Genomic DNA, 72,089 nt, shown 5'->3' with positions numbered 1-72,089 from the left:
GGAGTTTTATTTTATTTGATCCCATCTCATAACACAATCAGTTAAGTTGTCTGCATTGTTTTCTTTAGGATTCGCCTATGGACAGCTTTAGTCTGTTATTGAAACATAGAGTGGGTTTTGTGTCACTCTCTTGGTTATCATTGGATGTTTTTCTTGTATATTTTAATTAGATGTTCTGTATGTAATGTCTTTCATATTTTTGTCCAATGCTTGGAATGTTGCTGCCTTACACTGCTTCAGATTGAATGAGTTGTTTCCTCACACTCCTTACTCAAGGGGACTGTCACTTGTGAGACATTTTGTTTACTTACAGGGGGCTTACAGTCTGCCCATTGCTTACCGTTGGTTGGCTTTATCATCACTCTCATTTGCCTGCTTCTCTTGGGCCAGCACATGCCTGCTTCACTTCCTCTTCTTGTGTTTGGCCGTTCCCTGGAGCTTGGCCTAAGTACTGCTTCTTTGCCTAGTGTCCTTCCACTGCTTACGCTTTCAGAGATACTATTTTCTTGTTATGGAAGCACTCCATAAGATTACAAGTGTTTGCTCCCGCTGTCTGTTGTGTTGCTTGCCCCCTCCTGCCCCCCTCTTGTTGTATGTCCTTTTGCTTGCCTCCTCCATCACCCTGTTCGTATTGTTGCTCTCCCTTCCATCCAACACAGTGTCCATGTTACAGCTCTCCGTCCAACCTCCCATGAGCATCAATTCACCAAATTGCCAGGGGTAGTGAAAGTGACATCACATGCCCTCTCCCCCCTCTATCCTCTCCCTCCCATATAGAAATTCTAATCCTGTCTAGCAAGTGCTCGCCTCACTTTGAAGATGAAGGAGGAATGCTGCTCTAAAGTTTTAAAGAGGCTTTCTGATGCCCATGTTATGGTCTCGTCTCCTGCAAATACACTTCCAGTGTGGTTGCTGCTTTTTCATCTGATCAGATATGTTTTACATCACTTGGTCCAGTGGATGCCGTGAACCAGCCGCTCTCCATTTATACGGCCTCTGTTTCCACTCTCCCTAGGTATCCTTATGAACACAGCAGCCCCTCATGTGTGCAAGCTCGACATTTCATTGCACAGATTTTCACTGGGAACATTGTATTCGGAGTACATGGCCCAGTCTTTATTTGTGAGGTGACCACATGGATAAATCATTGAATATTCTCGACACCAGGCTGACCAGTGTTGTAAAATGGGCACGTTTAATAGTTAGCGTCAATTACCACTTGAAATAGTGCATAACCATAGCTCCTCTACCACCACTCCAACCCTCTAAGCACACATGTCAGGGTACAATTCAGTGAATTAGGCAACACAACATGACTAACAGCCTGAGGTTCTGTATACACAAGGAGATGGGAGACCCAGTTATTTGTGTCTGTCTTGCCTGTATCCGACACAAGTGAGCATAATGCATCCAGATAAATCAGTCCTTGCTTCACAATTTCTCAGACAGTAAACGTTCTCTGGGATGGTGTGAAAAATTAATATATATATATATTATAATATATATATATATATATATATATTACCTACTGGCGGTCGCCAGTAGGTAGTTATAGTTAGGACCACGTTTCCATAGGAAAACCTCAACATTCTATTTTGAATAACTTTGGCGCCGGTCGACGAATCCTCGCGAATTTCTCAAAATAGGTGGGGCGCTACGCTCCGCTCCTACCCTGAAAGTCTCGGGGGGATCCGTCAAGCGGGGGCTGAGATAAAAGGGGGGTCCCAAAACGCGTTTTTCCCATGCATTTTTCCATAGGACCTTTAGAACGAGCTACAGCCCGAACGGCTGAACAGAATTACTCAAAATTTGGCAGAGAGGTAGTCCCTAGGTCAAGGAAGTGCCTTTTGTAGGTTTGGTGTAAATCTGTTCAGTAGATTCTGAGAAAATAGCCTTTAAATCAATATATATATCTGAGCCCGCTTACGGTACGCTTACCGTACGCTTACGGTAAGCGTACGGTGGCGTGCGCGTGCGCGATTCTGATTGGCTCTTAGATCTTAGTAAACATTCGAATCGGCCGAAACCAGGAAGCGGCGGCCGCCATTTTGTGTATTTCACTCTGAAAAAAAGAGTGAAAACAAGGAAAGGGGGCAATGAGGAGAGTTACAGACCCCCTAACATTTGTAAGGGGGTCAAAGAAGGACAGAAAAGTACAAAGAAAACATTTATTGATTTTAAAAAAAATCACGGGGTACGCGTACGGTAAGCTTACGGTAAGCGTACGGTAGGAAAAAAAAAAAATGAAAATCAGATTTAAGTGTTTAGATATTAGGGGGCTCTAAAAAGAGCCGTTGTGTTTATGAAATGATTTTTTAGTGGTACCTACAAGTGCACACCATCTCCTCTATAAATGTCTTGCATGTCATAACGCAAGTTGTTGTGGTAAATGGCACCCATACCATAGTCACGGAGGAAAGCAGAAACAGATTTGTTGACGTGCTTTCTTGCTTTGTCATCGCACTGCGTGCCCACCGTGCGTGCACGGCACTAACTGCGTAAAGTGGGCGCGCGGTGCGCGAAGCGCACCGCGTGCTCACTGTGCGCGCACGGTGCGCAAAGCGCACCGTGCGCGCACGGAACGAACTGCGTTAAGTGGGCGCGCACGCCACGAATGGCGTAAAGTAACTTAGCATTTAAAAAACCGTACAAATTCACTGTAAAAACCATAGGTTTCACACACGTTATAGTTAGGAATTAGCATTTAAAAAACCTTGCAAATTCACTGAAAAAACCATAGGTTTCACACATGTTATAGTTAGCGGAAATTTTACTGATAAAAAACCAATGAAATTCCCCCGTTATAGTTAGTGCAGGCAACTATAACTCACGCGACCGCAATCTTCTGCTGATGACATATGTGTCTTTATGAAAAAAAAATATTTGTAATATATGTATAGCTAAAAATGTATGGAAGAAGACATGGGCAAATAAGTGTCTAAATACAGTATTAGCATCAGCAGAGGATTGCGGTCGCGTGAGTTATAGTTGCCTGCACTAACTATAACGGGGGAATTTCATTGGTTTTTTATCAGTAAAATTTCCGCTAACTATAACATGTGTGAAACCTATGGTTTTTTCAGTGAATATATATATATATATGATTCACCAAATGGAGACACTGCACTCCCAGAGGTTTTGGCACACTTCTTTATTCAATTCGCACTCCTTCAGACCCCACGACGCGTTTCGACAACAGTCTTCCTCGAGTGGGTGTGGTCTCTGATAATCGTATTTCCTCTTTCTTTATATTTGTGCACAGGCCTTATGGGATATGTAGTTTTTTGTAGCTAAGTGCTTTTAGGTAAAAAGGATAGTCATTTCCATTTCAATTCCATATTGCGCTGTTTGTAGAATGTGCTACTGGCCCCCGGACCTTTTCTCCAAACACAATAACGGGCCGCATCGGTGTTTTCAGTTGCAAGGGACCACAGTTCCCCATATTGTGTTGAGGAGCTGGTCCCACGAGGGTAAAATCGCGCAAGGCACTTTGGAAGTAATTTTGACTTTTGTCTTCCAGTGTTTCAAGTACACGTGCGGGAGATTAGTACCTCCCCGCCGATTTCATAGTCTCGTATTGCGATGACAGTCATACACCGGTTGCCGCTGCTTACAAAAACATTTCCCATCAAATGTGGTCTCTAAGCGGCGCACTCTTACTGTGTTTGGAGAAAGGGTCCGGGGGCCAGCTGCACATTCTACAAACAGCGCAATATGGAATTGAAATGGAAATGACTATCATTTTTAACTAAAAGCACTTAGCTACAAAAAACTACATATCCCATAAGGCCTGTGCACAAATATAAAGAAAGAGGAAATATGATTATCAGAGACCACACCCACTTGAGGAAGACTGTTGTCGAAACGCGTCGTGGGGTCTGAAGGAGTGCGAATTGAATAAAGAAGTGTGCCAAAACCTCTGGGAGTGCAGCGTCTCCATTTGGTGAATCATTGTCTGGGGTCCGTGGTCTGACATCCCAACGCTGCACCGGCAGTAAGAGTGCGCTGCTTAGAGACCACATTTGATGGGAAATATATATATATATATATACACGTTCAGTGTCTGGGTGAGGGTCCAATGATGAAGAATGCCACAGGTGGTAACTGTGGGACAGGACTCTATTTATACCACCTGTGGCATTCTTTATCATTGGACCCTCACCCAGACACTGAACGTGAATGGGTGGGCTCGACACGTTTGTAAGTGGAGCTCTTTGAGTGGTAGCAGTGAGTGGAGGCAGGGTTGAAATATTTTAAATAAAGTTGCAACATGAACACATATGCCACTGAGGGAAATAATGGTGCACAACACATACCACAATTCCCAGCATGCACAAGCACTGAAACACTTGGGAGGCCTACCTGAGGGTAATTACTTACTAGCATGCAGAGGGGAGAAGAGGGTGGGTTACTGCTTCTGTGGACTGTTAGCAAGCCTCTGATGACGGAGCAGGAGCTCTGAAACGCGTCAGGCTATGAAAATATTTGGAATGAAATGCCGGGTTGAAAGTAAAGTTTCTGATGAAACATCCTTTGCTGAGTGCGTCTTCAATTTGTGGACAACACTTTGGAAACACTGCAGTCCTGTGTAGTTGTAGCCCACACCTCGGTGTGAGGAGGGAACCCATATGATGAAGCATGTCACTCAACGGTGAGTGAGGGTTCTCGTCCTGAAGGGAATTTCTCCCCCTTGTTCTTTCTTCCCTCACAGCCCTTCTGCCATTACACAACCTCTAGTTTTCTTCTTTTTTCTTTCCCCTTTATTCACATACAGCCGGACGTACTGTGTGTGATATTTAGGTCTTGTGTGGACCAGACTGTCACGTATGCTTCGTGCTCTCTTGTGAGAGAATAGGGGCTGATCCCATTATCTGCCTCCTATATTCAGAGATCTCCAATTACATTGAATTATTTTTTTAATTCGGTTAAATGCTATGTTATATGTAGTGACGCGCACCGGGGGGAGGGGGGGGGGTCTGTCTTGTGCGTGTTGCACCTTGCAAAAGTGCCTCTCTGTTTTGGTTTCAAGCTTTTTGTTTTGTTTTCTCTATCAGTTGTTCAGGGTAGTTCCTGGCTTTCAGCTTGTGTGTCAATATTTCTGCTTGTTTCTTTTTTTGTAAGAACAAACTTTATTGATGTTTTCCTTGTCCACCATATATTCAGACAGTAGTATCATATGCAGTTAAGGTGGAATACAGTATTGGCATACATGAGCATTGTTGTACATTTTATATGAAACCAATGGAAAAAAGAAATAAAAAGAAACGAATGTAGATATAACACAGAACGAAAAAGAACCAGCTGCGGTAGAAAGCGTAGGAGCAGCGTCTTTAAGGAGTGTCCAGATCTCCATCTACTACTTAGGTGATACAATCCCATTATCAATTGAAGACTGTGTACACAGAACTTTTTTAGGTGGGGGGCAGAACGTCCATGTCCAGCGATGGGTGTCGAGATGGCGGAGTCAGGATAATATCCCTGTAATCTGCCCAGCGTTGCCATATACATATATGTTTTTGAGGGCAACCACAAGCTTTAAAAACTGGCTCCTTTAACCCCATGCAGAAATCCAACCCTAGCTTCCATACCCCTAATAGGGGTGGAGATGATGCCTTCCAAGAGCAGGCAATGTTGCGTTTAGCTGCAGTCAAACCCAGGAACAATAGATGTTGCTTATATCTATTACCCCCTTTGTCCTCAGTAATATGCAACAACACTAATTGTGGTGTACTCGGTATGACCCAACCTAGCATGTCAGCCAGACATCTATTTACACCCCTCCAAAACCGGACAAGAGCTGGGCATGTCCACACTGTGTGCAAAAAGGTGGCCTCTTCCGCTCCACGGTGGAGACACGCTGGGGAGGCAATAAGACCAGCCTTGTGAAGCCGCAGTCGAGCAAAATATGCTCCATGTAAGTATTTTAACTGTATTAATCGCAGTCGCGAGGAGATAGCAGCCCCTAGAGGGGACTCCAATGCTTCCCTCCAATCATCGTTGTTGATAGGGCTCAGATCTGTCTGCCAAGCCTCCCTAAGGGGCTCCAGTGTTGACGCGCTGTTAGTAATAAGTGTTTGATATATTTTAGATATTTTGTGATCAGACAAGTCGCCCATAAGGAGCTTCCCTTCCAGTTGACTGAATTCAGGGAGGGCAGTAAGATTTCTGAGATAGGGAGTAATTGCGTGACAAAACTGCAGATATTTGTAAAATTGGGTGCGTGGGATGGAGTATTTGTCTTGAAGGTCTGAAAAAGATTTGAGAGAGAGACCCTGGAGAATGTGAAGAAGACCATAATGCCATAACGGGCCTCACCTGTCAGGCGGTTCAACCATCATATACGGCGAAGAGATTGACGCCATAATGTAAATACCACCCTGGTAGCTGGAGGAAGGGCACAAGAGCTGTCCCAGCCGTACAAGTATTTATAAAGGGATGGATCGCCCAGCAGCCAATGCTCCAGCGCATATGCCAGCTCATCTCTTGGGCAATACCACCAATCATTAAGGTCTGCAGGTGAGAAGCTGCATAATATGACTGAATGTCGGCGGCCGTGATGCCCTCGCAGTAGGTAGAAAGGAAACATGTGCGAAGTGCTATTCTAATTGTTCCTCCAGCCCACAGGAACCCATTGAGCATTGTGTTCAATTGCCTAAAGCATGTCTGTGGGATGGGATAGGGGTGGTTGTGTAGTTGATATAGGAGCCGAGGAAGGCCACCATTTTTAGGTCTCGCGAGCCAAAGGCTCGAAGAGACATTTTATATGTGGGTTTCTCAAAGTGCTACCCACACTTTTGGCTGGCCTAAACCTTGAGTGCACGAGAACACATGCACGTGCACAGCTGCTCCTCTGCTAATTGCATTCCCCCCTCCCTTCTCACCCAGTCCTTGGATGCTCTGCTCAATTACTTTCACTTTCGCGCTTTGACCTTTGCATTCCCCCCTCCCTTCTCACCCAGCCCTTTGATGCTCTGCTCTTGTGAGAGGAAACAAGCAGCAGGCACTTAAATGACCTATGGGGCCCCAATAATGCTAAACACTACGAAAATCAGATAGAAATCTGTACAAACCGAAAATCAGATAGAAATCTGTACAAACCAACACGAGTCACATGCCATGTGTGTAACATAATTCCACTCCTCCCTACGTGACTCCACTCCACACAATGGCATTCCACATCACACAATTGCACTCCAAGTTACACATCTGCCCTTCATGCCACACAATTGCTCTCCCTGCTGCACAATTCCATGTCTCACAATTCGACTCCACATCACAGAATCCCACGCAACCAAGTTCCACGCTACGTAGTTCAACTCCACACCACATAATTTAATGCCATATATTACCCCTCCAAGTCACATAATTCCACTCCACCTCTTTTCAATCCACTCCATACCACATCATTTCACCCCATGCAACATAATTTCCATGCAACACAATTCCACATCTAAGAATAACGCTCAGGCCACAAATTTCCACTCACACAATTCAATGCCACATAATTCTACTCCATAACACAGAATTCCACTTCAGTGCACAACATATAAATCCACATCATGACACATACTATGCCACATAATTTCACTCCCTACAACATAATTCCACTCTGTGTCACTTAATGCATCTTCCCTTTCGTGCCACATGATTCAGATCAACATATTTCCCCTCAACTCAATTCCTTGCCATGCGACACAATTGCACGTCACGTACAGCCATGCCACATTATTATACTATATGCCACACACTTTCAGTCCAAACCACATAATTCCACACCACGTCACATAATTCCACTCCACATCAGTTAATCCCACTACACACAATTGCACTCCATGTCACTCTGTGGCACTCATCACAATTCCATGTCTCAAAATTACACTCCATGGCACACAATTGCACGCCATACAATTTCACACCACACAATTCCATGCCAAAGAAAACAGCACCACTTAAAGCCAATCCATGGCATGTAATGCCATGCCACACAATTCAAATCGACATGATTTCGGTTCCATACCACGTAATTCCACGGCACGTAATTCCACTCAACACCACACAATTCATTACCATGTCACATAATTCCACTCCAGGCTATATGGTTTCCACTCCACTCAGTGACACTCCATGTCACCCTATTGCACTCCACATCACACAATTGCATTTCACGACACACAATTCCACGGTGCACAATTCCACTCCAGGAAACACAATTTCACTCCATGCAACACAATTCGGCACCACACTATTCAACTCCATGCCACCGAAGGGCACTCCACCCTCATATTTCCAATCCAAGCCACATAATTCCACTCCATGTCGCACAATTCAAATCCTCTCAATGCCGCTCAATACCATGCAACACAACTCTTCTCCACATACTTTCACGCCACCTAATTCTACTCTACACCACATAATTCCACTAGTCAACACCCCACAATTCCATGCCACACAATTCAACTCCAGCCCACACAATTTCACTCCATGCAACATCACAACTCCACATCATGCAACATAATTCCACTCCATGAGACATAATTCCACTCCATACCACGTAATTTCACATTGGACCACACTCTACCACCTAAATTTAAGATCCCCAAACCAAACTAATTTCACACCACACAATTCCACACCAGACAATTCCATGCCACACCATTCCATGTCACATCTCATAATTCTACTCCACAGAGCATAATTCCACTCCTTGCCACCTAATTCTATGCCACACCACTTGATTTCACACCATGTCACATAAATCCACTTCACGGCACTTAATTCCTCTCCGCACAATTGCACACCACGTCACATACTTGTAGTTCACGCCACACAGTAACATGTCTATCTCAGTGAATGCAAACAAATTCCACTACACAGAATTACATGCAAAATAGAGTGCTCTCCACTTCTCATAAATCCACACCACATAATTCCATTCCATGGCACAGAATTGCATGCCACATAATTGCATACCACACCCCATAATTCCACATCACATCACATAATTCAACTCCACACCCATACTTCCTCTCCGCAGAATTGCACTCCATGTAACACAATTGCATACCACGCCACACAATTCCATGTCTCACAATTTCCCTCAACACCCCACAATTGGAGGACACACCAAACAAATCCACACCAATTAATTCCATGCCACAACACATAATTAGACTCCATGGAACGTAATTCCATGCCGCATAATTCCACTCCACTATTAATGAATCCACTCAATTACATAATTCCACTTAGCGGGACATAATTAAAATCCACCACATAATATCATTCAAGCCCACATATTTACACTCCATTCCATGACACATACTTCCATTCCTCTCAACACAATTCCATGCCACACAATTCAATGCCACACAATTACACTCCACACCATATAATCCTACTCCACGCCATGCCAACTAATTCCACACCACATCCCTTAATTCAACACCATGCCACATATTTTAAATCCAGGGAACATAATTCATTTCCATACAATTGCAGTCTATGCCACACCACACAAAACAATTCCACAACTCACAATTCAGCTCCATGCCACACAGTTCCAAACCACTCGACATACTTTAATGCCACATAATTTCACCCCACACAAAAAAAATTCACTCTGCATATTTCCACACTACTTGACACCACGTATTTCTAGTCTCCAGCTTTCTCTCTATCCCTCACTTAAACCCTCTTTCTCTGCTCACAGTATACCTGTCTCTCTACCCATCGCTCTCTATACTCACTCTATTCCTCTCTGTACCTCTAGCTCTAAACCTCTCTCTCCAGCTTTCTCTCTATCCCTCTCTTAAACCCTCTTTCTCTACACCTCTTAACCCTGTCATCATGCCAGCTGCAGTTATAGAAAACATCCTAAGGATTTGTTAATTACAATACCAAGAGCTTAAACTCTCGTAACTGCGAGACCTATTGCATTTGCAATGCAATAGGTCTCGCATTTGCAAAATTTTAAGCTATTGGCATTGTTCATGACAATGCCTTTTTTAATCTATTTTATAAAACAAACACATAATGGCATTTAGTTATAATTTACAAAGCCAATAGCTAGTGTGGAATTATTATTAGCAATGCCAGCTGCTCACACTTTTATAATGCGAGACCTATTGCATTGCAAATGCTTGTTTAAATTGCCAAGCGGCCGTATAAGGAAAAGGGCAAGCCCGCCCACGACTTTAATTCCACCTTAACCCGGGCGAGGACCGCCGACATTCAGTCATATAGTTCCTAAACGGGCGGCATCCTGCATTAGTAACTACTAATTCCAGGGCTCTTACCTCTGGTTAATGCTTCTTTTTTGAACTAGCGTATTTTGCACATCATAAACAGCGTTTCGAGGCTGCGTTTCCGATCTGCCGCGGCTTCTTAGTGCCGTTTGAGCAGAGAAACACATCCCCTCCCACTGAGGCCACGCACAGTTCCGGCAGCTCACCGGGCCAGTGGCGGTATCCAAGAAGGGATTTAAACGGAATGCTTCACCGGACGCGCAGCGGATTAAGGTCTGGTTGCGAGAGAGAGACATGCTTTTAACCTCGTTTGTATCTGTGTATTTTAACTTTGGTGTTATGCTTGTTCCTAAACGGACTGCATCCTGCATTAGTAACTACTAATTCTGGGGCTCTTTCCTCTGGTTATTGCTTCTTTTTTGCACTAGCGTATTTTGCACATCATAACCAGAGTTTCGAGGCTGCGTTTCTGGTCTGACGCGGCTTCTTGGTGCCGTTTGAGCAGAGAAACGCAGCCCCTCCCACAGTGGCCACGTCCACTTCCAGCAGCTCATCGGGCCAGTGGCGGGATCCTCGAGGGGATTTAAACGGAATGCTGCACCGGACGCGCGCAGCGGGCTTGCCTTTGGCATCCGGAATGCAGCCAGGGCCAGAAATGCTGCTGGTTTCGGAACAAAATGCTCATATACCAGGGAAGAGCTATTAACAGTCAACTCATCAGTCAATAACTGTCAAGCCCCCCTGTATACGGAAAATATTAAAGGCCCTCTTACCTGCCTTATTTGTTAACATACTTTTAATCATGAGCTTAGTACTACGGCTGGACGCACCGTTCCTTCCAAGGGCAAGATGCATCACAAACAGGTGTGTTGTGGCCTCATAAATGCCAGATCACTAGCAGAAAATTCTTTACATATTCGGGACTTGCTGACAAACTGGAATTTTGACTGCCTCTTTGTCACTGAAACATGGCTAACGGAATGTTCCAATCCCCATGTAGTGCGAGCCCTTCCTCATGGTTACACTATCTCTAGACTAGACAGAAATGGGCAAAAAGGCGGTGGGATAGCTGCAATATACAAGGACCACCTGAAATGTTCTATTTCTAATATCACAGAACTAAAGGCCGCAGAAAGTTTCTGGTTTAGTTTCAAATTAGACAGTTGTACTACATTTGCGGGGGCTCTGATTTGTAGGCCCCTGGGATCTGCTCTTAACTTTTTAGATACCTTAGGGGAAAGTATAAGCTCCCTAGTGGTCAGATATGCAAATTTTACAATCCTAGGCGACTTTAATTTTCACCTTGAAGCAGCTGATACTCCCAATACAAAACCTTTCACAGAAATTATAAACACTTTGGGGCTAAAACAACAGACAAAGGGATCCACACACTGTGCAGGACATACCTTTGATGGGATATATACTAATGCTGCCAACTTAACTATCGCCCCACCACTTACGATAACTTGGTCAGACCATAAGCTAATTCCCTTCAAATTCGACTATAACAATGTCCAACTAGAAAAAAATCCCAATCAATCAGGCTTCACACGGAAGTGCAACAGCAGGCTCTCTAATCCCAACCTACGGAGCATGGCAGAAGCCGCAAAACCTATTCTTACAGGAAATCCTGTAACTGACAATAATCTTTTTAATGACTGGATGCTGTCACTGGCCAATACTTAAGCTCCGCTAAAGAATAACACTATCAACAAAAAGTCAGCCCCTTGGTTTACCCCCCATCTAAAAGCCTTACAAGGTCAATGTAGACAAGTGGTAAAACAATGGTGAAAACATTATAAAGCAGAAGACCTGCGGCTTTTTAAACTAGCACTGAGATCGTATCATCAGCAAATTAAAATAGAAAAAAGACACACTATTCTAACTTAATAAATAAGGCAGATTACCAGAAAACTATTTTTAATATCGTGAAATCGTTCACTAATCCAAAAAGCCTAGGCCAAGAAATTCCTCCATCACAGGACCTATGTGATCGAAACGATGAGTTCTTTGACAATAAAATCAAAGACTTAAAGAAAGGTTTCACAAATATATCACCTCAGCCAAATAAAGCCCAAGCCTTAGGGACAAAAAGGAAACTCACATATTTTAAGGAGATTAATTTAGAACAATCCAGGCAAGCCATCCTCTCCTATAAGTCAGATTCGCCCTTCGATCCATGCTCCCCAAAAACCTTACATGCCTTGGTGGATACTATAAATCCCGTCATCAATCAGATTATCAATACCACCTTTAGGCTAGCAAAAATCCCTGATATTTGGAAAATTGCTGCTGTGAAGCCACTCCAAAAAAAAGAAACTTTCTGATCCTACCACTCTCTCCAACCTCAGCCCTATTTCACTACTGCCACGTCTGAGTAAAATTGCAGAGAAATTAGTTAATACCCAACTCAATAACTTCCTGCAAGAAACTAACACCTTACACCCTAAGCAATCGGGTTTCAGACCTGGCCATTCAACAGAATCAGTGCTACTCCACACCACTGAGACCTTAAAGTTTGCCTTGGATCAGGGTAAGGATGCGATACTGGTTCTGTTGGACTTATCGTCAGCGTTCGAAACTGTCTCTCATGACATCTTGAGAGACAGGCTGGCACACAGCGGAATCACGAACAAGGCACTGGCCTGGATCACATCTTTTTTAGAAAACAGGCATCAGATTGTAACATTGGAAACATTGGGAGAAAAATGGTTGCCATCAGGGGTTCCCCAGGGCTCATCCCTGAGCCTAACCCTTTTCAATCTTTATATGACACCACTTCTCTCTCTGGTGGCCACCTTTGATGTTGAATCAATTGCATACGCAGACGACACTCAGCTGATTCTCACTCTCAATAAAAACAGTGGCGGAAGACAAGTTTCACCACTGTCTAACAGCAGTGATGGATTGGATGAAAGTGAATCATTCTAAATGTAACAGCTCGAAAACAGAAATTATGCTGTTTGGAAAGTCCAAGTTATTTAGGCCCAACAAGTGGTGGCCCTCAAATTTGGATCTACCTCCCACAACAGTAGACACAGTGAGAAATTTGGGAATAAAATTTGACCCCACGTTATCTTTCCACAAGCAAGCACTTGTCATGGCAGGCATGTGCTTCCAAACAATAAAAACTCTCCGAAAATTCTTGGACCTACTTCCGGTGCTTGCTAGGAAGACTGTTGCAGCAGCCTTAATTTTATCTCGCCAGGACTACTGCAATAGTCTATATAAATGAGCAAAAAAGACAGTCATGAAAAGATTGCAGGTGGTCCAGAATGGCGCAGCGAGGCTGGTACTTAAACTGCCTAGAGACTCCTCCTCAGCTACAGAACTTAAGATTCTTCCCTGGCTACATCTTCATAAGAGGATCCTTTTTAAAATCCTTACCATCACTTACAAAGCCATAAGGACAACCAGGCCAGAATATCTAGGATCTAGAATCAGGCCATATACCACCCAACGCACTCTGCGGTCATCCTCAGAGAATGTTTTAACAGTCCCCAATTTCAAACTGAAATCCAGAGGTGGAAAGACTTTGGCGGTCCTAGGGACCAAAGCCTGGAACGCCCTGCCCACTCAGCTGACACACACACAAACAGAACCTACTTTCACAAAGCTTTTGAAAACTTGGATCTTTGCTACCCCAGATCATATTGTGTTATCTCTTATCTAAGCTCCGCTACTTGGTTGTCCTCCCTGCTGCGAAACCTTTCAGATGTCCTTTCTCTGCTAATGTGCCAAGATGCTCCTTGGAGTGAACGCTGCGCTATCCAAAACCTTTCATTCATTCATTCATTCATTCATCTATGTTGCGTGCACTAGATATCTCCTATTGATCGGTTATGAAGACCCCCAAATATTTCATGCCATCCCAAGTCTGGGAAAGGTCAGAAGTCCATGTATAATCCTGCAAATCCCTGCAAATCTCCTGAGGCGGAAGCCGGGAGACGTCCGATTTTTAAAATTGTATTTCTCTTGTGTCACTCCTGAATAACGTGTATTTTTAACTGCGCACTCACCCGGCTGGCACCTCCTGCAGCGGGCTCGAGACACGCCTGAACAGCGACCCCTTCGCTGCACCGAACAAGCTAAAAACAAACATTAGACCGCCATTGACGGCGAGAAATTGAGGCCACGCCCACCTTGAGGCCACGCCCACCCGCCACAGTACAAAAGCGCTGTCATCAGCGCTAACTCATCAGAACCCTGCAAATCTCCTGAGGCGGAAGCCGGGAGACGTCCGATTTTTAAAATTGTATTTCTCTTGTGTCACTCCTGAATAACGTGTATTTTTAACTGCGCACTCACCCGGCTGGCACCTCCTGCAGCGGGCTCGAGACACGCCTGAACAGCGACCCCTTCGCTGCACCGAACAAGCTAAAAACAAACATTAGACCGCCATTGACGGCGAGGATTTGAGGCCACGCCCACCTTGAGGCCACGCCCACCCGCCACAGTACAAAAGCGCTGTCATCAGCGCTAACTCATCAGAACCCTGCAAATCTCCTGAGGCGGAAGCCGGGAGACGCCCGATTTTTAAAATTGTATTTCTCTTGTGTCACTCCTGAATAACGTGTATTTTTAACTACGCACTCACCCGGCTGGCACCTCCTGCAGCAGGCTCGAGACACGCCTGAACAGCGACCCCTTCGCTGCACCGAACAAGCTAAAAACAAACATTAGACCGCCATTGACGGCGAGGAATTGAGGCCACGCCCACCTTGAGGCCACGCCCACCCGCCACAGTACAAAAGCGCTGTCATCAGCGCTAACTCATCAGAACCCTGCAAATCTCCTGAGGCGGAAGCCGGGAGACGTCCGATTTTTAAAATTGTATTTCTCTTGTGTCACTCCTGAATAACGTGTATTTTTAACTGCGCACTCACCCGGCTGGCACCTCCTGCAGCGGGCTCGAGACACGCCTGAACAGCGACCCCTTCGCTGCACCGAACAAGCTAAAAACAAACATTAGACCGCCATTGACGGCGAGGATTTGAGGCCACGCCCACCTTGAGGCCACGCCCTCCCGCCACAGTACAAAAGCGCTGTCATCAGCGCTAACTCATCAGAACCCTGCAAATCTCCTGAGGCGGAAGCCGGGAGACGTCCGATTTTTAAAATTGTATTTCTCTTGTGTCACTCCTGAATAACGTGTATTTTTAACTGCGCACTCACCCGGCTGGCACCTCCTGCAGCGGGCTCGAGACACGCCTGAACAGCGACCCCTTCGCTGCACCGAACAAGCTAAAAACAAACATTAGACCGCCATTGACGGTGAGGAATTGAGGCCACGCCCACCTTGAGGCCACGCCCTCCCGCCACAGTACAAAAGCGCTGTCATCAGCGCTAACTCATCAGAACCCTGCAAATCTCCTGAGGCGGAAGCCGGGAGACGTCCGATTTTTAAAATTGTATTTCTCTTGTGTCACTCCTGAATAACGTGTATTTTTAACTGCGCACTCACCCGGCTGGCACCTCCTGCAGCGGGCTCGAGACACGCCTGAACAGCGACCCCTTCGCTGCACCGAACAAGCTAAGAACAAACATTAGACCGCCATTGACGGCGAGGAATTGAGGCCACGCCCACCTTGAGGCCACGCCCACCCGCCCCCTTTCCTACCCATAAGGATGTGCAATCACAGGACGTGCAGCGGACGAGCGCAGCGGGAGCGCCGTCTGCGCGCCGAAGGCGCGCCTAAGGCAAGCCCGTCTGCGCCCGTCCGCGCACGACCGGGCCCAGGGCCAGCCCCCATGCCGGAACCTACTGCCATTAGGATACCTTACTCTCGACGAGACCTCCTCAGCCTCAGACCTTCGAAAAACACCACCTGTCAGGCCATACATGACCCTAATGTCCCCTTCACTAGGTGCAACATCTGCAAACCTGGTAACCTACTCCTTCCCAGGATGGCCGCCCCACTCCCCGGCCTCAAATTAGCGACACTCAACTGTAGATCGCTTCCCAAGCACGCCCTTCTCATAAACCACTTAATTGTCGATCACGAGCTGGATATACTCTTCTTAACTGAAACCTGGATCACCGGCCACTCTAATTCCGACATAGTCTCGGCCCTCCCCCCGGGCTTTCTCATCATGTCCCAACCCCGCCCTCTAGGTCGAGGTGGTGGTATAGCCATCATCTACCGAGACTACTTCTCCTGCCGATCTACCGAGATCCAGAGCAAGGAGTCGGAGAGCTGTATGTTCACACTGACGCTCTCGCCGACCTATTCCTTGTCAGGCCTTCTGGTCTACAGACCCCCTGGACACTTCGGCCCCTTCTCCGCCGCTTTTCTAGAATCCGTCTCATCCCTGGCCCACTTAACATCTAACTTCCTGATTACAGGCGACCTCAACATCCATTTCGATGATCTAACTGACACAGGATCGTCTGACTTTATCAGCGAACTGGGTGCCCTTGGTTTCTCCTTGACTAACTCAGGAGCCACGCACGTGAAAGGACATCTGCTCGACCCTGTATTCTCGAACATCCCTTCACTCCAGTTCACCAATTCCCTCCCCCTTCCGTGGACGGACCACTTCCTGGTCTTAACGAAACCCCACAACCCCCCTACTTTTACCAGGGATAGATCCTGGGCCAGACTCTCGACGGACAACTGGGCCTTGGCGCTGGACGCCACTATCCCCAGTCTCGCAGCCGACCCCACCTTGGCAGACAGCCAGTTCAGAGACTGGATTTCCTTATCCCTCGACAGCCTCATACCCATCAAAAATCGGGAGGTGAAAAACAAGACCAAGCGCCATGCCCCCTGGTTTAATTCCGAACTTAGAGCGCTCCGTAAAGTGTGCAAAAAGGCGGAGAGAGCATGGAGGAAAGACTGGCTCCACAGCAACAAGGACATATATCACAACGCGGTAAGACAATATAAAACTGCCTTGAAATCAGCTAAATCTACGTTTTACGACAATAGAATACAAACCGCGACCAACTCAGCCAAAGAATCCTATCAGATAGTTAAAGAACTACTTAACATCCCAACAGCACCCCCCACTCACTCCCCCCCCCCCAGACAGAAGCAAGGATCTGGCCAATTATTTTGAGTCTAAAATCCAGCGGATACTGGACTCCCTTCCTACTGTCAGTCCCCCTCCCACCCTGGCCTCAGCGGACGTAAACAACAGCCCACAGCTGGAGACTTTTAGATCAGTTTCCCTCACCGAGGTGACGTCCACACTAGAGAAAATGAAAAGCGGTTCCCCCCTTGACCCAGCCCCAGCCAGATTCCTTAAAAAGGTATCCTCCACCATAGCCCCTATCATCAGGGACCTTATCAACTCTTCCCTCGCTGGTGGAACGGTACCCCCCAACTGGAAGAACGCAGTCGTGAAGGCTTTGCTCAAAAAGCCCCAACTGAACCCGGACGACATGTCCAACTACAGACCGATCTCACTGCTCCCTTGTATCAGTAAGATGGCTGAAAAACTAGTCAACTCGCAACTATCCCAATTTCTCGAGACAAACAACATCTTGCGCCAATCTCAAACTGGGTTCCGACCCGGCCATGGCACGGACACTGCACTCCTCTCTGTCATCGAGGAGGCAAGGTGTATCCTAGATTCAGGGGGATCAGTGGCAGTGATCCTCCTGGATCTTAGCGCCGCCTTTGACACGGTGGACCACCGTGTCCTATTACACCGCCTGGCCAAGGCAGGAATTGTGGGTACAGCGCGAGCGTGGATCGAATCCTTTCTCTCCCATCGATCCTTTCAGGTGTGGGACGGCAACTCCCGGTCAGATCCTCTTCCACTGAAGAACGGAGTTCCCCAGGGGTCGTCACTCAGCCCCACCCTGTTTAATGTCTATATGGCTCCCCTGGTAGACGTAGTGGCCCCCTACGGTATAAAAATAATCAACTACGCTGACGACACCCAACTTGTCGTCTCCCTGTCCCACCTGGATAACCATCCTGACAGCTTGCTGCACTGCCTCCAGGACATTCATACCTGGATGTGTGACTCGGCCTTGAAGCTGAATGGCGCTAAGACCGAGATCATGCTCCTGGGCAATAAATGGACTACCTTCCCACCCACATCTTGGCCCGACACTTTCGGCGAAATCCCCTCTCCTAGAAATGAAATCAAAACTCTAGGAGTTTGGTTGGAACCCGACCTTACCATGAAAACACAGGCAGCCAAGACAGCAGGCACCTGCTTCGGTCTCTTGCGGTCCGTACGCAAGATCCTGCCCCTTCTTCCCCTCCCATCCAGGAAATTACTTGTTCAGGGTCTTGTCCTGGCCCGACTCGATTATAGCAACGCTATCTATCTGGGGGCCCCGGAGTACACCCTGGACAAACTCCAACGCACCCAGAATGCGGCGGCCAGGCTCATTATGAATCTCTCCCCTAGAGTGTCAGCTAAGCCTGCCCTCAAAACTCTACACTGGCTCCCTGTCCGCCAACGAGTAGAGTTCAAGGCCCTATGTACCACCCACAAGCTCATCAATGGAGCTGGCCCTGCCGCGCTTAAAAATATGGTTACCCCATATAAAGCCTCAAGACCCCTTCGCTCCGACGCCGAACATCTTGCTACGGTGCCCAAATTCAGGAAGGCTCGCACCGGCGGTCGCCGCTTTTCGGTCAAAGCCGCCACAGCTTGGAACTCACTCCCTCTCAGTCTACGCCTGGAACCCTCCTACATGGTCTTCCGTAAGAAACTTAAAACCCTCTTGTTCACCAAATAAGACACTCCCTCCTCCTCCTTCAGGATCTTTATAGGTTGAATAGCGCGGGGATGCCTACGGGTCACCAGGCGCTCTAGAAATCGCAAAATAAATAAATAAATAAATAATCCGCTACGGACCTGCGCAAAGGCCACAGCGTAGACTTGTTAACGTTCATAAAGAGCCCTGAGGTCTCACCAAAAACCCGCATGATTTGGAGAACACGAGGGCCCGATCACCGAAGGTCAGTCAAGAAGAAGAGGACATCGTCTGCGTATAACACGATTCTGTCGGGGACCCTGGCAGACCATTCAAAGCCACTAACCTGGGCGTCCATTCGAACCCACATTGCCAACGGCTCAATGGCCAGAGCAAACAATAATGGAGACAATGAGCACCCTTGTCTGGTACCACGACTTATTGGAAAAGGTGAGGACACCTGGCCAGCTATACGGACGGAGGCAGTTAGCCCTTGGTACAGTATGTGAATGTAGGAAATACATTTGGGGCCAATGTTGGGACACTTCAAAAGGATAAATAAGTATGTCCAGCTGACCGAATCAAAGGCATGATCAATGTCGGCCAGAAGGACGGCTGCAGGGCAGCCATGACGGTCCACAGCGGCTATTGTGTTGTGGACCAGATGAATATTATGGCGCGTGGCACGTCGAGGCATGAATCCGGCCTGATCTGGGCGGACCAGGTTGGGGAGATACACCAAAAGTCTGGTAGCGAACACTTTGGCTAAAAGCTTTTCTTCTATGTTTAATAGGGAGATCGGTCGGTAGGAAGTATGGCGTTCCGGCGGATGCCCTGGTTTTTTTAACACGACAATTTCTGCATGCTTCCAATCTGGGGGCATGAATGTGGTCTGGGCAAGGCAGTGCGGGCCTAGTAAGGCCATATAAGCTTTATAAAATTTGCAGGGGAAACCGTTGGGGCCTGGCGCTTTACCCGAATGTAAATCGGCTGTAGCAGTGGTCAGTTCCTCCAAGGTTAGAGGAGCTTCCAGCGAGTTTCGAGCCTCATCGGAAAGGGACCACGGAGGGCGGTCTACAAATAACTGTATAGAGATCAATGGTAGCTCGCAAAGCTATCAGCCAGTGCCGCTGGGTCAGTCACCAGCGCATTTGCAGAGTCTCGGAGTCCCGGAAGTAGAGTATGTGCCTGTGCTTGTTGGCATAGTCTAAACAGAAGTTTCCCGGATTTGTCATCACACTGATACATTCTGCTCTGCATAGTGAACCATGCCCCTCGTGTCGCCTCCAGCAGCACATTATGATACTGTTTCTGAAAAAGGCGCAACTGTTGGCGCGCCACAGCCCCATCGCCACCGCAGGCCTGACGTTCCATGGTCATAATTTGCGCCTCTAACAGAATGAGCGACTGTCTGCGCTGTCTACACTCAGCAGTGCAAAAACTTATATCAACCTTGTGCAGTGTGCGCTTCATGGCCTCCCACAAGGTGCACACCAAGGTCACCAATTCTTCATTGTGAGAGAGCGTGCCATGGATTTGCGCATGGTATGTTGGATCCTTTAAATTCCAGGTTGAGAGCCGCCACCTGACACGGGGCGGCATGGGCTTACCAGAAGGTGGATGGCCACTGGGGAATGGCCTGTCAACCCCCTAGGTAAGATCGCAGCCGCTGGCACCCTGTAAAAAAAGCCTTTGGAACAAATATATAATCTAACCCAGAGTATGAGATATGGGTGTAAGAGAAATATGTGTAGCTAGCATTTGAGGTGTTGTGTCTCTGCCATGTGTCAACCCATCCTACCATGTTCCCTAGGGTCTGCAGCTTGGTTTCAGGGGTCCCAACAACCACCCCTGCCGGGCACCATCTATCAATGACAGGAGACATGACATCGTTCCAATCGCCACCCACCACCACGAGCCCCTCTGGCAGAGCCCCTCAGACCTCCACCAGGTGGTCCAGGAAGCTCTGACCAAGGGGCGGGGGGCGAAAATGCTGCAGAGGACAATGTGCTCCCCCGCCACCGTCGCATGCCCAAAGATGTATCGCCATGTATATCAGCCCACCTCTGTATCAGTGTGAACGCGGCTCTGCAGTGAATCAAAATGGCAACACCCCTGGAACCTCTAGTGAATCCTGCGTGTAAGAGATGAAAAGACATATCAGGTTAAACAGGGGGCTTTAGTGCCAAGCATGTCTGTCTCCTGCAACAGGAGTACAGAAAGAGGCGTGGGTGGTGCACTGCATAAGCTAGGTGAAAGGTATTTTCGTTCAATAAGGTCTGGGTGCGCAATCAGGGTGGTGTTATCCGTCCTAACACCATCAATGAACAGCTGAGTAGTGTCTTGCAGAGATCTGCAAGTGCATCCCCTGGGTAGGCACTCCAATGGGTAATCAAACTAAGTTGATTCATGCAAAAGTGAATCCTTTTAAGATGCGTGTTTTTAAATGCTTTTATTCAGCAAATTAGTTCAATTCGATATTGTTTGGCATATCAAATGTTCATTTGTAATCCATACTAGCAGATCTATGAATCTTGATCTCCTATGCATTTCGGGCTGGGACGCCCTTGGTCACGGAGCACTGTTGAGGAAGGGAGGGAGGGATGAGTCAGTGAGGGTATACCGCCTGGATTTACACGTGCTTAATGTGACTAAGTGCAACAATAACTAAAACGGGTGTGTTTGCTAACGTTTTAGTGACTGAGTGAAGGTACTGGGTAGTGCAATGGAAATTACTGCGTGTGTCGGTTGAATGCGCGCTGCGCAATGACATGCTGGGTTCTGTAGCGCTGTGGGCGAAGAACACTTACTTCGTAGATACCGGTGGCAAAGCGTGCCGTCCATCGCTTAGTCGATGGGTCTGCGTGTGGTGCGGGCGGGTGCAACAGGAGGACATCTGCACCGATGTGCTTGGCCTGTCAAATGACCGCACCACGTTTGATCTTGTCCAGCATGTGTTCCATCCCACTATGTGTAATTGCCCCGAGGAGTGTACTATAGGCCCTGTCGGCATCGTATCACGAGAAAATATATTGTAGTATCAAATAAGTCTGGACTAGATCATTCTAGAGACTTTTGATCTACGCAGTACTTAACAAAAAAAAACAACAAAAAAAGAACAGGCAAAAACTGGTGCCTTATCCTTAGACATGGTAGACCAACAGTGTTGTGGAGGACTAAGAAGCTGACCTCTACTGCACACTCACCCCCTGCAGCTCTCCTTGCACTTGGCTTCATGCTACAATTCAGAGCGGCCTGGCGCAGTGCTACTTGCTGTTTGGTCTCAGCTGCCCAAGTGTGGCCGTCATCACAAACCAGTGGCACGAGTGGTGCCCCAGCGCCTCCGCTGCCCTAATCACGCCGCCGGACCAAGCACTGCGCGTGCACTCAAGCAGCCAGTTGATGCTCAGGTAGAGTTCACTTCTCTGCGTCGTGACCGGGGGGGTGGGCTCCGGAATGCACCAGTTGGACCAGGCTCCACAGACCGGGGCCCCAATCGATGTGCAGAGGCTGAGGGAGGGCCCCCACCCAGCGGTAGGCCGCACCATAACCTGGTCCGGCCACCTACCTGATCGGGAGCACGCCCCCCCAGTGGGTGCCTTGCCTCAGATTGCCACAGATTCCCAGGGGAGGTCACCTCTAATGCCACCAGTCAGGGCCAAAGCAATGCTTTTCCGGTCCCAGCAACTGAAACAGCAGTCCTCAGTGTTCCTGCCTGGGTCTGATGACACCGCGGGCCTCCGCGCCCCCACTGTCGAGCCGCTGCCTCCGCTGCAACAAAGCCATCGCAGTGGGGGCACCAGAATATCACAAGCCGCAGCCCAGCCCAGTCGCACTCACCAGCGATGCAGCCGGCCCGGGCCGTCATGCCGTCCCCCGGAGCGTCCCACCTCAATGTTTTTGGCCAATAGCTCTGGTCCCACAGGGGGTGCCCAATCTCACGACGGAGTAGTTTCAGGCCTCGTCCCAACTAGTGAAGGCCTCCGGGATCCACCGCCGTGGCCACGCGCCCTTTAGTCGGCAACGCGCCCCAGGACCACCAGCACCCAGTCAGCCAGGCCCGCACAAACGCATGGGCCCAGACGGCTGTCAGCTGAGCACTCGCCGCAGGACCCGGAAATCGGCTGGTCCGTTTTCTCCAGGGTTTCACCAAGCCAGGGCAGTCATCCTGGTGACCATTTCAGGGCGATGCAGGTAGAATGGTGGAAGGATGTTTATCGGGCTGGCGGTGCTCTTTCAGAGCATGTCCGCCATGTTAGGCTACATGGCTCCGCCCCCTCTTTCTGCTAGTTTCTTGAAGTCTTTTGTTTGGCTACAGTTACGCCACAGGCGGAGAAATTGACCATATGGGAGATTCTCTCGCAGAGGGCGTGGATGAAAACTATCAAATCTCAAAAGATTGTTTTTTGCTGTGGGTTTATAGTACGTGTCTGTATGTAACCTACTCTCTTCACGGGAGATCATGAAATCAAGGAACATGAGACTATTTTCATCTATGGTATGAGTGAATTTAAGGTTTATGTCTTCTCATTTAACCACTCAATGAAGGTTGCGCTCCTGTCTCCCGTCCATAGAATGAAGATGACGTCCATATATCTCTATCTATTTTAAAATGAGTTCTCTTGGTCTGTTAAATTGCCAGTCTTCCTTGTGTAGGGTTTGTCTAAATACCTCCAGAGTCTCATCATATGGGAGACTCGTATAAAGGCTTTCCACATCCAAGCTCAATAGCAGGTGTGTTTAACCATTATACTCGTAACCTCGAATATGTGTCAACAAATCTTTTGTGTCTTTAATGCATGTTTTCGTTTTTTACAGCATAGGTTTGAAATAAAAATCGCATAATTGGAACTAGGGCTCTAACAATGAGCCAATTGAAGTGACCTGGTTCCATAGGTTGATGTGACACAGCAGACGTAGCCAGGATATATCTTTAGGTTATTTATTAGGATAGTTAAGTCCATAGTATAGCCCCACCAGGAGCAGCCTGCTAGCTGCTCAGCCCATCCTCTCAACTGTCTCACACCACACCAACATTCCAGTCACGTCAAAATTCCACATGGAACACTCACACTGGCTGAGCAGCTAGTTACAAGATATAGGAGACCAGTAATAACCTTACATGAGGATACTACAATACCTGACATTATCAGTCGTCCTGGTTGGGGGGCCCGATTTCTGTGTATTTTTGGGAGGGTCTAATAGTAGGGCGTTCTAGGGTTGGTGTTTCATAGGAAATCTCCCTCTGACTTTGTTATCAAACCTTCACTTTCTGCTTCCTCTACCAAGTTTGCAATTTCTAGTTTCAACAATGGTGTTAGATTTGTGAATAGGATCTTGTCTGTCATTTAACAACAGTAAGCATTCAGCTTTGTATTCTTCAGTTATCTGGTTGACAATGCTCCTGCCTTTATCGGCGGGTTTGATTATTATGATAGAGCCGTTCTGTAGTTCAGTCAAAGCCATCCTTTACTGTCTGGTTAGGTTCTTGAAATGTTTAAATGTTCTTTGTGTCTAAATCCTCAACTTCTGAGTATACTGCTTTTTCAAAAGCAAATACTTCAACCAGTATGGTGTGTGTCGGTGGGTAGGACGTGTATTTTTCACGTAGTCCTGTGTTCGAGAGTTCCCCACTGGGTTCTTGTTTGTTAAAAAGCGCCTTCAGGCATAGCATGCGGAAGAAGCCAGCCAGTTTGCAGTTTAATTATAGTTTGTCAAACCCACGGGTGGGTACGAACCCAAATCCCTTGTTTAGCACTTGCATCTGGGTGGGTGTCAGTGTTTTATTGGATAAGTCAGTGACTAGGTTTTGGACGTACTCGATCCCTGTTGTGCTGACATGCTCCTGGTGGTGACTCGGGTATCTTCCTCCTTCCAATGCACCTTGCTGTTCTTTTTTCTCCCTCCCCTTCTGTTTTGACCCCTCCCCTAAAAAAGGGGGGCGCTGGGTAGTTTGGAAATGAGGGGGAATCATTGTGGTGAACGGTGGGACCCACTGCTGCATGTGTACACTTTGTGTGGGGAAAGGTGGTTGGTAGAATGTTTGTGGGGGATACATAGGTTGTGTAGGATAACTGTATCCTTGCTATGCCAGTGCCCATGGTCTTCTTCTATTTCTACTCTTGTTGTTCCATTTCTGGTTGTCATCACTCGCCCTTGTCTCTGAATCGGTTGAACTACCAACCGATGAATTGCTATTTGAGGTATCAGAGTTGTACCCTGTTGGAATTTTATAGTCAGCAATTGAGTATGTATGAGTCTTGTTGAATGCAAAACGGCTCATGTCTTTATGAAGCTTTTTTATTTTGGACTGTATTAAATAGTCCTTATATTCATTTATTTATTTCGTCCAGTCTTTTTGTGTAAGATGTGATTGTTGCCCTCCTTTCTCCTTCACTGGTTTGGATTTCGACTAGTATTTTCTCTGATAATGTTTGTGCTGTTTTGATTATCAGTATTAGCCAGTCTCTGGAGCAGTGTCAGGCTATCTGGGCCCATTCTTTGCGAAATGTAGCATCTTCTAGAAAGATTCTGGGAGTGTTTTTAACTATTAGACCTCTGGGGACCTGTTGGCTCTCAAATATTCTGTCATTATCACCCCATGTAGTATCATTTGTATTCTTTGTTTTTTCTTTTCTGTAAGTGCCTCCCAGTCATTAGTCTTTGCTATTGTCTGTGCTATGTTTATGTCTGTCAGTAGTGATGGTCCCACTAGAATTTGGTTTATATCCTTGTCTGTAAATGCTAACCCAAGATGTTCTGCCATGCTTAAGCCTGTGCTGTCTACGTCTGTGGTTCGTTTAATGTATAGTCCTTATGTTGAGTTAATTGTTGATACTATCTATAACAAAGTTTTGACCACTAAAAGTACAGTTGTTTCCGAGGTTGAAAAATGTCTCTTATATTTCCTACAGCTGTGCGCTGCACATAATCTTTATACACCGAAGCAGAGTGAGAAGTATATGGTAAGGGTATACCCTTGGCTTCCCACTTTTACTATGCAATAAACACAAGGAGAGGGGAGACCCAGGTATTTGTGACAGTGTCTGTCTATCCTGTATCCGAGACAAGTGAGCGTAATGCACCCAGGTAAATTGGTGCTTGCTTCACAATTTCTCAGACATTAAACATTCTAAGAGATGGTGTGAAAAAGGAAACTATATATACATTCGAAACCAGGAACTGTTGGCGGCCATTTTCTGCCTCGGTAGAAGCAAGGCTGGAGAAGCAAGGGGAATAAGTGTGTAAAACATATAAAGGGGGAAGAGTGGAAATACTCTGACCCTCTAGAGGTGCTTAGGGGGTCCCAGAAGGACCCCCTGGGGCCCCCCTTTTTAAAAAAAAACACGGTGAAATGTGCGCATCGTGCGCGCATTCTATCGCGTTGGGTGCGCGGATCCGCCGCGGTGGGTGCATGGATCTATGGCAATGTTTTTTGAAAAAAGACAAGAAATCATTAGTTGTATGACTACTTTCTACACTGAAACGTAGGGTGTATATTTCTGTTTTTTAAAGGTATGATTCTTATTAGTTAACAAAAACAGATTGTAAGGAACATTATATATGATAAGCTGATATGTTGAAAAGTCAAGCACACTTCCTGTCTTGATTAGCAACATTGTGTGCTGAACTTGTGACCTGTGAGCTCAGTGCAGTGTTCCATGAGCTGTTTCTATGGTAACAGGCAGAAGGCAGATTGGGGGAAGGGTTGAAATGTATTTCAGTTGGAAAGGGTTGAAATGTTTAACCAATAGAAATGTGTGTTTGCTTTTGAGTTTATGTGTGAAGGATTGTGATTTGATGTTTACATGTTTATGTGTGGAAAATGAGAGGGAAACTTTTCAATTCTTTGTTTTTGCTGAGAGGTGCACAGTGCAGAGATTCTGTAAAAGAAAATATGGTGAGTGATTGATATACTTCTTAATCTACAAAAGAACTTGAAAGATGAGTTATTTAATTGTGAGGGGATGTATGTAGACTATTTTGATTTTAATCAGACTAAGGTATTTCTCCTGCTAAAGTGTAGGGAGTACTTTTTTTCTCTACAATGAGTGTGCATGTAGAAACCATTCTGTGATAAGCATTTGTGTTTTTCATGTGTTTGTAGACAGATAACTGTGCTGTTTTTATATTTTGGTAGAATTAGAAACCAGTCATTGTTTATGAATTTGTGAAATGAGTTATGTTATGTTTCCATAATAAAATGTAGTACTACTTCTAGATGAAGAAATGTGTTTTGGTATAGTGCAAGAGATAGTGTTGTTTGTATAGAATCACACAGTGAGTCTGTGTACATTTGGGAACCACTGTGAGAGAAGCATTTGGTAACATCGTGTATTTGCTGACAGATAACTGTTTTAACTTGTCGTGTTGTGAAGTTTTAGTAGCATTAGAAGACAGTTATGGCTTATGATTTGATTAAATGAGTCAGGCTTTGTCAAAAAAGTGCAGTCCTGAAATATGTAGATTGTGTGCAGTTCCCTTACCACTTGCACTGTAGTGAATGAGTTTTGGTAAACTCCTAGGGATAGTGGTGCTTGTCTAGAATCACACTGTGAGTTAGTGTGTATTTGGGATCAGTGTGAGAGAAGCATATGGTAACAACATGTATTTGCTGACAGATAACTGTTTTAAAAACTGTCATGTTGTGAAGTTTTAGTAGCATTAGAATCCAGTCTTTGCTTATGCTTTGATTAAATGAGTCATGCTTTGACACTGATGTGCTGTACTTAAATATGTAGATTGTGTGCAGTACCATTAACTCTTCCAGACTAGTGAATGAGTTTTGGTAAACTCCTAGGATAGTGTTGCTTGTCTAAAATCACACTGTGAGTCTGTGTACATTTGGGTAAGGATTGTGAGAGAAGCATTTGGTAACATTGTGTATTTGCTGACAGATAACTGTTTTAAAACCGGTCATGTTGTCAAGTTTTAGTAGCATTAGAAGCCAGTCTTTGATTATGCTTTGATTAAATGAGTCAGGCTTTGACACAAAAGTGCAGTCCTGAAATATGAAGATTGTGTGTAGTTCCCTTACCACTTCCACAGTAGTGAATGATTTTTGGTAAACTCCTGGGTATAGTGGTTGTTGTCTAGAATCACACTGTGAGTGTGTGTGCATTTGGGAACCACTGTGAGAGATGAATTTGGTAACATCGTGTATTTGCTGACAGATAACCATTTTAAAACCTGTCATGTCAAGTTTTAGTAGCATTAGAAGCTAGTCATTGGTTATGCGTTGATTAAATGAGTCAGGCATTGACACTAAAGTGCAGTTGTGAAATATGTAGATTGTGTGCAGTTCCCTTACCACTTCCACTGTAGTGAATGAGTTTTGGTAATCTGCTAGGGATAGTGTTGTTTGTCTAGAATCACACTGTGAGTCTGTGTGCATTTGGGAACCACTGTGAGAGAAGTGTTTGGTAACATTGTGTATTTACTGACAGATAACTGTTTTAAAACATGTCATGTTGTCAAGTTTTATTAGCATGAGAAGACAGTTATGGCTTATGCTTTCATTATATGAGTCAGGCATTGACAGTAAATTGCAGTCGTGAAATATGTGGATTGTGTGCAGTTCCCTTACCACTTGCACTGTAGTGAATGAGTTTTGGTAAACTCATAGGGATAGTGGTGCTTGTCTAGAATCACACTGTGAGTTAGAGTGTATTTGGGATCACTGTGAGAGAAGCATTTGGTAACATCATGTATTTGCTGACAGATAACTGTTTTAAAACCTGTCATGTTGTCAAGTTTTGGTAGCATTAGAAGCCAGTCTTTGCTTATGCTTTGATTAAATGAGTCAGGCTTTGACACAAAAGTGCAGTCCTGAATTATGAAGATTGTGTGCAGTTCTCTTACCACTTCCACAGTAGTGAATGATTTTTGGTAAACTCCTGGGTATAGTGGTTGTTTTCTAGAATCACACTGTGAGTGTGTGTGCATTTGGAAACCACTGTGAGAGATGAATTTGGTAACATCGTGTAGTTGCTGACAGATAACTATTTTTAAACCTGTCATGTTGTGAAGTTTTAGTAGCATTAGAATCCAGTCTTTGCTTATGCGTTGATTAAATGAGTCATACTTTGACACTGATGTGGTGTACTTAAATATGTAGATTGTGTGCAGTACCATTAACTCTTCCAGACTGGTGAATGAGTTTTTGTACACTCCTAGGATAGTGTTGCTTGTCTAAAATCACACTGTGAGTCTGTGTGCATTTGGGTACAGATTGTGAGAGAAGCATTTGGTAACATCGTGTATTTGCTGACAGATAACTGTTTTAAAACCGGTCATGTTGTCAAGTTTTAGTAGCATTAGAAGCCAGTCTTTGCTTATGCATTGATAAAATGAGTCAGGGTTTGACACTAAGGTGTAGTATCATGTACTATTCTGTTCACTGTGGCAGAACTGAAAATGTTAAAGTTTTACCTAAGCACTGTCCTAGAAGTAGTCTGATTATTTAGTCAGTTTCTAAGTACCAAATAGATTGCTTCAAATGTCTATGCAGTATGCATGTAGTGTTCTAACATACTATACACTTGTCTTTTACACCTTCAATTCCCTAGTCAGTATCCATACAGTTCCAGGAAACATCCTGTCACTTCCTTTGCAGCCCTCTAGAGACCCATTCAACAGCATGTACTAATCCATTCACTGTGCCAAAACCCAAACACTTATAAATTCACCTAGACACTCTCTTTCCAATACTCTAATGATTCAGTCACTGCCTAAGTATTCATGCACTGAGCCAGGTCTTAGAACATGGACTACTTCAAACCCCTATCCACTATGCATGCAGTCCTCTAACCACCTACACACTTGTCTTTCCCACCTTCAATTCCCCAGTCAGTATCCATTCACTTCCAGCAAACACCCTGTCACTGCCGTTGCACTCCTCTAGTGACCCATTCAGCACCATGTACTAATCCATTCACTGTGCCAAAACCCAACCACTTATAAATTCACCCAGGCACTCTCCTTGCAGTACTCTAATCATTCAGTCAGCACCCAAGTACTCATCCAGTGACCCAGGCCTTAGTATATGGACTGCTTCAAACCCTTATCCACTATGCATGCAGTCCTCTAACCACCTACACAATTGTCTTTCACACCTTCAATTCCCCAGTTAGTATTCATACACTTCTAGCAAACACCCTGTTAGTCACCCAATGTGTCTCCTTATAGTACTGTAATCATTTAGTCAGTTAGCATGTAGTCTTTTAGTTAGGTAGGCTTTAGGGCATGAACTGCTTCAAAGTAGTATGCACTATGCATGTAGTGTTTTAACGATCGTCACACTTGTGGTTCAGGGCCATAGTTTCATAGTCAGTTTTTATATAAAATGTGTTTGTACAGTAATGGAATAGTATAAATTTGTAAGCTATTAATATACATTTATTTGTGATTCTTTTTTACAGATACAGAACAGGAGTGTTTCTCATCTGTTTGCACTCTTCTCGTGCAAGATTGTTTGGATGAAGGGTCTTTAGGTGTTTCATCATACTTGCTGTGCCGCACGAGTATTTTTTGTTATGATCCCCTCGTAACAGAACTCTTTGGCAAATCTTGCGAATGAAGAAGGCGGCATTGGTCTTTGTTTGCCCCTTGGAAAAAGTTAAACATTTCTTCAAAACTGAAGAAAAACGTTGTTGGCGTGGTGCCTTCTGCAAAAAATGTTCCTCAGATTCGGTAAATATTTTAAAGCGGCAACATTTACAGTTTTTGTAAGTTAAACTTATAAAATTTTGTTAGCTGTATGCATTTTATATATTTGTGATTTATTTCTTGTGGTATTTTGTTGAGAATACCATGTTGGTTTTTTTTTAAGAATCTTTCTTATTTTCCAGGTCTGTCGTCGATATCCATTGTCCCCACAGGAGTGTTCCGCCTTGTTGTTTTTTATTATTGTTGTTACATTTTGTTTATTAGTTTATTGTTCATATATATGTTAATAAAAAAATAAAGTTTGAAAATAGTTTATTGTTTATATATTTATTATTATAAAAAATAAAGTTTGAAAAAAAATAATAACGTTTTTGGTTGTTCTCTTAACTGTTGTGTGACTCTTTCTTGTTCTTATTACTGTTATTTGATGGAGTCCACCATGGTGTTAAATTTTGGGGCACTTATCGCTGGAATACTGGTGATATCTGCAGTTTGCACCAACTTCTGAATAGTGTGTTAGATTTATCTCAACTTTACTTCCATTAAAGTGCTGATAATGAAATGGAGAGTAGCCGTTCCCGTGCAAAAGGACACGAGGTGCACCTTTCCGATTTATTCTAAATACTAAAATCCTGTATTGAATTGCACTGAGGTATTGGCTGTACTTACAGTGTACACACAAAATCTATTAAGAAATCTCATTGTATTTATATTGATTGGGAATAGTGCGTCAGGTGCTGGATCTTGACGAGATAAACTGCTCAGTTCGTATATTGTTCTGCAAACAAAAAATATCACATCACAACTTTCACACCAATTGCAATGCAAAACAAATTCCGGCGATAAGACACATTAGCATCAGGGATTTTACACCTGCTTTCTGCTGGTGTTAAGCACGACAACTACCTGCACCATGAAAGGGAACACAGTCAAGAGCCACACCAGAACACCCACAGGTACCATAGAGTCAATGAGCATGATACAGGGATACCCATGAGGGCCAGAAGACTCATCTCAACAACTCCAGGACCGCCAATGCCCCCCAAACCCACATCTTAGTAAGTGTGTCCCTGTGGTCATTGTCTTAGCATGATAGGCACGAGCCCTGCAACATCACAGTGTGCTGTCACCTCAGCGTTCATCAACCAAATTAGGAGGTGGGCCTAAGAGCAGTAAAGCGAGCCCGTATTAGAGTGAACAACAGAAGTGCTAATACTGCTACTGTTTAAACCTCAAATAGACTTGTGAGGAAACATTTTGAAGAATTACAAAATGCCTGGAATAATTTCTTTTTCCGATTTAATCAATAAATTTAATAATATCAAAAACACTTTAACGTCCTTCCAAAAGACGGACAACAACAAAATTTCTTATATAAATCACATACATGAGACAACATACGTGGAATGGACAGCAAACCTTTCAGATACACGTTTCAAACATTCTGGGAAAAACACTCATCTTTATGCCAAACATACTGGTACCTATAAAACATTCGCTCACTCAATCAAGCTCGTGAAAAAACAAATGATGACAATAACACTTAGTTCACTTATTTTAGAAAACCACAGAAAATCACAATGCAAGATTTCAATAGCACTATTAAACCAATTTGAAACCAATTTCAATTTCTTGTGGTAGTAGAACAAGGTCTACGCGTTTCAAGAACCCCAAGTTTGGGGTTCTCTCATCAGGACCTGAAAATCAAAATAAAAGCCAACATTGAGAATGGCAGGGGCAAAAGACCTCTGATTGCAAACTACAAAGCTCAGTGTTACCATAGTTACCTCTGACAAATGCAAGAAGATCAGCCGATCTAATAAAGAAGGCTCTGAAAAAAGAAGAAAGAAATGGGGCACTAAATCGGTGGGTCAGATGGTACTAATTGTGATGGTGAAACCAAAAAAGTGTCAAAGAAACGTCTATAATCGTCATGTGCTTACATGAAAAGTAGCGCGTCAATGGAGTCTCGATGTAGAGAAAGATTTGTTCAGGTATAAAGTAGCTGCCATGTGGAGCGAGTCAATCGTGAACTGTGAGATGGAAAAAAATCAGATTAGGTTCGGATGTAATGGTGGCTGTGGATTAATCGTTCCATAACGTTCTTGAATTTAGTACCTTAAATGCCTCGGGGAGGCGTGTTGTACTTCACAACGGCGTGGTGCTGCGTATAATCAGCAAGAGAGGAAGTGGTATGGAGCTAACGTCGCCAGTATATTTGAGAAGTCAATTGCAATAAGGTTCTGCAAAGGTAAAAAGGAATGCAGCTGAGGAGACTCGTAATGCTTAATAAAGACTGAGGCGATGTTTCTTGAAGAAAGAAAGGGCGAGCCCGGGCGTGGGCTTACCTGCATGCATCTCTGTTCGTATCCTCGATCGATTTGCAACGCCGAACTTGTCACGTGAGGTGTAAGTTCACGCGAGGTTGTTTATCAAGTGCATAACATCGAAGAAGGACTAATAATATCTGGGGAGCCCAATTCAAGATGGCGGTGATGGAAATTTTTGTATGGGAATTGAGCCGCGTTCGTGATACGATATGCACATTTATGACTTGCTACAACATAGGAAATAAATGTCTCCGAGACAAGTTGGTGTTGAGAGAGTTCCACATATGGCAACGGGAAGGTTACCGTAAGAGCAAAATTAGCTCAGTTTATAAAGTTCAGAGATCTCATTCAATCCATTAGACGCTGTGTTGAATTTTAATATCATGAAGGCCTCTCTGTGAGACATTTTTATTTCTAAGTCACCTCCCATTGGATCTTGTTCTATCTTAGAGATAACTGTCCATTTTAGATCATTAGTTTGATGGTTTTTGGCTTTCCAGTGGGTGACCAGTGGAGCTGATTCAACATTTTTATTGATCCGCGATTTATGTTGTATTATCCTTGTACGAATCTCTTAGGTAGTTTTCCCTATATATAATAGATTGCAGGGACAGCGGATGCCATAGATCACGAATTTGCTCTTGCAGTTAGTGAAAGAGTCATGTTTCCAAAATGTGGAGTTATGTTCAAATAGATTGCCTTCTTCTGTAGAGTCACAGCAGATACAAGTACCACATTTGTGGTGTCCTTGTACTGGAGGGAGGCCGACATAGTCACGCAAAGTACTTTGTTTTTCTTTGGGCATGGATGCACGTACGATTTGATTAGCTATATTCCGGTCCTTTTTGAAGGCAAAAAGTGGGTTCTGTTTAAGTGAGGCATCGAGATTTTTTATCAGATGCCAATTTTGGATGATCACCTTTTTGAGGTTGTTTGAATTGGGGCAGTATGTCGAGACACAGACAATCCTGTCTAGTGGAAGTTTTTCGTGTTTTTGGAGAAGTTCCTCTCTTGGTGTCCACCAAGCTCTTTTCATAGCCATTTTCAGGAGTTTCCTGGGATACCCTCTAGTGATTAAATTATTGGACAATCTAGTAGCATGAAAAACGTATTCATCCTTAAATTTGCAGTTACGTCTCACTCGTAAGAATTGCCCGAAGGGTAAATTTTCGCGCAAATTCCTGGGATGGTTGCTTGTAAAATGTAACGTTTTATTGCGATCTGTTGGTTTTTTAAATAAAGTTGTCGCCAAACCGTTGTCAGATGGATATACCTCCACATCAAGAAATGGGATTCTTACTTTAGAGTAGTTAATGCTGAATTTGATGTCCTCAGTGCGGTTGTTGAGCCAGCAATGGAAGCTTTGGAGATTTTCCTCTGTATTGGTCCATGTCATGAAAATATCGTCTATATAACGGATCCAGTTTCCGATGAATTGGGAATAAGGATTATTGTTATAGACAAATTTTTCTTCGAATTTTGCCATAAAAAGAATGGCTAACTTTGGCGCAAAAGGACACCCCAACGTTATGGAACGATTAATCCACAGCCACCATTACATCCGAACCTAATCTGATTTTTTTCCATCCCACAGTTCACGATTGATAACGTAACACCATAGGTTTCATGCACGTTATAGTTAGGAATTGGCATTTAAAAAACCTTTGAAATTCACTGAAAAAAACATAGGTTTCAGGGGCGTTCTAGTTAGCTGGACATTTCCCTCATACAAAACCCTTAGAAATTCCCCTGTTATAGTTAGTTCAGCTAACTATAACTCGTGCCCCCGCAATGCACTGCTGATGACGTCACATATTACATCACTCATGACATGGTCAGTGACATCACTGATGACATCACTGATGACATCTCAAATGACATCACTGATGACATCACTGATGATGTCATCCATGTGATAAATTAGTGCATCTTCTCACACCCTAATATAACCTTTGATATAGCGACTCAAAATTTCAGACGGCCATTTTGACAACCATAGATACTCCAATACCAATAACTACTCACCCACTCATTGACTTTTAGGTGTACATACATGTCCACTCACTCACCTATACAGTCACTCATACTTACAGTCACTCTGTGCGTTTATATACCTATATAGACACTCACACACCGCCAATCACCCATTGAGGTACTGACACATCTAGTCAGTCATGCAAATAATTAATCACAGTCCAATCTACTCACCTATACAGTTAAACACACTCAAGTTCACTTACTCATAAAAATACTAACAAATTCTGTGTCTTCCTGCAGAAAAATAAACAGCACATGACACAGATATCATTGTACTATGGCGCATACAGCCACTCCCAAAATCACACACTCTCACATATAGATAGTTATATACTCTTACACACATATACACTGCGTTTCACATATGTAGTTACTGACACATGTACAACTGAGATATACATTCAATCACTAACACACCCATACGTACACTCACCCAACCATACAGTCCATCACAGATGCACTCCTAAAACCATGCACCCACTGAATCACCCACTCACACATCTAGTCGCAGAGTCACATAAACCCTACCCACACAAACACTCAGGCACCCATACAGATACTCAGACAACCAATCAATAACCCATATAGACACTCATATAGCTATTCACAAAACCATGCAGCCACTTATACACCAACACACAGACACATACAGACATTCACACAGTTCAGTCACTAGTCTGCAGTAAGATACATTTAATGACTCACTTATAGAGTCAGTTACGCACCTAGAAAATCATCCATTCACACACTTATACACCCACTCATTCTTCCATAGGCCTTTCACTATAAATATATAAAACATATTACAACTTTACAGAAACACATACTCACTGGATGACGTCATCAGTGATGTCATCAGTGATGTAATTTGAGATATCATCAGTGATGTCATCAGTGATGTCACTGACCATGTCATGAGTGATGTAATATGTGACGTCATCAGCAGTGCATTGCGGGCGCGCGAGTTATAGTTAGCTGAACTAACTATAACAGGGGAATTTCTAGGGTTTCGAAAAATCGCGGAATGTGCGCATCCTGCGCGCACCACCCAAACGGAAAAAATTCTGCGAAGTTCGCGCAGCGTGCGCGCATGGCATAAACTGCGTAAGGGCACCGTGCGTGCACGGCACAAACTGGGTATAGTGGGCACGCGGTGCGCCAAGCGCACCGTGTGCCCACCGCGCGTGCGCACGGTGCGCGAAGCGCACCGTGCGCCCACGGCACAAACTGCGTAAAGTTGGCACACGGAGCTCGAAGTGCACCGCGTGCCCACCGTGCGCGCATGGTGCACGAAGCGCTCCGTGCGCGAAGCGCTCCATGCGCGCACGGCATGAACTGCGTAAAGTGGGCGCACGGTGCGCGAAGTGCACGGTGCACGAAGCGCACAATGCGCCCACAGCACAAACTGCGTAAAGTGGGCACGCGGTGCGCGAAGCGCACCGCGTGCCCACCGCATGCGCATGGTGCGCGAAGCGCTCCGTGCGCGCACGGCATGAACTGCGTAAAGTGGGCGCACGGTGCGCGAAGCGCAACGCATGCCCACTTTCCGCGCACGGTGCGCAAAGCGCATCGTGCGCGCATGACACGAACTACGTAAAGTGGGCGCGCGGTGCGTGAAGCGCACCGCGTGCCCACCGCACGCGCACGGTGCATGAAGCGCACCGTGCGCGCGCCATGCGCGCACGGTGAAAACGTTTTTTAAAAAAAATAGATTAATAAATACATTACTTAGCATTTTAAAAACCGTACAAATTCACTGAAAAAACCATAGGTTTCAAACACGTTATAGTTAGGAATTAGCATTTAAAAAACCTTGCAAATTCACTTAAAAAACCATAGGTTTCACACATGTTATAGTTAGCTGGGCATTTCCCTCGTAAAAAACCAATGAAATTCCCCCGTTATAGTTAGTGCAGGCAACTATAACTCACGCGACCGCAATCCGCTGCTGATGACGTCAGATATTACATCACTGATGACATATGTGTCTTTCTGAAAAAAAAAAATGTAATATATGTATAGCTAAAGATGAATGGAAAAAGACATGGGTAAATAAGTGTCTAAATACAGTGATGTAATATCTGACGTCATCAGCAGCGGATTGCGGTCGCGTGAGTTATAGTTGCCTGCACTAACTATAACGGGGGAATTTCATTGGTTTTTTACGAGGGAAATGCCCAGCTAACTATAACATGTGTGAAACCTATGGTTTTTTTAAGTGAATTTGCAAGGTTTTTTAAATGCTAATTCCTAACTATAACGTGTGTGAAACCTATGGTTTTTTCAGTGAATATATATATATATATATATATATATATATATATATATATATATATATATATATATATATGACTCACAGGTACCACCTGTGGCATGCTTAATCATTGGACACTCACACAGACACTGAACGTAAATGGGTTAGGACAAGCCCTACACAAAAAAGACTGGCAATTTAACTTTAACAGACCAAGAGAATGTGCAGATCTAGCTCTGACTAGGAACTTTTTTGATTTTGAGGGAACACTGTACCTGCAAGCAAACGGAACATCGATGGGGAGCACCTTCGCTCCAAGCATAGCAGGACTTTATGTCTTCAACCTAGAAACTGAATGTCTCCTTCATGAGACAAAGCCTTATCAAAAACACATCTCCATGTGGAAGAGATATATTGAGGACATCTTTATTCAATGGAACATAGACAGGAACACAGCCTTAACCTTTATTGGTTGGTTTAATAAACAAGACAGAAACCTCAAATTCACTCATACCAAAGATGACAATAGTCTCAAGTTCCTTGATGTCACGATCTTCCATGAAGAGTGTAGGTTACATACAGGCAATTGCCACAAACCCACAGCAAAAAAAGAATCTTTTGAGATTTGATAGTTTTCATCCGCGCCGTCTGCGAGAGAATGTCCTCTATGGCCAGTTTCTCCGCCTACGATGCAACTGTAGCCAAACAAAAGACTTCAAGAAACAAGCAGAAATATTGACAAACAAGCTGAAAGCTAGGAGCTACCTCGAACAACTGATAGAGAAATAAAAAGGAGTTAGAAACCAAAACAGAGAGGCACTTTTGGAATGGGCAACACGCAACAAGACGGATCCCCCTGGAGTGCGTCACTACATGTCACATAGCATCTAACTGACTTAAAATAAATTACTCAACGCAATTGGAGAACTCTGAATATAGGAGGCAGACAATGGGATCAGCCCCTATTCTCTCACAAGAGAGCACGAAGCATACGTGACAGTCTGGTCCACACAAAACCTAGACAACAACAAACACCAGGACAGACAATGAACACGATGCTGGGGCTCCCCCAATCACAGAACATTACCCCTGTGGGCAATGTAGCATTTCCCACCTGACGTCAGCAACCAAAACTATAGACCTGGGACTAAATATTTACTATTTACCACCTTCAAGGCGCTGCATGCCAACTGTAAGTCGTGGGGTTAGATCTTTACTGTTTTTCCTCAATTTGTTGCTCTTCTAAGAATGTAAACAAGCATTGGCAATAGGTCTGGCTTTAAAGGGATTTTGTGGAGTACTGTTAAGCATCACAAGTAAATAGAATATATATTAATGTGGAAGCCCAGATCTGTAGAATAATATTGGTGTAGGTTAAAAGTCAAGAGGCAGTAGCACTGTCAAACCAGAGCTAAAACTCCATGTAGGTTAATGATTGCCCTCATCTCAACTGTGCTGCTGCCAGAGAAAGGCAACCACCATAAAATATCTAGTTATCCAAGACACTTTTCTAGCATTACAATGCCATGTGTGTTCCCCTGAAAGCTCAAGCTTAGCCAGCTGGATTAATAAACCAAATGATTATAGTTGTGTGGCGTATTCTAAAAAAATAGTGCTCCCACATCCAACAATAATATTATAATAGGGATGCGATGATGCCCATATATGTTGTCCAATAGATAGTTTTATATCATTTATTTGCACAAATATCAGACAAATAGGTGGGTGAAAAAACACAAAGGAAAAAAACTGTCAAAACAAGACTCAGGAACTTGTATGTGATAGAAGTAACAAAATGGGTTAGTCACAATTCAAGAGTACTACTGCCCTTATGTACATTACTTTTCACCCACCTATTTGTCTGATATTTGTGCAAATAAATGATTTAAAACTTTCTATTGGACAACATACATAGGCATCATCGTATCCATATTATAATAATATTGCTGTATTTTGTGATGCGGGACCACTGTTCTGTTATAATGCTACATACCCCAGGTCCCTCAATGCCCATGGGTTCCCTTGTTGTTTTTTTATGAACGCACAGCCGCATGTAGGGCAAGCACTTTTTTTGTGGAAGCACACAATTTCTTCCCAAACAAAACATGTTCTCCTGTCTTATGTGGGAAGAGCCAACGCCTCTCTTTAGCAGCACTAATATAATTATTTGGCAACAGCTGCACTGTCAAGCCAGACCATAAAAAGGGTTCCTTTGGGAAGTAATAAAGTCTTGTTAGAATAGACAACCAAAATACTGTGTTTAGTTTTATATCCTGACTTTGAGTTTCTCCGATCATTCACTCTTTACATATATCTACAAGTATGTGATAGTTAAACATTTTTTATTTTAAATGTTTTTATTGAGTACAACAACATGGGTTATACAAGTCATGCCGTTTGACAAACCACATTGGGTAAGTGCACTCATGAATAAGCTCTAAAACATAGAAACTTGACACTTACACAAGGTACCTGGAGGGAGAATATCCCTGATTCCGATGCTCAAACAGAAAAACGTAGGTAGGTGCGTCCAGCGTGTACTTGCAGCGTACCCAACTGGGGTGTAGGGTGGAACTGGGGAAGAGGGCAGCAACAGGGGGGTCTTTTTCTTTTTTTTGCATATTTATATAGCGCAAACTCGAACCGAAGGTATTGGAGCGCTTTACATGTACACCGTATTTACATTACACATTCAGGCACGGGGAGATTAAGGGCCAGATGTAGGTGGCCAAATAGCGATCGGTAACGCTGAAATTAGCAGAATTCCAGCGTTACCGATCGCTATTTGGCTTCGAGCAATGTAGGTGAGTTTAAACCTACTAGCAAAATAAGGAATAGCAAAATTGTGATTCCTTATTTTGCTCTTGCATTTAAGGAATCGGGAATTGCGATTCCTTAAATGCAATGTAAGTAGCACGAAAGTAAGTGCACTTTAGCCTTAAGGAATCGCTAATTACCACCAACTTCAAGTTGGTGGTAATTAGCGATTTCCTTTAAAAAGGCACTTTTTTGCTTTTTTAAAGTGCCATGTGGAACACATTCATTCCCTTAGGGCATGTATGTGCGCCACATGTGCACACATGCACATTTCAGGGGTGCAACAGGGTGTCCTTTTGACACCCTGGCACCCTTGAAATAGCGTCCGCTATTTGCCATTATTTAATACCGAATTGCTAATAGTGAATAGCTTCCCATTCATTCCTATGGGCCTCCTAGCCCATAGGAATGAATAGGTAGGTATTCCTTATTAGCTAATCTCAATTTCGGATTCGTTATTAAGGAATGTTAAGGAATCGCTAATATTTTAGCGACTCCTACCTACATTCAATTTTGCGAGTCCTTAATAGCGAATCGATAAAGTTCGCTATTAAGGACTCGGTATTACGGTTTTACCTACATCGGGCCCATAGTGTTTTGCCCAGAATCACAGGATGTGGACGCGACCCCCGAGGCTCGAACCCTGGTTTCCAGCACCAAAGTCGTCAGTCTAACCCTCGGACCACATCTGTTGTGGAAAGAACTCCTGCGTGCATGTGAGAAAGTAATGTGAGTGGGGGCTACATTGATGTGTGAGGGTATTGTTCCTGGGCCAAAAGCATCGACAGCCCATCATCATGGGGGCTCCCCACTCTACTGAGAGGGGCACAGAGAGCAGGGGAGTTGAGGCACTGGATGTGGTACTCTGTGGTTGGGGCAAAGCGGGCACAACACAGTGTTGACTGATGAAATTTGTGGGTGGGAGGTTGTTGGATAGCGGAGGGGTAAAAATTATTATTCCCACTCCAGTGAGTTCAACAGCAAGGAAAGTATAGGATAGCAGAGGGGTATAATGACTATTCCCACTCCAGTGAGTGTAACAGTAGGGAAAGTGTTGGATAGCGAAGGGGTAAAAATTACAATTCTCACACCAAGGAGTGCAACAGTAAAAAAAGTGTTGGATAGCGAAGGGGTAAAAATTACTATTCCCACTCCAGTGAGTGCAACAGTAGGGGAAGTGTTGGATAGCGAAGGGGTAAAAATTACTATTTCCACACCAGTCACTGCAACATTAGGGAAAGTGTTGGATAGCGGAGGGGTAAAAATTACTATTCCCACTCCAGTGATGCAACAGTAGGGAAAGTGTTGGATAGTGGTGGGATAAAATGTACTATTCCCACTCCAATCAGTGCAACAGTAGGGAAAGTGTTGGATAGCGGAGGTGTAAAATTTTACTATTACCACACCAGTCAGTGCAAAAGAAGGGAAATTGTTAGATAGCAGAGGTGTAAAAATTACTATTCCCAACCCAATGAGTGCAACAGTAGGGAAAGTGTTGGATTTCAGAGGAGTAACAATTAATATTCTCTCTCAAGTCAGTTAAAAAAAATATTAACAAAAGCTAAAATATTTAAAAAACAAAAAATATATATAAATATGTTAAAAATTAAAATACAAATATATTTAATGTTAAAAATGTTTAAAAAACATATTCTAATGTTAAATACATATGACAAATACCTACAAATATTATATTAAATAAAAAACCAAATAATTTCCAAACAATAAAATATTTTTAATTAGAAATTATTTAAAAACAAAAACATTAATTATTACATAAATTTACTTTTTTATTTCCTACTCTATAACACCACACAATTCACAACCTACATCTAAATTATTTTTAAATGTACTTCTTTATTTAACGTAATTAATTACCAATTAAAGAAATATTATTAATTAAAAAACAAATTAAAACTCATAAAAATTAATGGACTTCCCAAACTTACCCATATAATCCCCACAACCCACAGCTAGAATTAAACTGTAAAAAAATAAATTACTCAATTAAAACTGATTTTAAATCAAAAAACTAATAGTATTTAACAACTAATTATAAATAGGGCTCCCGGTTCTATGGTATTTATTTTTTTAACCTCTCTGTCTTTATTTATCAATGTTTATTTTTTGCCCAATTTATTTTCATTTATCCATATTTATTTTGTGTTTTGTGTGTAAATGAAGGTGTAAAACTGAAAATTTCCATATTTATTTAACTTATAGATGCACACTTATACTTTGATGTCGTGTTTTAGCTATTTAAGCTGCCAAATATTACATAATAATACATCCACTGGTAAATACTAGCACTATACCAGAAATGTATTTTGACACATCCGTTATTTAAAGAATTTTCATAAAGTTTTTTTAATTTCCCATGCTGTCCATCTGCTCAGCTGTTATGCTATGATTCATGAAAGACAGCACGGAGAATCACTTAAAAACAGCACAATTGTCTGTACTTATCCACTTTTAAAAACAAATGCAGACAGAAAACATGTTGTTTTCTGTCTGTATCTATCTGTAAAAATCCGTAAAAACAGAAAACAGGGAGCCTTAATTATAAAGTAAGTAAAATTAATGTATTCCCTACACTGTACCCCTATAGCAGTAAAACCCACACACAAAAAAATTAACAAATACCCTAATTAAATATCAATTAATTATTATTAATAATCATTTAATTATTAATTAATTACAAATAAATTACTTCCCACAATTAACACTATAAAATATCAAATAAGTAAATATTAATAAATAAAAACTAATCATTAATTTATTAAAATTAGTTTACTTACCACCCTATTCCCCTATAAACTCACAACCCACTATGGAACTACAAAATGTAAAATGTACCTAAAATAATATTGATAACTACTTAAAATGTATACATACATTAAAAATCATAAACAATACTTATACAAAAAAAATACATCACATATATTTAACATATAAATTAAAATACATAACACTAATTTAAAAATTTATATTTTAAACAACTATATTTTTGCAAACAATATTATTGACTTCTATAGTTTTGAAAATTATATTTCTTACCTTAAATTCGATATTCTTGACCACGATATTCTTGCTATCCATATTTCTGTGTCACGATATTTCCAACTCGATATTTGTGTAATTCAGCATTTCCAACTCGATATTATGTCTGAATACCCTGGTCTGGATGTTGTCATATTTATCCTTCAAAAAGTCTGGGCATATAACATATCTCTGCATTGTACTGCAGGTGTGACCCCTTTTTCTTTGTTGAGGGGTAGGGATGTGCATACGCCACTTTTTCCATCATGGTTGAGTGATAGAACTCACAATGGTGGAAGTGTTCACTTTGATATAGCTTCAAGAGTGGTTAGTAAACAGGCAAGCATGAAGCATCATTTTGATGTGAAACACTGTCGTGTAGCAGTTGATCTAGTGGTAGGTGATTGAGCTATGATAAAAACCCAGTCAGAAGAAAGCAAGGTGTATCAAACGTTTTGGCACCTGTACAGGTCGACAGAGTCGGTAAAGGCGCTGCACTGGTCTTGGGAAATGTTTGGTGGAACGAGAGGCAGCTCGTGAATATTACCTGAACAAGTGAGTATTTTAGGCAAGAAGAAATGACTGGTTCATAGTTCTGACTGGGAACAATGGTTGCAACCTGGATGTGTTCAGTCGGAGGCTGGCAACAGTGCAGTAGCAAGTCAGTTGCGTGCTGAGGAAAGTTCTATGGCGCGCACTAATTTACCTGGAAACCAGTATGGAATGATTTCTGCAGGGGCTTGCGTTAGGAAGGCTCCCAAGACGTTTGATGATTATGTTCTTTCATAATGGATACTTAAAACATGTATTTGTGTATCCTCCATCATTATTAGTTACTTCTTGTGCATTCTGCCTTCTTTTTATTGCTTTTGTACTTTTTATTTCAATTGTACTATTTTTGTTTTTTAAGGGGGGATGGTGATGTTGTATGTGCATTGTACTGTTGTCAAGGCATTATATGCACGCGTGTGTACGCCTGCATTATCATTGTGATTTAAGTTGTCCGCTTACGTGACTGGTCTGTGAGGATTCCTGGCTTCTGCCAGAGAGCGGTTAAAATCCATACCGGCTGGACATGTGGTGGGCATTGGTATTTGCAATAAACTCACATCTTCAGTGCTACGCTTTCTGGACATATGGTTGAGATCTACTTCTGGTACGTTGCAATGGGGGAAGTTGAGTTGTGCATCGGGGAAGAAACTGTTCAATTGCACAGGGGTCAGGTTGGTCCAGTGGAGAATAAAGAACTGTATGCTTTTAAAGTGCCCATTTCGAGAGACAAACTGGGGGAATTCTAATGCCTGGTTGCATTCTTTGTCATTCAGTGCCCTCCCAAGGTTATGCTCCCAATTATTCTGGAACCCTGTGAGGGGGGTTCCAGTGATTTCTCGGATGGCTTTGTATATCCATGTGATCAGGTGGCACCCCTCTCCCATGGCAAGTATAGTCTGCAGCACTGGGTGTGTAACTAGCTGTGATTCCTATACCTTATAACTCTCATTGTTTTATGTAACATATCCTGTACATTGATTTATACACTTGTATGATTTATTGTGCCTCTGTGTGAGATGTAGAGTGCTCTGTTACCCTACTCTGAGGTGAGCAGTGCTGTAAAAGTGTTAAATAAAAATAATTAGTAGGTGCCATTCAAATCAATATTTGTGAATTACTCATACAGACACATAATCCATACATTTCTACAGTGCAAGTACATGCCTTGCACAGGGAGATGAACAAAGTTAAAAACCTGCCTTCAATAGATTTTCTAAAGGACCTATGAAGTGGTAAGAAGCTCTGTGCTTTTGTTTCCATCTACTGCATTGCCATCTAGGTGTTCGGGTATAGATGACTCCAGTAAGGATGATACTTGAACAAAAGGAAAGCTAAAGGCCCTTTAAATCAGGCCTTTATTTTGGCCCAAGTTGGATGATAAAATAAGAAAGCCCCCTGCTGCCTTCAGGTTGCTGCACTGAACAGAACGATAAGGTGCGGGCATTGCTGAATTATGTTGCTATGTTGGTAATTGAAACCAGGATAAATTCAGCATGTTCCCCTGGGTTGGCCGGACCTGGGATGTGTGGGATCCACCTACTTTCCAGTACTGTCCATGTGTATATGTTTATATATGTTTACACACACACATCCCCAGCCCCGTGAGTGTATGAAGTCAAAGTCGGACTCTATTCGGGACAGAATGCCCTCAAAAGGATTCATGATGCACAGTATCCTGCGATGTGTGCACAGTGAGCTGTGACAAATAAGGCACTGCATAAAGCATCTGAGTAATACTCCGGCCATTGCTCATGATAAGGAATATCAATTTAGCAATTCCCGGATTGGAGGCATTATCAACACTTCATTAACTCTCTTGCTAATGAGCCAGTTGCCCTCTCGCTGCCCGTCTTTAGACGGGTCATTCCAGCTCTGCTCTGTCTGAACGCGTGGCCAGCACTACATCCAGGCTACTGTATACAGCTGTATTTATTTCTGGCAACATTAACATAAAAACCCTACCATATGCTTTACCAAAAATTCAAAAAAACAGGACTAACACTAGTTCAGAGGAATAGAACCATAACTCTGTGTGTATCTCATTGATAGAAACAAGCCTTACCAGGGGCCTTATTTATAAGACCCTTATGCCACCGCTAAGTCACTTTTTGTGATGCTGCAGCTCGTAAAAAATGTACCACACTGTGCCATACTTACAAAGTGACACATCTAAGCAGATGCGTCACGTTGTAAACCCGAAAGATATGAGAAGGTCAGTGTGCCAACAAGGGATTTGTTTTAAAGTGATCAATTAGTTGTGAATTTCAAAGATTTGAATCAATAGGCATGTTAAAATAAATAACATCAATGTGAAATCAATTCTATGAACTGGACATCATAAATATATAATGATAACAACGCACACGGGGATTTCTTTTGTGATTTAAACACAATAGTTTATATAGTTTTATCCAGAGTAAAAAGAGTACAAAAGAGACATAAATTAAAGCAATATATCATGAAAACAAGGGACGGAATTAAGTCCTCATTTCATCTAGATATACACATCTATTCCTGATTGGTTTGAACAGAGATGAGACTCTTTTTAAGCATACAATCTACTGTACATAACAGATAAATTGGAATTAGATGGTAAAGTCGACGTTTCGGTCTTGGGTGGTGTCAATCCGTCAGACCATCTTCAGGACAATGATTGCTTAAACAAGGACTCTTAGAGGTCTCAGTAGCGTTCTCACGTAACTTTATTTAAAATCATGTGGATATTTACACATGTAGAGCTTGGCATCAGCAACTGTCAGATCGTGATAATGCGGGAATCAATCCTGCCGAGATTTTATTTATTTCTGTCGTTAGTCCTCAGAATGAGAATATGATCCGTGTGAAAGTTTTCTGGCGTTAGTCTTCAGAGAACAAATGGGGGTCTGCCTGCATCAAAACAGTCTAGGCTGTTTTGATGCAGGCAGACCCCCATTTGTTCTCTGAAGACTAACGCCAGAAAACTTTCAGCTGTGTTGATTTGTAACCACAGCCATTCTCTAAAAGCACATGACATCGCAGTGCATAATTAGGCTATCCTGATTCACACGGATCATATTCTCATTCTGAGGGCTAACGACAGAAATAAATAAAATCTCGGCAGGATTGATTCCCGCATTATCACGGTGAAGATGGTCTGACGGATTGACACCACCCAAGACCGAAATGTCGACTTTACCATCTAATTCCAATTTATCTGTTATGTACAGTAGATTGTATGCTTAAAAAGAGTCTCATCTCTGTTCAAACCAATCAGGAATAGATGTGTATATCTAGATGAAATGAGGACTTAATTCCGTCCCTTGTTTTCATGATATATTGCTTTAATTTATGTCTCTTTTGTACTCTTTTTACTCTGGATAAAACTATATAAACTATTGTGTTTAAATCACAAAAGAAATCCCCGTGTGCGTTGTTATCATTATATATTTATGATGTCCAGTTCATAGAATTGATTTCACATTGATGTTATTTATTTTAACATGCCTATTGATTCAAATCTTTGAAATTCACAACTAATTGATCACTTTAAAACAAATCCCTTGTTGGCACACTGACCTTCTCATATCTTTCTGCCCAAGCCCTCAAGGGTTTATTGGGTTTGACCCCTATTCAACAACGTTGTAAACCCTGCGCTACATTATACCTGCGACAGGTATAATGTATGCAAGGTGGGCGTTCTGGTGCAGAAATGGCTTGGAGATACTCAGCAGAAGAAGGTGGAGAAGGTCCACCCCAGTCCTTTCACTGCCCAAGACAGAAGCAGCCACTGTAGGCCAACACAGCAAAGCACACAGCAAAGCAGTAGTCTCTCCTCACATTCTCTCCAGCTCTTCTTCTTGGCAGGTTCCTTGATCCCTAAAGAGTTCCAAATTTCTGGGGTCAGGGCCCCAATAATTATACCACATTCTCCTTTGAAGTTGGTACAAACAAAGTTCCTCTGGCACACATAAACCAGTTCTGCCTGGCTCAGGCCACATTTACCACAGGAGGTGGAGACAGCTTTGTGAGAGGCAGTCACAGTCCATTCAGGTGCAGCAACAACTCCTCCCACTACTCTAAATGCAGCCAGGTCTATTCAGCCTAGCTATGAGTCATGTCTAAACCCAGACACGGAATACACAAAAGGCAGAGGCACACAGGATGGTTAAGCAAACAAATGCACATCTTCTAAAAGTGTCATTTTCAAACACACAACATAACAAACATATTCACTTGAAGATGTATTTTTAAATTCTGAGTTCAGGCATACTAAACTCCATTTCCTTATATTATCTCAATGGAGAGTTAGGCTTGTAAAATGTTACAAGGCAACTCCCATGTTAAGCCAATGGGACAGAAAGTCTTTCAATAGTGAAAAACAAAATACTCAGTATTTCACTATCAGGACATGTCACACACACCAGCACATGTCCTACCTTTCACATACACTGTACCCTGCCCATGGGGGTACCTATGGCCTGCCTCAGGGGTGCCTTACATGTAAGGGAAGGGAAGGTTTAGGCCTGGCAAGTGGGTGCACTTGCCAGGTCGACATGGCAGTAAGAACTGCGTGCAGACACTGCAGTGGCAGGTCTGAGACACCTTTGAAAGGCTGCTTGTGTGGGTGGCACAACCAGTGCTGCTAGCCCACTAGTAGCATTTGATTTACAGGCCCTGGGCATGCACAGTGCATTGTACTTTGGACTTACTAGTAAATCGAATATCCTAATCGTGGAAATACCAATCCATAAGCACATTTTACAACAGAAGACCTTGCACTTGATCACTGAACAGCAGTGAGAAAGTGACACTAAGCCAGCAAAACCAAAGTCCAGCACACCATCAAAAGCAGGAGGTCAGAAAGCAAAAAGACAAGGGGAAACACCCCAAAAGATGCCAGATCTAACAAGGGACTTATTCTATACTATGCTTTATTTACTTATAATGACGTATAGGAAGTGCCAATATGGATGAAACTCTAAAGGTGGGAAGCGCAATGAGGGTGATGCATGTTTTTGACACATGTTCGTGTGGACACCACTCACTTGGAAAGTACATATGCAAATGACATAAGTAGGGGATTTACAGTGATCATATATATATATATATTCACTGAAAAAACCAGAGGTTTCACACATGTTATAGTTAGCTGGACATTTTACTGATAAAAAACCAATGAAATTCCCCCGTTATAGTTAGTGCAGGCAACTATAACTCACGCGACCGCAATCCTCTGCTGATGACATATGTGTCTTTATGAAAAAAAAATATTTGCAATATATGTATAGATAAAATTTAATGGAAGAAGACATGGGCAAATAAGTGTCTAAATACAGTATTAGCATCAGCAGAGGATTGCGGTCGCGTGAGTTATAGTTGCCTGCACTAACTATAACGGGGGAATTTCATCGTTTTTTTATCAGTAAAATGTCCAGCTAACTGAATTTGCAAGGTTTTTTAAATGCTAATTCCTAACTATAACGTGTGTGAAACCTATGTTTTTTTCAGTGAATTTGTACGTTTTTTTAAATGCTAAGTTACTTTACGCCATTCGTGGCGTGCGCGCCCACTTAACGCAGTTCGTTCCGTGCGCGCACAGTGAGCACGCGGTGCGCTTCGCGCACCGCGCGCCCACTTTACGCAGTTAGTGCCGTGCACGCAGGGTGGGCACGCGGTGCGCTACGCGCACCGCGTGCCCACGTTACGCTGGATGGGCCATGTACATGGAGGACATATTATGCGCTTCGTTGTGAAAGGTAATGTTTGATTTTTTGAAGTAACATGGTTATTACATATGCCATGCACAAATGGGGCCCTTCGGGCACCATTTGCACACGGGGTGTGGAGAATATGGATATTTTTTTTTTTTTAATTATTTTTTACCGTACGCGTAAGGTAAGCGTAATCAGCGATTTTTCGAAAAAAATTAAAATTGAATTTTTGGCCTTGGGGGTTCTTTGAGGACACCTTCATCAAGGCTAGGTGGTTGGGAGCTGTCTAAACGGCCCCTTTATATGTTTTTGGTCTTTGTTTTTCTTCCAATCCCTCAGAGTGCGAGATAGAAAATGGCGGACGCCGCTTCCTGGTTTCGACCGATTCGAATGTTTACTAAGATCTAACAGCCAATCAGAATCGCACTCGCGCACGTCACCGTACGCGTACGGTAAGCGCACCGTAAGCGCACCGTAAGCTGGCTCAGATATATATATTGATTTAAAGGCTATTTTCTCAGAATCTACTGAACAGATTTACACCAAACCTACAAAAGGCACTTCCTTGACCTGTAGACTACCTCTCTGCCAAATTTCAAGGAACTCTGTTCAGCCGTTCGGGCTGTAGCTGTGTCTAAAGGTCCTATGGAAAAATGCATGGGAAAAACGCGTTTTGGGACCCCCCTTTTATCTCAGCCCCCGCTTGACGAATCCCCCCGAGACTTTCAGGGTAGGAGCGGAGCGTAGCGCCCCATTAGTTTTGAAAATTTCGCGAGGATTCGTCGACCGGCGCCAAAGTTATTCAAAATAGAATGTTGCGGTTTTCCTATGGAAACAGGGTCCTAACTATAACTAATATATATATATATATATAGATAGATATATATATATATATATATAGATAGATATATATATATATATATATGTAGGGGATTTACAGTGATCATATATATAAATATATATAAATATATTTATATATATATTTATAGGTATATATATATGATCACTGTAAATCCCCTACTTATGTCATTTGCATATGTACTTTCCAAGTGACTATATATACAAACATACATACATATATACATACATACACGCATACATATATATATATATGTATATATATATATATATATTATCTACTGGCGGTCGCCAGTAGATAGTTATAGTTAGGACCTATTTTCCATAGGAAATTGGCAACATTCTATTGGGAATATCTTTGGCGCCGGTTGATGAATCCTCGCAAAATTCTCCAAACTTTTGTCCGGCTCCGCTCCGCTCCTACCCTGAAAGTTTCGTGGTGATTCGTAAAGCGGGGGCCGAGAAAAAAGGGGGGTCCCCATGCAATTTCCCCATAGGATCTGTTGTCGCAGCTACAGCCCGAACCGCTGAACGGAATGACACCAAATTTGGCAAAGAGGTAGTCCTCAGTTCCGACTCGTGCCTTTTGCATATATGGTGTGAATCTGTTCAGTAGTTCCTGAGACAATTAGGGTAAAAAAGTTAGTGATATCTATGTCCGGCGAGGATCCGCGAACCCTACCCGCACCGTAAGCGCACCCTCCCCGAACCGAGCGCGCACACTCCCGATCACGCGCTGAATGCTAATTGGCTGTTGAGTGTCTCTGTACATTCGAAACCAGGAACTGTTGGCGGCCCTTTTCTGTCTCGGTAGAAGCAAGGCTGAAGAAGCAAGGGGAATAAGTGTGTAAAACATATAAAGGGGGCAGAGTGGAAATACTCTGACCCTGTAGAGGTGCTTAGGAGGTCCCAGAAGGACCCCCTGGGGCCCCCTTTTTTTTTTTAATAACGGGGAAATGCGCGCACGGTGCGCGCATCCTATCGCGTTGGATGCACGGATTCTCTTGTGGTGGGTGCGTGGATCCACGGCAACGTTTTTGGAAAAACAACAAGAAATCATTGGTTGTATGACAACTTTCTACACTGAAAGTTAGGGTGTATATTTCTTTTTGTTAAAGGTATGATTGTTATTGGTTAACAAAAACAGATTGTGAGGAACATTATATATGATAAGCTGATATGTTGAAAAGTCAAGCACACTTCCTGTCTTGATTTGCAACATTGTGTGCTGAACTTGTGACCTGTGAGCTCAGTGCAGTGTTCCATGAGCTGTTTCTATGGTAACAGGCAGAAGACAGATTGGGGGAAGGGTTGAAATGTATTTCAGTTGGAAAGGGTTGAAGTATTTAACCAATTGAAATGTGTGTTTGCTTTTGAGTTTATGTGTGAAGGATTGTGATTTGATGTTTACATGTATATGTGTGGAAAATGAGAGGGAAACTTTTCCATTCTTTGTTTTTGCTGAGAGGTGCACAGTGCAGAGATTCTGTAAAAGAAAATATGGTGAGTGACTGATATACTTCTTAATCTACAAAAAAACTTGAAAGATGAGTTATTTAATTGTGAGGGGATGTATGTAGACTATTTTGATTTTAATCAGACTAATGTATTTCTCCTGCTAAAGTGTGGGAGTACTTTTTTTCTCTACAATGTGGGTGCATGTAGAAACCATTCTGTGATAAGCATTTGTGTTTTTCATGTGTTTGTAGACAGATAACTGTGCTGTTTTTATATTTTGGTAGAATAAGAAACCAGTCATTGTTTATGAATTTGTGAAATGAGTTATGCTATGTTTCTATAATAAAATGTAGTACTACGTCTAGATGAAGAAATGTGTTTTGGTATAGTGCAAGAGATAGTGTTGTTTGTCTAGAATCACACAGTGAGTCTGTGTGCATTTGGGAACCACTGTGAGAGAAGCATTTGGTAACATTGTGTATTTGCTGACAGATAACTGTTTTAACTTGTCATGTTGTGAAGTTTTAGTAGCATTAGAAGGCAGTTTTTGCTTATGCTTTCATTAAATGAATCAGGCTTTGACAGAAAAGTGCAGTCCTGAAATATGTAGATTGTGTGCAGTTCCCTTACCACTTGCACTGTAGTGAATGAGTTTTGGTAAACTCCTAGGGATAGTGGTGCTTGTCTAGAATCACACTGTGAGTTAGTGTGTGTTTGGGATCAGTGTGAGAGAAGCATTTGGTAACATCATGTATTTGCTGACAGATAACTGTTTTAAAACCTGTCATTTTGTGAAGTTTTAGTAGCATTAGAATCCAGTCTTTGCTTATGCGTTGATTAAATGAGTCATGCTTTGACGCTGATGTGCTGTACTTAAATATGTAGATTGTGTGCAGTACCATTAACTCTTCCAGACTAGTGAATGAGTTTTGGTAAACTCCTAGGATAGTGTTGCTTGTCTAAAATCACACTGTGAGTCTGTGTGCATTTGGGTAAGGATTGTGAGAGAAGCATTTGGTAACATTGTGTATTTGCTGACAGATAACTGTTTTAAAACTGGTCATGTTGTCAAGTTTTAGTAGCATTAGAAGCCAGTCTTTGCTTATGCTTTGATTAAATGAGTCAGGCTTTGACACAAAAGTGCAGTCCTGAAATATGAAGATTGTGTGCAGTTCCCTTACCACTTCCACAGTAGTGAATGATTTTTGGTAAACTCCTGGGTATAGTGGTTGTTGTCTAGAATCACATTGTGAGTGTGTGTGTGCATTTGGGAACCACTGTGAGAGATGAATTTGGTAACATCGTGTATTTGCTGACAGATAACTATTTTAAAACCTGTCATGTTGTCAAGTTTTAGTAGCATTAGAAGCCAGTCATTGCTTATGCGTTGATTAAATTAGTCAGGCATTGAAAAGTGCAGTCCTGAAATATGTAGATTGTGTGCAGTTCCCTTACCACTTGCACTGTAGTGAATGAGTTTTGGTAAACTCCTAGGGATAGTGGTGCTTGTCTAGAATCACACTGTGAGTTAGTGTGTATTTGGGATCAGTGTGAGAGAAGCATTTGGTAACATCATGTATTTGCTGACAGATAACTGTTTTAAAACCTGTCATGTTGTGAAGTTTTAGCAGCATTAGAATCCAGTCTTTGCTTATGCGTTGATTAAATGAGTCATGCTTTGACACTGATGTGCTGTACTTAAATATGTAGATTGTGTGCAGTACCATTAACTCTTCCAGACTAGTGAATGAGTTTTGGTAAACTCCTAGGATAGTGTTGCCTGTCTAAAATCACACTGTGAGTCTGTGTGCATTTGGGTAAGGATTGTGAGAGAAGCATTTGGTAACATTGTGAATTTGCTGACAGATAACTGTTTTAAAACCGGTCATGTTGTCAAGTTTTAGTAGCATTAGAAGCCAGTCTTTGCTTATGCTTTGATTAAATGAGTCAGGCTTTGACACAAAAGTGCAGTCCTGAAATATGAAGATTGTGTGCAGTTCCCTTACCACTTCCACAGTAGTGAATGATTTTTGGTAAACTCCTGGGTATAGTGGTTGCTGTCTAGAATCACACTGTGAGTGTGTGTGCATTTGGGAACCACTGTGAGAGATGAATTTGGTAACATCGTGTATTTGCTGACAGATAACTATTTTAAAACCTGTCATGTTGTCAAGTTTTAGTAGCATTAGAAGCCAGTCATTGCTTATGCGTTGATTAAATTTGTCAGACATTGACATTAAAGTGTAGTCGTGAAATATGTAGATTGTGTGCAGTTCCTTTACCTATTCCACTGTAGTGAATGAGTTTTGGTAAACTCCTAGGGATAGTGGTGCTTGTCTAGAATCACACTGTGAGTCTATGTACATTTGGGAACTACTGTCAGCGAGGCGTTTGGTAACATCGTGCATTTGCTGACAGAAAACTGTTGTGAAACCTGTATTGTTGTCAAGTTTTAGTAGCATTAGAAGCCAGTCTTTGCTTATGTGTTGATTAAATGAGTCAGGCATTGACACTAAAGTGCAGTCGTGAAATATGTAGATTGTGTGCAGTTCCCTTACCACTTCCACTGTAGTGAATGAGTTTTGGTAAACTCCTAGTGGTGCTTGTTTAGAATCACACTGTGAGTTCGTGTGCATTTGGGAACCACTATGAGAGAAGCATCTGTACTTAAATATGTAGATTGTGTGCAGTACCATTAACTCTTCCAGACTAGTGAATGAGTTTTGGTAAGCTCATAGGATAGTGTTGCTTGTCTAAAATCACACTGTGAGTCTGTGTGCATTTGGGTAAGGATTGTGAGAGAAGCATTTGGTAACATCGTGTATTTGCTGACAGATAACTGTTTTAAAACCGGTCATGTTGTCAAGTTTTAGTAGCATTAGAAGCCAGTCTTTGCTTATGCTTTGATTAAATGAGTCAGGCTTTGACACAAAAGTGCAGTCCTGAAATATGTAGATTGTGTGCAGTTCCCTTACCACTTCCACTGTAGTGAATGAGTTTTGGTAAACTCCTGGGTATAGTGGTTGTTGGTCTAGAATCACACTGTGAGTCTGTGTGCATTTGGGAACCACTGTGAGAGAAGTGTTTGGTAACATTGTGTATTTGCTGACAGATAACTGTTTTAAAACATGTCATGTTGTCAAGTTTTAGTAGCATTAGAAGACAGTTATGGCTTATGCTTTCATTATATGAGTCAGGCATTGACATAAAAGTGCAGTCGTGAAATATGTAGATTGTGTGCAGTTCCCTTACCACTTGCACTGTATTGAATGAGTTTTGGTAAGCTCCTAGGGATAGTGGTGCTTGTCTAGAATCACAGTGTGAGTTAGTGTGTATTTGGGATCACTGTGAGAGAAGCATTTGGTAACATCGTGTATTTGCTGACAGATAACTGTTTTAAAACCTGTCATGTTGTCAAGTTTTAGTAGCATTAGAAGCTAGTCTTTGCTTATGCATTGATAAAATGAGTCAGGGTTTGACACTAAGGTGCAGTACCATGTACTATTCTGTTCACTGTGGCAGAACTGAAAATTTTAAAGTTTTACCTAAGCAATGTCCTAGAAGTAGTCTGATTATTTAGTCAGTTTCTAAGTACCAAATAGATTGCTTCAAATGTCTATGCAGTATGCAGGTAGTGTTCTAACATACTATACACTTGTCTTTTACACCTTCAATTCCCTAGTCAGTATCCCTACACTTCCAGGAAACATCCTGTCACTTCCTTTGCAGTCCTCTAGAGACCCATTCAACAGCATGTACTAATCCATTCACTGTGCTAAAACTCAAACACTTATAAATTCACCTAGACACTCTGGGCCCGATTCACAGAATTAACTTAAGACAAAATCCTAAACTTACTACTTTTGGTATTCACAGAATGTACTTACTACTTTTGGTATTCACAGAATGCACTTACTACTTTTGGCATTCACAGAATGGATTTACGACTACTAATTTTACGTCTGCACTCGGGCCGGAAATTCCGGCCCGGAGGCGGAACTTCCGGCCCGGAGGCGGGGCTTTCCGGCCGGAGGCGGAGTTTCCGGCCCGGAGGTGGGGATTCCGGCCAGTGGCAGAGATTTAGCCATGGCCAAAATCTCCACCTCTGGGCCGGAAGCTCCGCCTCCGGCCCGGAAGCCCCGCCTCTGGGCCAGAAGCTCCGCCTCCGGGCCGGAATTTCCAGCCCGAGTGCGGACGTAAAGTTAGTAGTCGTAAATCCATTCTGTTAATACCAAAAGTAGTAAGTGCATTCTGTGAATACCAAAAGCAGTAAGTGCATTCTCTGAATACCAAAAGCAGTAAGTGCATTCTGTGAATACCAAAATGGTAGTAAGTTTAGGATTTTGTCTTAAGTTAGTTCTGTGAATCGGGCCCCCTCTTTCCAGTACTCTAATGAATCAGTCACTGCCTAAGTATTCATGCTCTGAGCCAGGTCTTAGCACATGGACTACTTCAAACCCCTATCCACTATGCATGCAGTCCTCTAACCACCTACACACTTGTCTTTCACACCTTCAATTCCCCAGTCAGTATCGTTCACTTCCAGCAAACACCCTGTCACTGCCGTTGCACTCCTCTAGTGACCCATTCAGCACCATGTACTAATCCATTCACTGTGCCAAAACCCAACCACTTATAAATTCACCCAGGCACTCTCCTTGAAGTACTCTAATCATTCAGTCAGTACCCAAGTACTCATCCAGTGACCCAGGCCTTAGTATATGGACTGCTTCAAACCCTTATCCACTATGCATGCAGTCCTCTAACCACCTACACAATTGTCTTTCACACCTTCAATTCCCCAGTTAGTATTCATACACTTCTAGCAAACACCCTGTTAGTTACCCAATGTGTCTCCTGTAATCATTTAGTCAGTTAGCATGTAGTCTTTTAGTGAGGTAGGCTTTAGGGCATGAACTGCTTCAAAGTAGTATGCACTATGCATGTAGTGTTTGAACGATCGTCACACTTGTGGTTCAGGGCTATAGTTTCATAGTCAGTTTTTATATAAAATGTGTTCGTACAGTAATGGAATAGTATAAATTTGTAAGTTATTAATATACATTTATTTGTGATTCTTTTTTACAGATACAGAACAGGAGTGTTTCTCATCTGTATGCACTCTTCTCGTGCAAGATTGTTTGGATGAAGGGTCCTTAGGTGTTTCATCATATTTGCTGTGCCGCATGAGTATTTTTTTTTAGGATCCCCTCGTAACAGAACTCTTTGGCAAATCTTGTGAATGAAGAAGGTGGCATTGGTCTTTGTTTGCCCCTTGGAATAAGTTAAAAATGTCTTCACCACCGAAAAAATGTTGTTGGCGTGGTGCCTTCTGCAAAAAGAAATCCTCATATTCGGAAAATATTTTAAAGCTCCAACATTTACAGTTTTTGTAAGTTAAACGTATAAAATTTTGTTAGCTGTATGCATTTTAAATATTTGTTATTTGTTTCTTGTGGTATTTTGTTGAGAATACCATGTTGTTTTTTTTTAAGAATCTTTCTTATTTTCCAGGTCTGTCGTCGACATCCATTGTCCCCACAGGAGTGTTCCTGTGTTCCTTGTTGTTTTTTATTATTGTTGTTACATTTTGTTTATTAGTTTATTGTTCATATATATGTTAATAAAAAAATAAAGTTTGAAAATAGTTTATTGTTTATATATTTATTATTATAAAGTTTTTAAAAAAAATAATAACGTTTTTGGTTGTTCTCTTAACTGCTGTGTGACTCTTTCTTGTTCTTATTACTGTTATTTGATGGAGTCCACCATGGTGTTAAATTTTGGGGCACTAACTTCTGAATAGTGTGTTAGATTTATCTCAACTTTACTTCCGTTAAAGTGCTGATAATGAATTGGAGACTAGCCGAGGTGCACCTTTCCGATTTATTCTAAATACTAAAATCCTGTATTGAATTGCACTGAGGTATTGGCTGCACTTACAGTGTACACACAAAATCTATTAAGAAATCTCATTGTATTTATATTGATTGGGAATAGTGCGTCAGGTGCTGGATCTTGACGAAATACACTGCTCAGTTCGTATATTGTTCTGCACACGAAAAAAATCACATCACAACTTTCACACCAATTGCAATGCGAAACAAATTCCGGCGATAAGACACGTTAGCACCAGGGATTTTACACCTGCTTTCGGCTGGTGTTAAGCAGGACAACTACCTGCACCATGAAAGGGAACACAGCCAAGAGCCACACCAGAACACCCACAGGTGCCATAGAGTCAATGAGCATGATACAGGTATACACATGAAGGCCAGAAGACTCATCTCAACAACTCCAGGACCGCCAATGCCCCCCAAACCCACATCTTAGTAAGTGTGTCCCTGTGGACATTGTCTTAGCATGATAGGCACAAGCCCTGCAACATCACAGTGTGCTGTCACCTCAGCGTTGGCAGTGAGCCTGGATGTGTAGCTACGCATGCATCCTCGTGCATGCACAACAGGCGTGTGCTGGTCTGGGGTTCACAGGTCAGTGCAGGGGTGTGCCTATCCGGCAAGGGGAACGGGAAGGGGGTGTCTCGGACATGTCCGTGGACAGGAAGTGCGGTAAGTGTGTCTCTGTGTTCTGGTGTGGCCAGCTACAAGAGCCGCAGCAGTCGATGTTGTAAAGTGGCATGCACCACCTCCAAACGGCACTGTTATGTTGTAGTTGGAATGTAGCGGGACATGCGCAAATAGGCATTACAATGGTGTGCCGTACGAGTGCATGAGATACAACAGCACACCATTCAAAAATGTGGGGGCTCGTGGGAGGGAGGAGCAGCCGTTTGGCAACATAACACACAGTGAACTCGACCATGTGCCACATGCTGGGCATCTCAACCATGATGACCACGGTCGCAGACATCCCACAACACCAACGACTGGCCTTTGTACACATCCAGTATGAATGCAGCGTGGTTTTCACTTCTATGCTCGTTCAGTGGTGTGATGTTGGCGGGTTGTGTGACTTGTGCTCCTTGTTGGTGTGTTTCATTTTGGCCATTGTTAGTCTATATGTGTGTTGTACTTAATTGTGCATGTGTGCCATTCTGCCCATCTCCCCCCTCCCCCCACTCCCTGCTTCTTCCTCTTCCTAGTGCTGTTGTGTAAAGAATAAATTAGAATAGTTCCTTGATTCTTTTAGGTTTCAAAACTTCTCTATTGGTTTCTTTTTAATTTTCCATATGAACCGTTTTTTTAATATTCAACAACACATAGAAGTCAGAAGTGCAACGTATTCTATCAACACACTTTCTAGAACATTCTACAACATGTGCAGGTTAAAAGGTCATCATTTTTTTAAAACGTAACAATATTTTTTTTTACATTTTCTTGAATATTTAACGACACGTGCAGGTTAAAAATTCACGATTGTTTTAAGTTCGAACAGTGCCTTCCAAATGCAAGTAGCAGGTGTGGTTGAGCTGAGCAAATTTTATCCTATGATATGTACTCCACGTTGAAACTGCTTTTTCTTAACCAATCACAAAGATGCTTTTCCACAAAACTAATGTGCACCCTACTTTTAAAAAAGAATGATTTGCATGATATCTTTAGAGATAAGTTATAGATAGGAATTAGCATTTAAAAAATGTTTGAAATTCACTGAAAAAACCATAGGTTTCATGCACGCTATAGTTAGGAATTGGCATTTAAAAAACCTATGAAATTCACTGAAAAAACCATAGGTTTCAGGCACGTTATAGTTAGGAATTGGCATTTAAAAAACCTTAGAAATTCACTGAAAAAACCATAGGTTTCAGGGGCGTTATAGTTAGCTGGACATTTCCCTCGTACAAAACCCTAGAAATTCCCCTATTATAGTTAGTTCAGCTAACTATAACTCGCGCCCCCGCAATGCACTGCTGATGACGTCACATATTAAATAACTCATGACATGGTCAGTGACATCACTGATAACATCACTGATGACATCTCAAATGACATCGCCTGATTATATGTTTGGCGTCTTGGGACTGCCGTTGAAATGGCATCGGAATCACCCTCGGACCATTAGCAGTCCGAACGCCCTATTGCGATGCATGAGGTTTCATAGATGAATGATCACCAAGGTTCTGCTTCTGCCAGGAATTTTCGACTGCCGTGGAGGTGGGATAGGCCAATGCCTCTGTCGGAGGGCAGACAGCCAGTGTTATCGCTGGCTGAATTACGATGTGCCTTCCCGCCAACATGTCTGTGTCAGTCAAACCACCACACCTGAGCTGGCGCAAAAGGAGGGATATAAGGCTGAAACTCACCTGTACTCACCTTTGCACATCCTGTGTTGCCGTGGAGCTGATCACACACATGCTGCTGCTTTATGACGTCCAAAACTGGCACCGTCGTGGACACAACCGACGGTAAGCTATACTCTTACCCATTTCCATAAACTCCTCAGCAAATAGATGCCCCACCATTAACATGGCATGGGGTTGGGGTCCCTAGGCCAAACATATTTTGTGGGCCCCTGTTCAGAATTGTTCTCAATGTATGATCCAATGATTTCCAGGTCACTGACACTGCACAGGTACATTCTACCAAAGTTGACGTGTGTTTACATGTAATAATCAGGGATAGTGATGTGAGCATTAAATTGTGTTTGTCAACAATAAATGATCCCTTGGAGAAATCACTCCATTCTATTCAAACATTCAACTTTCATTTCATTCGAGTTCGTGTATACTTCTACACCCGTCTTAAGAGGGATCCAAAAGACAATTTTTAAACAATTAATTTTTAATACATCACTCCAAGTGAAAACGTTTATGCAATTTATATAAATGTAAATGTGTATGTGTTTGTACTTATATAGCGCACAGCTACCCCGGACCAGGGTATTCCGGCGCTGTATTCATACCGCTAGGGAACCCTTCCTGGCTTTTTCCCTGTGAAATGTCCACTCCTGGGCATCCCAGGGTGAAGCCAGGCATCCCCAGTGCTGTGGGGCTGTTGTGGAGATTAAGCAAGCTATTGCCCAGAGTTGCAGCGTGGGACCCATGATTAGAATAGGCACTGAGGCGAGAATATCTGGTCCGCGGAATTTATAGCCCGAGACCCTGCCGCGACGGGAATCGAACCCTGGTCCCGGACCAGTGCTCTGCATTGAGGTCTGCCGCTCTAACCATTGAGCCACACTTCTCCATAGAATTCATATATTTTAAAAACAATTTAAAAATCCAATAATAAAAAATATTCATCCCACAAATTGAACATTTCCCCTTATCCTGTGTGACTCCAGCACTGGCTCTAATTTCAGATCATACTAACCACTTCAAATGAATCAGCAATCTGGGTGAAACAAACACCACTGTAGTCACACATCACAAAGTATCCAACAACATCAAATAGTTAGAAAAGTATTGGCAGGACAAATGTGTTCTAAACAAAGTAAATGTTTAATTGTGCTAAAATAGTTAGACCAAATGCCAATTGCCAGTCCATTTGTACACTGTGTGGCCCAGTACACTGCTGTGTCACTGAACATGCCCTTCATGACACTGTCAGGGAACCTCCTCACAGAGGGGCATCCATTAAGCAGTGGAGGCACCTCGATGATGTTACTTGGGAGGGGGATGTTTGGGTTTGGGAGGGGTGCCCTTGGGTTTGGAAGGTGGGGATTTAGAGGAGGAAGGGGTGGACTGGTGATCAGGAGGAGGTGTTTGGGATTTGGAATGGGTGATTCGACATTTGTAAGTGGCACCCTTGGAAGTGGAAGGGGTGGATGGTTCTGGAGTCTGGACTAGGAGTGGATTTGGAGTAAGAAGGGGTGTGTTTGGGTGTGGCAGTGGTTGGAACCTTTGTGGAAAGGGTGGTAGCTGGGTTGGGAGAGCAGAGGGCCAGGAGAAAGGTAGGATCCTCAGTGGGGAACTTGGCAAGGGCTTTGGGAGTGAGTGGGGTCTTGGAGGTAGAGAGAGCCTCAGTGTCTGATGTGTTTGGGATTGTGCCAGGTGTATGTGGTGCAAGTATGGGTATGTCTTCTTTCTCTGCTGTCTGTTGGGTGCGTGATTGTTTCAGTTTGAGTTTCTTAGGTGTGTATATTGTGAGTAATGTCTGTGTGGATGTTGATGCAGTGGATGTGCAGGGTATCTCTGTTGTGACTGCTGATGTGGTGATGACTGTGGTGTGATGTGTGGTGTCTGTATTGATGTGATGGTGGTTGCGGTAGTTAATGTTAGTGTGAAGGTGTCTGCTGTGTGGGGATGTGATGGTGGGGTGTGGGGTGTGCATGATTGTGTGTTGTCTCCTGTGCTGTGTGAAGCTCTGATGGGGATGTGGTGTGAGTATATGGCTGTGGTATTGACAGTGGTGGTTGTGGATTTGATGGGGTCGGGGTGCCCATGATTGTGGTGGTGGGTGCGGTGTCTGTGTGGTTTTGATGCATGCTTGTTTTTTGTGAGAGGTTTTTGCTTATGTATTGATATTTGGCTTGGGTCTGTATGAGTGGGTGTGCGCAAATGTTTATGTAATGTTTTGGATAGGTTTGGGAATAGGGTATTGGTATGGGTAAGGGGCGGTGGAGGGGGACGGGAGGGACACAAGGTTGGGTCAATGGGAGGCTGCGCTGAGGGAGGAGTCAGAGCCTGAAAACATCTGTGCAAAACAAACATTGCACTGTCATACATAAATGTTACACATTGACAATGTAGGTCAATGTGAAGAAGTATAGGTAAGGTGGTCACCTCAGTTACCATTTTGTTGGACCTGTCAGCCCTTTGGGTGGTCCCTCCTCATCATTATTTATTTTGTCCCACTTTTGCCTCAAACCCTGTTAGTATTTTTTCCTTTTTGGGAACCACCAGACTTTTTAGTATTGATGCAGATTCAGGGAGCCATTTTATCTACCCCTGGAACTTCTGTCTGAGGGCCTGGAGCACACAATGGTGGCCACCTGTGACATCATCAGAACCCACTGGAACCTACTAGAACCTTCTGCAACATTCTGGAACCCTGTGACAGTTGGAGGCGGTTTGGAATGTTGGGAAGCTAAGCCAGAGTTGACAGTTGGAGCTGGCAGTTGGCACCTGACTGGTGAAGAGAGAGCAGCAGAAACCTGAAGGAGGAAGGAGTGAGGCAGCAGGGGTGGAAACTTGTGCCTGGAGTGGGGTCCATAAACCCACCCTTGATACTAGTCCCTACTGACTGAGCCCAGCCTGGAGCCCTGTGTGGGAGAAAGCAAGAAAAACCATCTTAAGGACCTAGACAGCAGGAACAGGCCTTAAAAGTAAAGAACAGCAAATACCTGACCTGGTTACTGGTAACTACCTGAAGTCCGACGTCGAGAAGCCTAGAGACCTGGAGCCCGAGGTGGAGAAGCGGCGCTGACTGGAAAGCAGACGTCGTACCCGGAGCCGCCAGAGGTCGAGAGAGGGCGCCGACGGAGGTCGTGGAGAGTACCAGAGGTCGAGGAGGAAGTCACCCGAGGTCGAGTGAGCGGCGTCGACGGGGGAGTGAAGTCCGCCCTCCGGAGTCGCCGGAGACCGAGGTGAAGCGTGCCGGAGGTCGGGAGTGGAGATCGCACTCCGGAGTCGCCGGAACCTGAAGAGAATCGTGCCGGAGGTCGGGAGTGGAGGTCGCACTCCGGAGTCGCCGGAACCTGAGGAAAGGAGCACCGGAGGTCGGGAGTGGAGATCGCACTCCGGAGCCGTCGGAAGTCGACATCGAGCCAAGACTGCCCGACGTCATCGAACCGGAGGTCGACATCGAGCCGAGGCTGCCGACATCGAACCGGAACCGCCTATCGACATCGTCAAGAACTGACATAGCGCCGAGGCCGCCGACATCGAACCGGAACCGCCTCACGGCGTCGACACGACTCCAGCGGCGTCGGAGCTTCATAAAAAGGGCAGTAAGTGGAATAGAGGGCGCCTAAGGCCCTGTGGAGCCCTGAGAGACTATCCTAGGGGCTAGGGAGGTGCTGGAACCAGCTTGATTGTGCCAGGGGTGAGCTGAGACTAATACAGAGGGGTTGTGTAGTGTGGGAGAGCCAGATCTCTAGATTCCCCCTTGATCTACCTCAGTTTAGGCCTCAGCCTTGTCCAAGCCAGGGAGTATACCCCTCAGGCCATCCACCTAACCATAAGCTGTGACTGGGCCAAATCAGCCCATAGTATTTTAAATGTGATCTGATTTTACAAATGTCATTGTTGGCTGATATTATTTATTGAGGGTACTGTATTTATTGTATTTATCTAAGTTATTCCTGTGATGTATTCATTGTCCTGAGCTAACTTATTCCTGCACAGTATTTATTGCCTGACAGTATTTATTTGACCTGATCCTATTTATTGCACCTGTAAAGTGTTATTATTTATTTGACCTGCACTTTTTAAGAAAAAGCCTTGTGTACTGTGATTGTATTATTATTTATTTAATCAGCAACTAAGAGAAAAGAAGATAAAGAGATATATTTTCAGTATAATTTTTAAGGTGTAGTGTCGTTTTTGGAACGGATGCACGCATGGTTATTGTGTGGGTATGACGTATGCTTAGCACGGTGCCTGACCCCTGACCCCTCGAGCCAAGCTACCACAGTGTATGTCCGGGAAAATCCCATTACCACCCTTCCGGTGTGGGAGAGGGGTTTTTCTAACATAATTGGTGTTCAGTGGTGGGATTGAGCTGTGCCTACGTATACTCGACAATAACTGTGGGTAGTCCATAGGCCTACACCGGGAGTTTTCTCCAAGCGGCCTTCCTAATTGTGAGTTTTTGTTTTTCCAAATTTACTCTGGTGGTGGGAGGAGGTATTATCTAAGGTACCCCCCTGCATTGCTTCTGCAAAAACCTGTCTTCTGTTCTGAGTGGGCAAAATGGAGTTTGTGCTAGAAGACCTGGAAACCTATACTGTGGCCCAACTCAGGGAGTTTTGTCAGCGGGAGGGGGTGTATTGTCCCCCAGGAGCAAAGAAGGGTGCACTCCAAACCAGCTTAAGGGCTTGGGGGGAGGCACGACGAGAAAGCAAGGCTGAGGAGGAGGACAGGGATAGAGAGCCCGACAGTGAGGGAGCTGGTTTGTACCAACCTGAGGTGGGGAACCTGTTAGCGGGGCCCAGGACACTTTCTAGGAAGGGCAGCAGTGCCTCTAGCGGTGGCTTGTCTGAAGTGGAGTTAACAGACCGGAGGGAGAAAAGACAGCTCACATGGGACTTAGCAAGGCTGGAGAAAGAGAAGGAGGAACAGAGGATGGCTCATGAGCTAAGGCTGAAAGAGATAGATCTTCAGATCCTAAGAGTTAGGGCACACCCTGTTCCTAATGGTGGCAGCGAAGAAAGAGAGTTCACCAGGGAACCCAAACCCTACCTGCCAAAGGACATAGTAGCTAGCTCTGGGGCGGGTGACGATATCGCCAAGTGGCTAGCGGCCTATGAGGTCTCGTTAAGGGCCCATGGGGTTCCAGAGAAGTACTGGGGAGGGGGATTGTACAAGTACATGCCTCCAGCTGGTAGGGATGCATTATTGGCCCTAGAGGAGGATGAGCAGACCCACTACCCCACCATGAAAGTGGCGCTCATAAGAAAGTTTGGACTAACACCCGAAAAGTACAGACAGAAGTTCCGGGGTAGTCACAAACTGGGCACACAGAATTGGGTGGACTTCCTGGACTATGCAAAGAAGGCACTAGAGGGTTGGATTCAGGGCAGTGAAAAGAGGAACTACGAGGGGTTGTTTGATTTAGTACTGAAGGAACACCTGCTCGAAAAATGTTTCCCTGAACTGCGTCAACACCTGGTGGATAGCAAGCTGACCAATCCCCGGAAGCTTGCTGAGGAGGCGAACATTTGGGCTAGTACCCTGGTGTCCACAAGGGGGACTGGAGGGGATACTCAAAAGGCCGGACAGGGCGCCCCCCAGAAGAAAGAGGGAGGGGAAAAGAAAAAGGAGTTCTCCAAAGGCCCCCAAAATAACTTCCAAGGGAAGGGAACAGGATTCACCCCTAGGGCTAACCCACCCAGAAACCCTAATCCTGGCCAGAGTCAGCAGCCAAGGGTTGTCCATTGCTTCGAGTGCGGTGGCGTTGGACACTACAAGGGAGATGCGAAGTGCCCGAAACGACTACCCCCTCCCATTGGAGGAAAGACCCCCGGAGTAGCTAGTGCAGTGCTCGGGGAGGAGATGCCCTTAATTAAGGGAAGGGAGTGGGCGGGTGTCACTTTAGTGTCCCTGGGAGAACGGGAGATGGTTCCTAAGATCCAGGTGCCCGCAAATACCGTAAAGTATGGGCAGTGGGTCACCATCAACGGCCAAAGAGGGGAGGCTCTGAGAGACACAGGAGCCAGTATGACTATGGTACGTAGCCAACTGGTGTCTCCAGAGCAGGTAATTCCCGATGTACTCCACCCAGCCGCAATGGCTGACGGCAGAACAGGCCACTATCCGGTGGCCGAGGTTCCCTTTGAATGGGAGGGGGTTGCAGGTTCACTTCGAGTTGCCGTAAGCCCTGCCGTGCCAGTTGATTGTCTGCTGGGGAATGACATGGAGCACAATGCTTGGAAGGAGGTGGAATACCGGACTCATACTGAGATGCTGGGCACACCTGACTGGGCCTGTGTGAGCACAGGGTCCGCGACTACCCGGAGAGGGAGTTTGTTTCGGCTGGAGCCTGGAACAAAGGCCCAGCCAGCTGCCAGTCAAGGGAAGAACCGAGGACAGGAGGAGCCTGCCTCGGCGTCCACACCCCGTAGGACGGATAGGCCACCGGAGGTGGTGGACCAGGAGTCTGCGGTGGGGGATGTCACTGAACTGGAGGACCTACCCATCCCGGCCGAGTGGCACGTGGAGGGAGGCCCGTCCAGGGAGGAATTCTGCCAGGGCCAGAGGGAGTGCCCTACCCTTGAGGGGCTGAGGCGTCAGGCCGCAGCCCAGGCAGCAGGGAACGTTGAAGGGAACTACAGTGTTTACTGGGAGGATGGCCTCCTCTACAGTGAACTCAAGGCACCCCTACATGGATCGTCACGAGCCTTGGTAGTCCCTCAACGTTATCGAGCCTTCCTTCTGGAGTTGGCTCACGAGATCCCATTGGCAGGACACCTGGGGCAAGACAAGACCTTCACCCGTCTTGTCCCACACTTTTATTGGCCTCAGATGAAAGTGTCGTCCGACACCTACTGCCGGACATGTGTGTCTTGCCAAGCCAGTGGGAAAACAGGGGTGAAGCTGAAAGCTCCCCTGGAACCACTTCCTGTCGTTAGCACCCCCTTTGAAAGGGTGGGCATCGACATTGTGGGTCCGTTAGATCCACCTACTACAGCTGGTCACAGGTTTATCCTGGTTCTGGTGGATCATGCCACACGGTACCCAGAGGCAATACCTCTGAGGACCATAACAGCACCTGTTGTGGCTAGGGCCCTGATGGGAATCTTTACCCGAGTGGGTTTTCCCAAGGAAGTTGTGTCCGACAGGGGGACCAACTTTATGTCAGCGTACATGCGGGCGATGTGGAAGGAGTGTGGAGTGACATACCGGTTCACCACTCCTTACCACCCCCAGACCAATGGTCTGGTGGAGAGCTTCAACAAAACCTTGAAAGGCATGATCAGAAGTCTGCCTGAAAGCCTGCGGAGGAAATGGGACGTCCTCCTACCCTGTCTACTCTTTTCTTACAGGGAAGTGCCACAGAAGGGAGTGGGCTTCAGCCCCTTCGAGCTTTTGTATGGGCACCCTGTACGTGGACCTCTCAACCTGGTGAGAGACGGATGGGAAAGAACTCCCAGAAAGCTTCCCCAGGACGTGGTGAGCTACATGCTGGCCTTCCGGAGCCAAATGGCTAAGTTGTGGAAGCAAGCTTCTGACAACTTGGAGGCCAGCCAAGCAGTAATGAAGGCGTGGTATGACCACAACGCTCACCCGGTGGAGTTGGAGCCTGGCCAGAAGGTGTGGGTGATCGAACCAGGAGAGCTTAGCGCCCTCCAGGATCGCTGGTCAGGACCCTTTGAGGTATTGGAGAAGAAGGGTAAGGCTACCTACTTGGTGGATCTTAAGACCCCTCGTCAGCCCCTACAGGTGCTGCATGCCAACCGCCTCAAACCCCACCACGAGAGGCCCGAAGTCATTTTGATGATGGTGACTGACGGAGCAGAGGACGCGGAAAGCGAGCCTCTCCCCGATTTGTTTGCGTCTCAAGAGAAGGATGGGTCGGTGGAGGGAGTGATTCTCTCCCCATCTCTAACTCCTGAACAGCAGGAGGACTGCCGCCAGGTCCTGGGACAGTACTCTTCGTTGTTCTCCCTTGTCCCGGGTAGGACTCACCTGTGCGTCCATGACGTGGACACAGGAGACAGCCCACCTGTGAAGTCCAAGATCTACCGGATGTCAGACAAGGTGAAGGCCAGCATTAACAGTGAAGTCACTAAGATGCTGGAGCTAGGAGTGATCGAACCTTCCAGCAGCCCCTGGTCCAGTCCGGTGGTGTTAGTACCAAAAGCCGCACCACCGGGTGGCCAACCGGAACTGAGGTTCTGTGTGGACTACCGGGGACTGAATTCAGTAACCAAAACTGATGCTCATCAGATCCCAAGGGCGGATGAATTGATTGACCGGCTGGGAGCTGCCCAATATCTAAGTACCTTTGACCTTACTTCTGGGTACTGGCAGATCTCTTTGACTGATGGAGCAAGGGAAAGGTCAGCCTTCTCCACGCCCAATGGCCACTACCAGTTCTGTGTGATGCCCTTTGGGCTCAAGAACGCACCTGCCACGTTTCAGCGCCTGGTAAACCAGATCCTCACCGGAATGGAGAGTTTCTCTGCTGCTTATCTGGATGACATCGCCGTCTTCAGTAACAGCTGGGAGGATCACTTGCGTCACCTGCAAGCTGTTCTCCAGGCCCTGAGACAAGCTGGGTTAACGATCAAGGCCAGCAAGTGCCAGATCGGGCAGGGGTCGGTAGTGTACCTTGGACACTTGGTGGGTAGGGGAGCGGTGCAACCCCTCCAGGCAAAGATCGAGGCCATCATGGCCTGGGAACCCCCCAAGACACAGACTGAGGTCCGAGCTTTTCTGGGCCTCACGGGATACTACCGCCGCTTCGTGAAGGGGTACGGAACCATTGTGGCCCCCCTCACGGAGCTCACGTCCAAGAAACAACCTCGACGGGTAGTCTGGACGGAGGCTTGTCAGCAGGCCTTTGTGAAGCTGAAGCAAGCCATGTGCGAGGCCCCGGTCTTAAGGGCCCCAGACTTTTCCAAGGAGTTCATTGTCCAGACAGATGCATCAGAACATGGCATTGGGGCAGTGTTATCGCAACTCAATGAAGAGGGTCTGGATCAACCCGTGGTCTTCCTATCCCGGAGACTACTTCCCAGGGAACAGAAGTGGAGTGCAATAGAGCGTGAAGCCTTTGCAGTGGTATGGGCTCTGAAGAAGTTGCGGCCATACTTGTTTGGCTCGCACTTCCTAGTTCAGACCGACCACAGACCCCTTCGTTGGCTGATGCAGATGAAGGGGGAGAATCCCAAGTTGTTGAGGTGGTCTATCTCCCTACAGGGAATGGACTTTCAGGTGGAACATCGGCCTGGAGTGGACCACGCCAATGCAGACGGTCTCTCAAGGTATTTCCGCCTTAGTGATGAGAACTCCCAAGGGGTTGGGTAGCTCTCCCCACTTTCAGCTGGGGGGGACGCGTGTTAGACCTGTCAGTCCTTTGGGTGGTCCCTCCTCATCATTATTTATTTTGTCCCACTTTTGCCTCAAACCCTGTTAGTATTTTTTCCTTTTTGGGAACCACCAGACTTTTTAGTATTGATGCAGATTCAGGGAGCCATTTTATCTACCCCTGGAACTTCTGTCTGAGGGCCTGGAGCACACAATGGTGGCCACCTGTGACATCATCAGAACCCACTGGAACCTACTAGAACCTTCTGCAACATTCTGGAACCCTGTGACAGTTGGAGGCGGTTTGGAATGTTGGGAAGCTAAGCCAGAGTTGACAGTTGGAGCTGGCAGTTGGCACCTGACTGGTGAAGAGAGAGCAGCAGAAACCTGAAGGAGGAAGGAGTGAGGCAGCAGGGGTGGAAACTTGTGCCTGGAGTGGGGTCCATAAACCCACCCTTGATACTAGTCCCTACTGACTGAGCCCAGCCTGGAGCCCTGTGTGGGAGAAAGCAAGAAAAACCATCTTAAGGACCTGGACAGCAGGAACAGGCCTTAAAAGTAAAGAACAGCAAATACCTGACCTGGTTACTGGTAACTACCTGAAGTCCGACGTCGAGAAGCCTAGAGACCTGGAGCCCGAGGTGGAGAAGCGGCGCTGACTGGAAAGCAGACGTCGTACCCGGAGCCGCCAGAGGTCGAGAGAGGGCGCCGACGGAGGTCGTGGAGAGTACCAGAGGTCGAGGAGGAAGTCACCCGAGGTCGAGTGAGCGGCGTCGACGGGGGAGTGAAGTCCGCCCTCCGGAGTCGCCGGAGACCGAGGTGAAGCGTGCCGGAGGTCGGAAGTGGAGATCGCACTCCGGAGTCGCCGGAACCTGAAGAGAATCGTGCCGGAGGTCGGGAGTGGAGGTCGCACTCCGGAGTCGCCGGAACCTGAGGAAAGGAGCACCGGAGGTCGGGAGTGGAGATCGCACTCCGGAGCCGTCGGAAGTCGACATCGAGCCAAGACTGCCCGACGTCATCGAACCGGAGGTCGACATCGAGCCGAGGCCGCCGACATCGAACCGGAACCGCCTATCGACGTCGACACGACTCCAGCGGCGTCGGAGCTTCATAAAAAGGGCAGTAAGTGGAATAGAGGGCGCCTAAGGCCCTGTGGAGCCCTGAGAGACTATCTAGGGGCTAGAGAGGTGCTGGAACCAGCTTGATTGTGCCAGGGGTGAGCTGAGACTAATACAGAGGGGTTGTGTAGTGTGGGAGAGCCAGATCTCTAGATTCCGCCTTGATCTACCTCAGTTTAGGCCTCAGCCTTGTCCAAGCCAGGGAGTATACCCCTCAGGCCATCCACCTAACCATAAGCTGTGACTGGGCCAAATCAGCCCATAGTATTTTAAATGTGATCTGATTTTACAAATGTCATTGTTGGCTGATATTATTTATTGAGGGTACTGTATTTATTGTATTTATCTAAGTTATTCCTGTGATGTATTCATTGTCCTGAGCTAACTTATTCCTGCACAGTATTTATTGCCTCACAGTATTTATTTGACCTGATCCTATTTATTGCACCTGTAAAGTGTTATTATTTATTTGACCTGCACTTTTTAAGAAAAAGCCTTGTGTACTGTGATTGTATTATTATTTATTTAATCAGCAACTAAGAGAAAAGAAGATAAAGAGATATATTTTCAGTATAATTTTTAAGGTGTAGTGTCGTTTTTGGAACGGATGCACGCATGGTTATTGTGTGGGTATGACGTATGCTTAGCACGGTGCCTGACCCCTGACCACTCGAGCCAAGCTACCACAGTGTATGTCCGGGAAAATCCCATTACCACCCTTCCGGTGTGGGAGTGGGGTTTTTCTAACACATTTCAAATGTAGTCCATGTTAAAGTAATCAGGCTAATATTGGTTCAGAAAACTCATTTTGGAACCATCCAAGGATCTGCAGGTCTACAGGGATATTGCTCTAGGCATCAGTTGTATTGCCATTGTAACTCTGACCCAGCACGGGCCATTGCCCAGACTGGGCACAACTCATTGTCAGGCATTGCTCTCGGCAGGCTGAGCATTCTGAACCCATATGAACATCACATTTCCATCACTTCAATATATTTAAAATTACATCTTGTGGCCATCCAATAAGTGACCTCAATGTTGTGTGGCACTCTGAAGGGGTCTGTGAGGTACAGGCACAGTGAAAAGTGTGGCATCGCTGTCTTATTGCAGCGATGCCACACTTTTCATAAACAAGGCCCTTTGTGATTCGGCTGGAGGGGACATTTCTGCCATGTGATCTCAATGGGAAGACTCCAGCCGCGGTGCGTCCATTGGGGCGTAGGGGCGTAGCCCCACCAGCCCTGGACCCGCGTTAAAGAATTTCAATTAAAATAAATCAAGTTTTAATAAATATTACTTACCATTTTACACGGCGCCGCTGCGCCGGGCAGCACCCGACTTTATCGGGAGTGTGCAGGGGGGGGGGGGGCGGGCCGGGCTGGCTGGTGTCTGTGTTTAAAAAAATACGTTTTTATCCCCGCATGTATGCTCCGGGCAGCAACTTGCCCGAGCATGCGCACCCAGGCCGGCCCCATTAGCTAGTAGGGGGGGGGGGTGCAGGACCTGCTGGCGGCAGCGCTGGCAGCAAAAGGGCCGACAGGGCGAGGAGTCACTGTGCCCTCCAAGCCAATCCTGGTGCTGCATGCGCCAGGATTGGCCGGTCACCGCAGGGGCGGGCAATTGGATGCCGAGAGCGTGACGACGTAAGTAACGGTCGGGTTCACTAACTTGAACTTCACTCTGTCTCGACTGACTGACTCGTGCGTGCGCGTCGCTGCCTGAGCCCAGCCTCGTGGTCGTGAGGGACGGTGTGTGTGCGCAGGACCTTCA

The sequence above is a fragment of the Triturus cristatus genome, chromosome 4_2 (assembly GCF_964204655.1).
Source record: "Triturus cristatus chromosome 4_2, aTriCri1.1, whole genome shotgun sequence".
NCBI lineage: Eukaryota > Metazoa > Chordata > Amphibia > Caudata > Salamandridae > Triturus > Triturus cristatus.
This window is presented reverse-complemented; position numbering follows the sequence as displayed.